At 30.9% G+C, this 72,089-nt stretch overlaps 2 protein-coding genes across 3 annotated transcripts; one reads left to right on the forward strand and one right to left on the reverse strand.

The window, feature by feature from the left end:
• The first annotated feature begins 248 nt into the window (after nucleotides 1–248).
• Nucleotides 249–51,391, forward strand: LOC143062881 (uncharacterized). 2 transcript variants are annotated; one of them, XM_076234705.1, is made up of 18 exons: nucleotides 249–548; nucleotides 2,889–3,024; nucleotides 9,163–9,352; nucleotides 9,901–10,050; nucleotides 14,463–14,550; nucleotides 15,864–15,988; nucleotides 17,026–17,084; nucleotides 17,531–17,603; nucleotides 17,850–17,934; nucleotides 21,515–21,590; nucleotides 35,389–35,469; nucleotides 38,484–38,627; nucleotides 39,259–39,431; nucleotides 39,963–40,107; nucleotides 40,875–40,948; nucleotides 46,461–46,565; nucleotides 47,651–47,815; nucleotides 48,561–51,391. In XM_076234705.1, exons 1-17 carry the CDS (start codon nucleotides 276–278, stop codon nucleotides 47,768–47,770), a joined length of 2,097 nt encoding a protein of 698 aa, XP_076090820.1. In that variant the 5' UTR covers nucleotides 249–275; the 3' UTR covers nucleotides 47,771–47,815; nucleotides 48,561–51,391. The 2 variants fall into 2 exon arrangements, with proteins under 2 accessions (XP_076090820.1, XP_076090818.1); XM_076234703.1 differs by having other exon boundaries at nucleotides 47,651–51,391.
• Nucleotides 51,392–57,237: 5,846 nt separating this feature from the next.
• On the reverse strand, nucleotides 57,238–58,131 carry LOC143061586 (uncharacterized). Its single transcript, XM_076233766.1, has one exon. The coding sequence runs from the start codon at nucleotides 58,129–58,131 to the stop codon at nucleotides 57,238–57,240; it is 894 nt and encodes a 297-aa protein (XP_076089881.1).
• Nucleotides 58,132–72,089: the final 13,958 nt, after the last annotated feature.

The raw sequence follows: 72,089 nt of genomic DNA on the forward strand, positions 1-72,089 counted from the left end.
ATTAAAATCGTTTTTTTCCAATGAAAACATTTTATTTTAGGCACGTTTTTTTCTTATTAACCTCTTAATTTTTTTTGCTATATTCTTCATAAAGAGAATTGATTTCTCGCTAAAAATGTTGTGCGACAATGCATCAAAGGAGCCCGACAAAGTAAATAAAAAAGAAGTATTTAATCGTAATTTCGGGGAGATGTGTACATTCGGAAACGAAATGACCGACGCCGTCTTTTATTTTATATGCATGGTTATTCACCGCGGACCTGCTTTGTTGACATATGGCCGACAAAATAAACTTGGCAGGTTTCAGCGCGTTAGGGCCAGTAGAACTTCAGATGTTTAAAAATGCATTGATGGAACTGGAAGATGACAAAGATGATGACATGTACAGTCGGCCTGGGGCCCAGTTATCTGGAAAACAAACGTTTACAAGCGAAGACGGCAAGAGCGTTACTGGATACCCGGTGCTCGTTGACTTTCGACGTCTTTTGCAATTATCTCCCAGCAATCTGACTGCAGCTTTCACAGGAGACAGTTCAATAATACCTGGTGTATGACTTTTTTCATGCTTTAAATTATACTAATTTAATGATAAAAAACTGCCATTTTTTTTAAAACTGGAATGCAATTTATTATAATAACTGTCACTCAGTCAGCTGAAATTTGTTGCAGGTATCGGTAAAAATAATCTAAACTATCAATCGCGTTCACTCGAGATATAGTTTTTCACATTCCATTCATAAATGGTCAAGAGAAAAACCACTACTGACCTACCTTTTAAGTGATCGCACTGTTATAATCCTGACCTTCACATTTTCCAGAATGTTTTCCTATTTTTATTCCGCCATCTTCGTTTCTTTGTAGGAGGATCCTTTGTTTACATATGGCATTCATCACTTTCACAGTTTCCTGTAATGTTCTTTCCATTGATTCAATAAAGTTTCCTGCGCTTTATGCAAATGTTATGAAATTGAACTCCACAGAAACATTTCTGGTTAAAACAATTGCGAATTCCACCACTCAAAATCGTCTTGGAATATGTTACGGTCAGGATACTCCTGAGGCAGGCATTACCTGTAAATGGGAACGAAGTCTGTATTATTTTTTTTTAAATTCAAACATGTTGATATACTGTTACGTTTCCAATATTGGTTCTGTAGTTAGGGATTTAGTTTTGATGCTATTTTTAAAAGTTATGACGTCATATTCAATGTAAACAAAGAAACGCTGTTATCATGTAACTTTTTTTATATCAATCAATTATTAAAAATGATTGGGTGTTGAATTCCGTCCTATATTTGTTGATGTGTTGATAAATATACATTTTATTCTACGTCTCATGCAAACAAGACCAGAACAGGAAGTAGATCTGAAAAAAAAGTTAACAATTTTGAGTACATTAGTAGAATGAAAAATTCGGGAAATTTTCCCGATTTTTTTTTTTTTAATTTTTCTACAGTAATTGGGGACTTCATCCCAATATAAATTTAAATCCTGACATCCTAAAATTCGAAAAGAGAATTCCTGGATCCCGAAAAAAGTCAATCCCATAAATCCGAGCCTAAATACACCCAATCCCGGAGTCCCAATAAAGGTCCTTTCCCCCCTCATTGATAACATGACATTTCCGTACCCAGGACTAAAGGTATTAGTTGTTGTATACATTTCGGGGTATAAGAACAATTCAAAAACTTTTTTTTTCTCTCTCTAAATATATTACATGTATTAAGAAAGAAAAAGAATTGTTACTGTAATATTTTAAATTATATCCTTAAATATAAAAATTTCAATACCAAATTTGAACAGAATTTCCCAATTTGATTTCAGATATTTATATAGTAAATGTTAAAGGACATATATATATATTTCTCAAAACAGATAATATTTTGAAATTAATGGCTATTTTTGGAGCATTAATTAGTTTTAGTGGTACAATAAAATTGAAGAGAACTGCATAAGTTAACAATTTTTTGTTGTGTTCTACTATTTGTATTTTGTAAGCAGATTCATTTTTTTTTATTGAATATTGTATTCACTATGAATACACAGAACTGTTATGTTTGCCCTGTTACTTATTTTTATCATTCATATAAAGCTAAGTAAGTAAGTAAGTAAATGTTTTAGAGTCAGGCATGATATGTACAAATTAATACAGTATACATGTCTATCTGTCTTTTAGCAGACATTTTTAATTTTATTAAAGACAAAATTAAACTTTTAAGTTAAAAAATTGTGTTTGATAGTAATTGTACTGTACAGTTATCAGTATTTATTTCAGTTAGATTTATATACCATCAGCTGTGCTGACATATAGATAGGTTCTGTTTGACACAATTTGACAAAGTTACTTCCCTTAGGTCTCCAGGTTGAAGATCTAAGAGTGCAAATTCCTTCATACAAAATACATTTACATCAGCCAAATATGACTTGTGCTACTAACCTCTAAACTTCAGAAATTTTTTTTTTTATAGAATTTATTTTTTTTTTTAACCATGCTTAATTCATTACTACATGTTTATCAGATTTTGTGCACTGTATGCATGTTTCCATTAGATAAACATCGTGAGAAAATCACTTTTTATCCATCCAAAATGATGGCCAACAGAAATAACTTCAGCTAATTTACATCATTGGAACCCTATCTGTTATAAAATAAAAAATAACATTTAGTTTTCCAAAATATGTACCCAGGGGTGGCAGGCATATACATATAAAACATACTTGTATGATCCTTCTCAAAACAATATTTTCTAATTATATGTTAAAGTAAAATAAATACATACAATGTATTAGAATCAGAAAAGGTATGTTAAATCAAGCTGTGCACCTTAATCTAAGTGATGAACATACTGTTTAGGAAAGGTACATTGACATTGTGTTTACTATTTCAGATATCTAACAAAGACCTACTGCATTCAGTGATAGGACTTTATGATGTATCTCTGTCTGAAATGACTCCTGATGTTCTTTACTCTACAGTCTGTGAAAAATGGGCCAGAACAATAGTTATTGTTAGAGATATAAAAGGTAAAATGTGAAAAATGGATCAGAACAATAGTAATTGTTAGAGATATAAAAGGTAAAATGTGAAAAATGGGTCAGAACAATAGTTATTGTTAGAGATGTATATAAAAGGTAAAATATGGGCCAGAACAATAGTTATTGTTAGAGATATAAAAGGTAAAATATAAAAAAATGGACCAGAACAATAGTAATTGTTAGAGATATAAAAGGTAAAATATAAAAAAATGGACCAGAACAATAGTTATTGTTAGAGATATAAAAGGTAAAATATGGGCCAGAACAATAGTTATTGTTAGAGATATAAAAGGTAAAATATAAAAAAATGGAACAGAACAATAGTTATTGTTAGAGATATAAAAGGTAAAATATGGACCAGAACAATAGTAATTGTTCATGTTGTTAGAGATATAAAAGGTAAAATATAAAAAAATGGACCAGAACAATAGTTATTGTTAGAGATATAAAAGGTAAAATATGGGCCAGAACAATAGTTATTGTTAGAGATATAAAAGGTAAAATATAAAAAAATGGACCAGAACAATAGTTATTGTTAGAGATATAAAAGGTAAAATATAAAAAAATGGGCCAGAACAATAGTTATTGTTAGAGACATAAAAGGTAAAATATGAAAAATGGGCCAGAACAATAGTTATTGTTAGAGATATAAAAGGTAAAATATGAAAAATGGACCAGAACAATAGTAATTGTTAGAGATATAAAAGGTAAAATATAAAAAATGGACCAGAACAATAGTAATTGTTAGAGATATAAAAGGTAAAATATAAAAAATGGGCCAGAACAATAGTTATTGTTAGAGATATAAAAGGTAAAATGTGAAAAATGGGCCAGAACAATAGTAATTATTAGAGATATAAAAGGTAAAATATAAAAAAATGGACCAGAACAATAGTAATTGTTAGAGATATAAAAGGTAAAATATAAAAAATGGACCAGAACAATAGTAATTGTTAGAGATATAAAAGGTAAAATATAAAAAAATGGACCAGAACAGAGATATAAAAGGTAAAATGTGAAAAATGGATCAGAACAATAGTAATTGTCAGTGATATAAAAGGTAAAATATAAAAAATGGGCCAGAACAATAGTAATTGTCAGAGATATAAAAGGTAGAATGTGAAAAATGGGTCAGAATAATAGTAATTGTCAGAGATATAAAAGGTAAAATATAAAAAAAAATGGACCAGAACAATAGTAATTGTTAGAGATATAAAAGGTAAAATATAAAAAAATGGACCAGAACAATAGTTATTGTTAAAGATATAAAAGGTAAAATATAAAAAAATGGGCCAGAACAATAGTTATTGTCAGAGATATAAAAGGTTAAATATAAAAAAATGGACCAGAACAATAGTAATTGTTAGAGATATAAAAGGTAAAATATAAAAAAATGGGTCAGAACAATAGTTATTGTTAGAGATATAAAAGGTAAAATATAAAAAAATGGACCAGAACAATAGTAATTGTTAGAGATATAAAAGGTAAAATATAAAAAAAATGGACCAGAACAATAGTTATTGTTAGAGATACAAAAGGTAAAATATAAAAAAATGGACCAGAACAAAAGTTATTGTTAGAGATACAAAAGGTGTAATATAAAAAATGGGCCAGAACATTAGTAATTGTTAGAGATATAAAAGGTAAAATGTGAAAAATGGACCAGAACAATAGTAATTGTCAGAGATATAAAAGGTAAAATATAAAAAAATGGACCAGAACAATAGTTATTGTTAGAGATATAAAAGGTAAAATATAAAAAAATGGACCAGAACAATAGTAATTGTTAGAGATATAAAAGGTAAAATATAAAAAAAATGGACCAGAACAATAGTTATTGTTAGAGATACAAAAGGTAAAATATAAAAAAATGGACCAGAACAAAAGTTATTGTTAGAGATACAAAAGGTGTAATATAAAAAATGGGCCAGAACATTAGTAATTGTTAGAGATATAAAAGGTAAAATGTGAAAAATGGACCAGAACAATAGTAATTGTCAGAGATATAAAAGGTAAAATATAAAAAAATGGACCAGAACAATAGTTATTGTTAGAGATATAAAAGGTAAAATATAAAAAAATGGACCAGAACAATAGTAATTGTTAGAGATATAAAAGGTAAAATATAAAAAAAATGGACCAGAACAATAGTTATTGTTAGAGATACAAAAGGTAAAATATAAAAAAATGGACCAGAACAAAAGTTATTGTTAGAGATACAAAAGGTGTAATATAAAAAATGGGCCAGAACATTAGTAATTGTTAGAGATATAAAAGGTAAAATGTGAAAAATGGACCAGAACAATAGTAATTGTCAGAGATATAAAAGGTAAAATATAAAAAAATGGACCAGAACAATAGTTATTGTTAGAGATATAAAAGGTAAAATATAAAAAAATGGACCAGAACAATAGTAATTGTTAGAGATATAAAAGGTAAAATATAAAAAAAATGGACCAGAACAATAGTTATTGTTAGAGATACAAAAGGTAAAATATAAAAAAATGGGCCAGAACATTAGTAATTGTTAGAGATATAAAAGGTAAAATGTGAAAAATGGACCAGAACAATAGTAATTGTTAGAGATATAAAAGGTAAAATATAAAAAAATGGGCCAGAACAATAGTTATTGTTAGAGATACAAAAGGTGTAATATAAAAAATGGACCAGAACAATAGTTATTATTAGAGATACAAAAGGTAAAATATAAAAAAATGGGCCAGAACAATAGTAATTGTCAGTGATATAAAAGGTAAAATGTGAAAAATGGACCAGAACAATAGTTATTGTTAGAGATATAAAAGGTAAAATATGGACCAGAACAATAGTAATTGTTCATGTTGTTAGAGATATAAAAGGTAAAATATAAAAAAATGGACCAGAACAATAGTAATTGTTAGAGATATAAAAGGTAAAATGTGAAAAATGGACCAGAACAATAGTTATTGTTAGTGATATAAAAGGTAAAATATAAAAAATGGGCCAGAACAATAGTAATTGTCAGAGATGTAAAAGGTAAAATATAAAAAAATGGACCAGAACAATAGTTATTGTTAGAGATACAAAAGGTAAAATGTGAAAAATGGATCAGAACAATAGTAATTGTTAGAGATATAAAAGGTAAAATGTGAAAAATGGGCCAGAACAATAGTTATTGTCAGAGATATAAAAGGTAAAATATAAAAAAATGGACCAGAACAATAGTAATTGTTAGAGATATAAAAGGTAAAATATAAAAAAATGGGCCAGAACAATAGTTATTGTCAGAGATATAAAAGGTAAAATATAAAAAAATGGACCAGAACAATAGTAATTGTTAGAGATATAAAAGGTGTAATATAAAAAATGGACCAGAACAATAGTAATTGTCAGAGATATAAAAGGTAAAATGTGAAAAATGGGCCAGAACAATAGTAATTGTTAGAGATATAAAAGGTGTAATATAAAAAATGGACCAGAACAATAGTTATTATTAGAGATATAAAAGGTAAAATGTGAAAAATGGGCCAGAACAATAGTAATTGTCAGTGATATAAAAGGTAAAATATAAAAAATGGACCAGAACAATAGTTATTATTAGAGATACAAAAGGTGTAATATAAAAAATGGACCAGAACAATAGTAATTGTCAGTGATATAAAAGGTAAAATATAAAAAATGGACCAGAACAATAGTTATTGTTAGAGATACAAAAGGTGTAATATAAAAAATGGACCAGAACAATAGTAATTGTTAGAGATATAAAAGGTAAAATATAAAAAAATGGACCAGAACAATAGTAATTGTTAGAGATATAAAAGGTAGAATGTGAAAAATGGGCCAGAACAATAGTTATTGTTAGAGATATAAAAGGTAAAATATAAAAAAATGGACCAGAACAATAGTAATTGTCTGAGATATAAAAGGTAAAATATAAAAAAATGGACCAGAACAATAGTTATTGTTAGAGATATAAAAGGTAAAATATAAAAAAATGGACCAGAACAATAGTAATTGTTAGAGATATAAAAGGTAAAATGTGAAAAATGGTTGAGAATAATAGTTGTTGTCAGAGATATAAAAGGTAAAATGTGAAAAATGGGCCAGAATAATAGTTATTGTCAGAGATATAAAAGGTAAAATATAAAAAATGGGCCAGAACATTAGTAATTGTCAGAGATATAAAAGGTAGAATGTGAAAAATGGACCAGAACAATAGTTATTGTCAGAGATATAAAAGGTAAAATATAAAAAAACGGACCAGAACAATAGTAATTAAGGTAGAATGTGAAAAATGGACCAGAACAATAGTAATTGTCAGAGATATAAAAGGTAAAATATAAAAAAATGGACCAGAACAATAGTTATTGTTAGAGATATAAAAGGTAAAATATAAAAAATGGGCCAGAACAATAGTTATTGTCAGAGATATAAAAGGTAAAATATGGGCCAGAACAATAGTTATTGTCAGAGATATAAAAGGTAAAATATAAAAAAATGGGCCAGAACATTAGTAATTGTTAGAGATATAAAAGGTAAAATGTGAAAAATGGACCAGAACAATAGTAATTGTCAGAGATATAAAAGGTAAAATATAAAAAAATGGACCAGAACAATAGTTATTGTTAGAGATATAAAAGGTAAAATATAAAAAAATGGACCAGAACAATAGTAATTGTCAGAGATATAAAAGGTAAAATATAAAAAAATGGACCAGAACAATAGTTATTGTTAGAGATATAAAAGGTAAAATATAAAAAATGGGCCAGAACAATAGTTATTGTCAGAGATATAAAAGGTAAAATATGGACCAGAACAATAGTAATTGTCAGAGATATAAAAGGTAAAATATAAAAAAATGGGCCAGAACATTAGTAATTGTTAGAGATATAAAAGGTAAAATGTGAAAAATGGACCAGAACAATAGTAATTGTCAGAGATATAAAAGGTAAAATATAAAAAAATGGACCAGAACAATAGTTATTGTTAGAGATATAAAAGGTAAAATATAAAAAAATGGACCAGAACAATAGTAATTGTTAGAGATATAAAAGGTAAAATATAAAAAAATGGACCAGAACAATAGTTATTGTCAGAGATATAAAAGGTAAAATATAAAAAATGGGCCAGAACAATAGTAATTAAGGTAGAATGTGAAAAATGGACCAGAACAATAGTTATTGTCAGAGATATAAAAGGTATATATACAAATCGTGCATTCAGATTAAATTTAACAAAGTTAATAGTTATCAAAGGTACCAGGATTAAATGTGATGAATAATTTACTCAGTACTACAAATGTATGTTAAAAAATGTGATCAAAATTTGTTTTTAATTGGGAACTACATATTGTTATAATTTTGCTTTGAGTATGTAAACTACTAAGCATTCAGATAATCTGATATACATACATGTAGTGTCTTAGGCATGCAGTTAATTAGGTAGTTAAAAGTTTCCAACTTTAAAAAGAAGTATAACAGCATGTTCCAGCTACACAGTACTTTCACCCTGGCTGGTCCTCTTATCTGGTTCTTTAGTTTTCTACTTTTAATGATTTAACTTTGGCAGTGAGTAAATATATAAATTCTCAACGTATATTAAAATGACAGATTGGCCTTATAAATAGTAAATAGTTTACTTCTGAATACAAGATATATAAAACAAAGCTAAAGAAAGATAACTGCTAGAGAACTGATGATAAAAAAATCAGTAAGATTGAAACCATTTAGAACTCAAATTATAAGTATGAGCAGGCAGCCCTTTGATCTCTTTAATTAAAAAATCAAAATATAGTACATATTGGATCAATTGGTATTTTGCCTTACAAAATTTTCATCTTAAATTGAACTATATTTATTTATTTTATTTTCAATAGTGGAAATGCAATGTGTATCATGACCTATTTGGCTGGCTGAAAATTACTTGTATATTTGAATATAATTGTTTGTAATAATTCAGGTTCATTCCTTCATTCATATATAACATGAATAAAATATCTTAAATGGCAAGAATAGTGAAAGGAATAAATGCTGAATAAAGGAATCCCATCACTGCAGATTTTTTTTTTAAATTCTTACAAATAATTTAAAATATATAGAAAAAAATAATGAAATATGATATGTTTGAAAATTTGAAAACTTTTTTTAGACACTATCATTGATATGGAAGAGCATAAATTGTGTAAAAGTGGGAAAAAAGAAAAAGAACCAGAAATTGAATTAAAAGAAGATGAAGATGGAAAAGATAAATATGAAGAAGAAGAATCAACTCCTAGTAAATTTGCTGGAGTTTATAGTGATACAGAATCTGAGGAAGAGGAAGAAGACGAGGAAGATGAGTTAGTTATCTCCCATGTTTGAAACATATTAACTTTGCGTTATTTCAAGTATTTCTCATTTTGTTGCAGGTCTCTTGATATTATATTGTATGCATTTTCATCTAGTGTGTACATGTATGTTCAGTAATTAGGTTTAAAATTTCAGGAGAAAATTTAAATCAAGGTATATGTTATGATTATTGTCATAGATTTTTCACATCATATGACAAATGTGCAGTAAGGTTTGTGAATTTTCTGGATTGGAGGTTTTGACCTTAGTAACCTTTTACCAGAAAACTGTTATAAATAATGGTAAAATTGAACCAACACTGTTGTAACAACATATATACTGTTGAATTTTGGTAATTTATAATGTGATGTACAAAAAGAAGTAAAGTTTGTATTACATGTAATAGTTATATCCCAAATGTTTTTTTTACATTTATAGAATCCTTGCCAGATTAAAAAATATCAAAATCTAAGGCCCAGTTTAATTAAGCCTTACATGAACTTACTCATTTCATGCTTTTTATTCATTTATGTTCAATATAAAATTTTATACTTTTCAGAGAAGAAGACTTTTCACTAGGTATTAACTCATTTATAAAAACAGCAGTTCAAAGAAGAAAACAGAGAAAATCTAAAGATAAGCTAGAAGAATCAGATTGTGGAGTAGAAAATAGAATTCTTGGCTGTGCTACATATGAGAAAAAATACATGTAAGATATTTATAGATTATCGTCAAATCTAATATTTCTTCTCTCATTATTTAACTCATATCTATTTAGGCCAGGGTTTTTTAATTTGTTGGTTTACGGATTTTCCCCATGAAAAAGTCGGGTCGGTCAGTTGGAAAAAAAAAGAAAAAAAAAAATATCTTTCAAGACAGAAAAATAATCAAAATAAATATTTATTTCACCTTTCTATTTTGTAAACATTTCTTAAATATTAGTTCGATGAAATATTATTGCTCAGCTGTCATAAACATCACATGGCATTGTCTAATAATTTCCTGTAAAAAAGGGGGGGGGGGTGCACGGACAAAGACGAATTAAATCGTCATTTCACAAATAAGAAAAAACAGATTTGCGTAGATCTTAATCAATTTCAGAAAACTTGGTGAATAATGATCTTCAAGCATGAAAACTGTTAAAAATAAATAAATGTAAAAACCTCATGCGAATATAAGTTTCAACACATGTGTCAAAAAACGTAATAGACTCGTCCACTGGAAAAAGGAGAATACCAGGTCAATCTGTTGTCATGCATGCATTCCCGTTTTTTATACAAATGGACGATATTTTTTTATTATCTATGAAACAAGAAAATTCCAAATGATTTGTTAATATTCAGTACTTTAACTTGATGTCTCCCACCTGTATCACATTTGGACATGTCTTTTTCTATGAGATGATGCATCTTACGTATGGAAAACAAACTTATTGTGTAAATGGTTTTAAACACAGGTTTCGTTCCAAAAAATTATTAGCGCAAACAACATTTCAAGGTCAGTTATAATTGATTTGTCTATTTTTAGAAATGTAATTGGAAGTTTATTTTTTTACAACAGAAAGTGTTATCAATTTTGTTATTGATTAATGCATGTCATTTCATAAAAAAAGAAATTTTAATTTATTTTTCAGGGATAATGCATTTGTTAAGGTCGGCAGGAATAAAAAAGCATGAAAAGTCAATTTTATTTTTATTCTTGAAATCGCCCACATTGGGGTCGGCGGATCTGTAAAGCAACAAATTAAAAAATCCTGGCCTAAGATATTATTATCAAGTTTTAATCTTCAAAGCAATGCATGTTTAATGAAAATGAAAATAGATAATAGCACTTTTCCAGGGGGGGTTCCTGGGGAGCATATACAGTACCATTCAAAAGGACCAACTCTCCCACACCCTACACCAAGGAAAATGTCGGAGTCACTCCGAAAAACTCCGATATTCCTCCCAAAATGTTGGGAGGAATTTGGGAGTAATCTCTCCCAAAATCAGGTAAATGTTTATTGTGATAGCGAGCTCACTCTCTACACCGAGGAATTAATTGCCCTTATCCTCCTTTGATCTCTACCAGCACTCGACTGATAGGGTAATTGGATTACCTGACAGGTAAAGGTTGAAGTAATAAAGAATTATATTTCCGGTCTACTGTATCAGTTTAAGTGTCAAACAGGTATATAATTTGAAATGTCTTTTAATACTAATTAAGTTTAATTTGTGGTAATAATAAGTCAAAATATTTTCGTATTTTTTGTTTGCTTATCTAAAAATATCTTTCTCTTAATGTACTTGCTTTTAAAAAAAAGGATTATAAAATATAGTGGAATATGTGAAAAATCCAATATTCTACTTCAAAGGTAAAGTCTTTTATTTGAAAATTATGTGTCTAAAAGTTTTGTATATGCAAGTAAAACTGAAAATTTATTCACCATTCATTAGGCATAATAATGGTCCCGTAATAATTGTGTAAGTCTACGGCATTTTCTTTTTACGATTATCTAATTGCTGGAATGAATAAAATATTTAAAGCAAAATGTTGTTGTTAATTCTTTCAATTGTATTTAAGTTTTATAAAAAATATAAACTACTTAATTTTGACCTCGATGTCTTTACCAGTAAATTAATATTTTATTTACGAAATGGACATACTTGTGTAAAAAGAACCGGAAACTTCGGCTAAATTAATGAGAGCAGTTTAAAGAAAATCATAAAAATTACATGTCTCAAAGTTTTGTATATGCAAGTAAAAGGGAAAATATTATTCACCATTCGTTATGCTTAATAATTACGGCATTTTCGTTTTACGATTTGTTGGCAGTACTGTAGGATAATAATACATTTCGGTTACAACAGGAATACTTCCACAGCTGCATTAATTTCGTCTGTATAATATTTATGTTCGCACAGTGAATGTAAATTTATGTATTTTGAACAGTGATCTTAAAAGATTTTAAAAACAATTATTTGCCGTGCGAAGACAATTCCACGATACACATCTCAGTTATCAGTAGTTTGGGTTGAACTTGAACTTGACTTACTTAACAATGTTAAATGCTAAAAATAGTTAACATTAATTTTATCCACAGCACGAGTTTTTTAAAGGGCGGGAAATAATATCGCGTACCAGTAAACTCAGGTGACCTTTCTAGACGACCGTGGGAAAAATTCATTCAAGGTGAACGACATTTTTGTGCGATCGTATTGAGGCTCCCGAAGGTCCTTTTACAATTGATTAATCGGAATCTAAAATATAATTCTTTTCCGAATAAACGAGAACACATCTTTGACTATTTGAATTTTAATGTTTTTATCTTTCAAAAAAGGACGTAGACCTGAACATTAGTTATACGTCCATGGTCAATAATATAAATTTATGGTTGATGAAATATTGAAGTTATGATGGAAATTGTCCCGGGTGATCAATTGTGTTCAAATGACAACAATACGATAAAGAACTGCCAATTGTAGGCGGTTGGGAAAATTTTGAAAATAAAATGATGACTGATTTAACTGGAATAGAATATTATGATGGGCAATAGTGAGGTTTGATAATAATTAAAGGATTAGTGACCTATCGGATAGCGATAAGCGGATTACTTATCATCACAACTTTTAACATCTTTTGTAAACGTAAAATGATTGAGCGTCATAAACTTGTCAAAAACATGAAGACAGGTAGAATTATAGTAATTTAAATTTTTACACTTTCCAAATTTAAATGACAAAATTGATACAAATACTTTCGTCAATTTGAAAACCGTTTCGTAAAACAGCAAAATGACGAGCGCTAACAATATCACTTTAAGATATTTCCTTTGTCCAACAGAGTTGTCACTTTACAGTTTCTTTTCGTAATTTAAATTATTCAAGTATGTATAAATGTACCGAGGTGGTGAAACATAATAGAATCATAATATTTTACATTGCTCAATAAATTAAGTTTAATTACTTGTTGATCCGATGAATCGTGTTACCGTAAAAACAACATGATTTTATTAGCCAGTTGATTTTTAAATAATGAACAATTAATGCACCGATATTGCTGATTGAGTAAGCCATAAAAGATTCTAATTGTGTCAGAATCGTCTTTGTTGAAAGAAAACAATGTATGACCTTACCGGAATGTAATAGAAACACAAAATTACAAGTTTTTCCTTCATACTTTTTCGTAGGTACGTTTTATTTCAAAGATAATGGCATAGGACAAAAACATATAAGATAATAATTATCTTCTTCTAAAAGATAATGTCACATCTTTATCTGTCAAAGAAAGGAAAACATTTGTTCAATTTTTAATACAGTGATTTTAAAGCACACCTGTGCAATCAAGATCGATTAAATGTACATAGGTAAATTATCTGCGTAATCCGATTATGTTGTCACGCGTCGTTAATTTTTAGTACATCCGATGGGCAATAAACCAATTAACAGCCACGCGGTGTTGGGAGAGAATCTTTGGAGGACTTTGGGAGTGAAATCCGCGGTACTCGGTGTGATTCCGAGAAACACGAAATTGGAAAAAAACGATATCGAATCGATCCGTTTGAATGGTACTGTAGCTGGAATTCCCCCCATTACTCTGGGTTGGGAACCCCCCTTTTTAAAATGTCTGGATCCGCCCCTGATGTTCTGAAATAGACAACTGTTAGAAATTCTCATTGACTTAGCATTTGGAGTTCAGATCAAAAGATTAAAACAAGAAGATGTGGTATTTTTTCCAATGAGACAACTCTCCACAAGAGACCAACTGACACAGAAATTAATAACTTGAGGTCACTGTACAGCCTTTATAATGAGCAAAGCCCATACTGCATCGTCAGCTATAAAAGGCCCCGAAATGTCAATGTAAAACAATTCAAATGAGAAAACTAATGGCCTAATTCATGTACAAAATAATGGGACAGAAGAGTATTTTTTTCTGACCTTTCATGAATTGTGTTTAACTTCTTACAGTCATTTGAAATATAAGATTGAAAAAACTTCTTTAAAGGAAATGTGGGGTCAATACATCCAAGCAAGCACTAGTAATACCTTAAACTAAAGTGTTTTCTTATTTGATATAACAGCAACCATCATAAAATTGATTAACAATGAAAATATTAGTTATTTTATTATTTTTATATAGTAAACACAAAGAAAGAGTGGTACATCTTACACTGGTCACCGTGAGGAAAAGATTTAGGAAGTATGGGTTAGGCAAATATCTTCTTCAGGTAAAACTTGTTGTATATCTGTTCACAGTCTCTCTTATACTTTCAGAAAGACTTAAATATCTGCATATATTAAAGGTTACATCACTATTTTATTTAAAAACTTGTTGTATATCTGTTCACAGTCTCTCTTATACTTTCAGAAAGACTTAAATATCTGCATATATTAAAGGTTACATCACTATTTTATTTAAAAACTTGTTGTATATCTGTTCACAGTCTCTCTTATACTTTCAGAAAGACTTAAATATCTGCATATATTAAGGGTTACATCACCATTTTATTTAAAAACTTGTTGTATATCTGTTCACAGTCTCTCTTATACTTTCAGAAAGACTTAAATATCTCCATATATTAAAGGTTACATCACCATTTATTAAATATCTCCATATATTAAAGGTTACATCACCATTTATTTAAAAACTTGTTGTATATCTGTTCACAGTCTCTCTTATACTTTCAGAAAGACTTAAATATCTCCATATATTAAAGGTTACATCACTATTTTATTTAAAAAGGTGTTGTATATTCTTTTTGTACTTTCAATTTTAACCTGATTTACAAGGTAAAAATCAGTTTTTGATTTGGGGATGTAAAGCAAGAGGGCGACTACAAAACAATGTCCCTACATTTACTTATGAACTGAAAGCTTTTCTAATTTTTAAAATATATTGTTACTGAATATGAACTGAAGGTCAAGTTTGATATAGATTTATGGTTTTTGAAAGATTGAAAAATGGTGTTCCAGTTGTGTCCGTAACCCATTAATCATTTAACCAAAGCTTTTCAAAATTTAATATGTTGTTATTGATGACAAAATGAAAGTCTGTTATTGATGACAAAATGAAAGTCAATTTCTATAATGATGATTTCTCTTTCAACGTTTTTGAAATTGGTCTTTCCAGTGGTTTCCTTGCTTTAACTCATGGAATGTTCAACCAAAGCTTTTAAAATTATAATGTTTTGTTTCTGATGACAAAATGGAGTTCAAGTTCAATATTGACTTTTCACTTTCACTGTTCATGAATGATGGTCTTTACTGTCTATTCATTATTATTTGTTGGATGCCAAATTTTGTGATTTTGGGGGTACTGTCTAAACCAGAATTTTAAATGTTCACCTTATTTCCAATTTTCTATTGGAATATATGCAGACTTGATCGAAACCACAAAATAAGATATCCAGGAATGTGCAAATTTTCTTCAACCCATGAAAATTGGTACCAACAAAAAAAGGTGAATCCAAGGTAATTAGATAGTTTTTATTTGACATAATATATTTTTTATAATGTCTTGGATAATCTTTTTTGATTCTAGCAAATTATAGATCCTGCTATAGTAGGCCAGTATGATGCTGTTGTTGTACATGCAGACAATGCAGCTGTTGACTTTTTCCAGAAGTATGGTTTTTCTGATGATATTGTATTAAACAGTAGATGGAGGTATGTCAAAATTTGACACTAAAATTAGAAAGATCATATCATAGGGAACATGTATACTAAGTTTCAAGTTGATTCGATTGGACTTTACCTTCATCAAAAACTACCTTGACCAAAAACTTTAACCAAAAACTTTAACCTGAAACTTGCACTATCATTTTCTATGTTCAGTGGACCATAAAATTGGGGTCAAAACTCTAATTTGACACTAAAATTACAAAGATGATATCATAGGAAACATGTGTACTAAGTTTCAAGTTGATTGGACTTCATCAAAAACTACCTTGACTAAAAATTTTAACCTGAAGCGGAACAGACGGACGAACAGACGAACTAACAAACAGACAGACACACAGACCAGAAAACGTAATGCCCCTCTACTATTGTAGGTGGGTCATAAAAACACAATGGTTCTACTCAAAGGACTTTTTAGTCTTACCCCCTGTCTTTATTATTACACATGTACCTTGTAATCTATTCACATGATAGTTTGAAGACACTTTCACCATACCATTATTTATAAATGATGTGGTTACTAATATTAAACCACTAACATTTTTTAAACACTTTAAGATAGATTATAGCTATAGTATTAAGAATGAAATGTAATAACTTTTAATACAGTTTCTAGTCAAAACTTAATTCATGTTCCCTATGATATAATCTTTCTAATTTTGATTCCAAATTAAAGTTTTGACCCCAATTTCACGGTCCACTGAACATGGAAAATGATAGTGCAAGTGGGGCATCCTTGTACTATGGACACATTCTTGTTCATTCTATGATAGCCTGTCAGGAAGATAATAGTTTTGACTTATAAAAACATAATTAATTAGAACAGGTTATTTTGATAAGATCAATTTTATATTAATGATAAATTGATAAACATCTAGAAGGCCCAACATAGCTGCCCTACCTGAGCATAGTTGATGCACATGCAACTATTCTTATATATGTCTGTATCAATGTTACCGATCAAGGAAATTACATTAAAATAGCATATCAATTTTGGATAAAATGTTTTTTTTTTTCTTTTCCAGTGATTTAGCAGAACAGTTTACAAATTGTACATTGATGTGCTATTTACCAGGCTTCTCAGGTTAGTCAGTCAATTAAGATAAAACATGTTAATTCAATCAAGACAACCTGTTGGTGACCTTCTGCTGTTGTTTTTTTCAATGGTCGGAATGTTGTCTCTTTGGCACATTCCCCATTTCCATTCTCAATTTTAAACATCTTTAATATTCAATTTTCAATAAAAGACTATTTCCACAAATACAGGTTATTTTATAATTTTATGCCAGTTTAAATTTGCATTTTATTTTGAGTTCAAAGTTTACTAAAAAAAAATTATTCCTTACAGATTTAGTCTAATAGAAAACTATTTAATACTTACCAATACAAACAAAAGTAAACATAAAGGAAACAGAATGATGAGTTATCAATTCTATCAAAGTAAGCCTAAATAAATGAAGTCCCATTTCATGAAACTGGCATCACATATTTCTTTTATATAATTTGGTTTGACATATACATTATTTTCAGGGCATTCATTACTAAAGACAATCAAAATACCAGACTTTGAAGTATTTGAATTAGAACAAGAGTTTAATAAATGGTGAGTACATTTTATATTAGTGCTAATTTTTATCAAGCAATGGAGTTAGATTAACTAGAACATTTTCAGTTTCTATTATCTGTTTGTTACTATATCTATCTCCACTCATGGAATGGGTGTTACACTGCAGTGCATAGTTTATTGTTGGTTACATACACCCCTGTTATTAGCATAAAAAAAAATGGTTCAAAAAAAGTAACGCTGTCAAAAGATTATTTGATTTTTGTCAATTTGAAAATTTTGTAGGAAATCAAAAACAACAGAAGTGTACCAGAATCAAGTATCAATAGTAATGAGAATGAAACATGAAATTATACAGCTCAAAGCTCTGGTAAGAATGTTTTTATATTAAATTCATTGTCATTGTGCCTTGCCTTTTGTGTGCAAGTCAATTTGTCCATCAGTGTGTCAGTTCCCCTTTCTGTATCCCATTCTCATTTTTAGGCAGTTAAGCTGCCTTATGCGAGCACCCTGGATTTGTGTTCTACCCAAATAAATGCTGAAATACTTGCCATTGTTATTATCTAGCTGGATATTATGTTATTTATAACTTATTGGACAGTTTTTTCATACTTTTAATTCTGGATTACAAAAAATATGACCAGAAAAACCTTCAATGATCGTCGAATGACCCAAAAGATTTGAAGTTGCACATAGAAAGTAGAGCACATTAGGAATCCTTATGTAGTTTATTATCCCCTGAGCTTTTGGCTAAGATGTCAAAGAACAAATGTATGAAATATTTAATCGCAGAAGATCTCTAAAGACAAGTAGTTTAGATTTCCAAAATGGAGGCAGGGGTTCAAATTAGCGGTGGTCCGAGTTTTGCGACCTTCCACTTTTGCAGTCGGACTTTCGACTTGGTTACTAGCTACGACCGACATGCCCGACGGACCTTGAAAGAAAATGAAAAAAACAACTTTGCAAACCTTTTTACCAAAGTCTCCTAATAAACGATCTCAAAACTTATTTTCATCATTATTATTCATGACAGCGATGTTCATTTTGTTCAACCGCTAGCTTTATACAGAAAATTGCTGACAAACAGTGTGTAAATCCGAGTAAAATCGTATCTGTAAAAAATAATATTGAAAAGAAAACGGCTACCGCAAGAAGACAATTACAATATCGGATCCGATTCCAGAAAGCTGATAAGGGTAATTTCAGGTTTTGGCGATCAACTAAAAAAAAAATGCAGACAAATTCTTCTCAATTTTGATGGGTCAGTTAAAATAGCTAGAGGTTTCTTTCTTTATTTACACAAATAGTGCAACTATATTATGTGATACCTGAATGTAAGCAAATCATATGATATATAGGTGGAGTCCATTTGGCCACTCTACCCCCTCCTGTTTGATAACTTTGAAACGGATGAAATCCCCACCCCTCAACCATATACATTTATGTATGACACTATATAACTAATCAAATGAAATATAGGGGGAGTCCCTCGGGGTCACCCCACCCCTCCTGTTTGAGAACTTGGAAACGGTCGAGATTCCCGCCCCCTAAACCATATATATTCATGTATGGGACAATAAAAAAAATCATATGAAATATAGGTGGAGTTCGTGGGGCGACTCTACCCCTTCCTGTTTGGGAATTTGAAAACAGTCGGGATCCCCAATCTTAAACCATATATATTCATGTATGGGACAATATTACAAATCAAATGAATTATAAGGGGGTCCTTAGGGTCACCCCACTCCTCCTGTTTGAGAAGTTGGAAAAAGATGAGATCCTCACCCCTCAACCATATATATTCATGTATTGAACAATATAACAAATCAAATGAAATATAGGGGAAGTCACTGTGGTCTCCCCACCCCCTCCCGTTTGAAAACTTGATAACGGTCGAGATCCCCACCATTTAACCATATATATTCATGTATGGGACAATATAAGAAAATCACATGTAATTTAGGGGTAGTCCCTAGGGTCACCCACCCTCTCTTGTGTGTGTTTTGAAAACTTGTAAAAAAAATTGAAATACCAACTCCTAAACCATATTCATTCCTGTTTGTGATTTCAAACAGATTGAATGACATACAAGGTCAATCTCATAGGTGTCACATATGCATATCACTTTGCTAGACCTAACCGATGTGTACTAGACCTTGCCCAATTTCAGGCGACCATGGGAATGAATAATTATGGGAGCTTTGTTTGCAGTGATATTGTTGGCTTTTTTCAAAACTACCTCTACCCCTTTTTATTGGGAAAATATGTGTCATTTGTATCAAATTTGGAAATTTATAATAAACCATGAATTTGACTGGAACTACAATTTGCAGATCCCCTTTCAATTTGGTACCGTTATTGTTATTTCAAGAGGTAAACCCTCATTTGAAATAAGAGCCCTTAGTTATTGTTAGTGATGATACATAAATAGACCCTCAAATCTGCACAAATAGTAATTTTTAGGTATGAAAAATGTTTAAATAAGTGTTTTTCAGTTTGTATTCATGCACAATTACTACTCAGACTGCACTGTTTGGGAATAATTTTAAGTCATTTTTTTTCAAATTGGGATTGTTCTCCAGGAGAAAAAGCCTTTATTCTCCAGTAATTTAAGGCAAACAATATCACTGGTTTGGGAGACTTCCTAACAGCATTATGTTACAATTATTTTTTGTTTATTATAAAATTTTATTGATGGAAAAAAATTAGTAGGTTTGAAGAATTTACCTTAATTATATTTTGAATTATTTCTGGTCCTATAAAAATTTTCATTTTAATATGTCTCATTTTAAAGAAAACATATCTTTCAAGCCCAAGAATGCTTGACCAACTGTTTTTATATTTACCTGTCATTTTATTCCAAATTTAGACATCATGGACTTGGAGTGAAGGTGGGGGTCATTTACATTTACTATGGACAGGTCAGTCAGACCTCACCTTTGATCCCTGTAGCAGTAAACAATTGTCTGATTAGTGTCTCATAATTTTTGAACTGTTGAACACAAATTCAGTTTTCTTTCCAGGGAAGCAAGTCCATCCATACTTTTACAAGCTCGTACTAATGTCAACTTATACCAACGTTAACTATCAACTAGAAGAACTGCAATCATTGCGAATTTGTAAAACTGCAGAATCATGACTATGAAAAAAATATACTTGATATATGCGTTGCTTTATAAAAACTTTGACAAAATATAAATTATTTGCTTTAATGATTAATTTATTAAATGAACATTAATTTACAATATATCTTTAAAAAAAATTGAATCAACATTGCCACAGTTTTCATAATTATGTTTGCCTTGGTTTTTGGTTAACTGCCTACAGCGCTTACAGTGCTTTGATTTGTTAGTGTGTTAACGAAGTTTTGTCTGAAAATACTGAAAATATTTTTTTTGTTTATATATATGAAAAGATCTGCCATTAAAATAATGTTTCAAAGTAATAACATTAACAGTACCAATTTTCTGCACCAGATGTACATTTGGCAGTAAATGTCTTTTCAGTGATGCTCTAGGCCAAAATATCACAAGCTTATTAAAAAGATGAAGAGGTATAATCCCAAAGGTACAAAATGTATAGCTAAAGCCAGGAAAGGAATCAGAGCTTTGCATGAGGAAAATACAACAGATTTTTACTTGATTGAAAATTAAAATACAACTGGATACCATAAAGCGTGTTTTTGGCAATTTTAATCGAAAAAGCACAATTAGGTGTACATAATATTTTGGAGGTTATTATTTTGGCGGATTATTATCAGATTCTTCTTTTATCAATGCTGTACTTTTAACATAGGAATTGAACAAGCAATGACAAAACTTAACTATCTATAGTGTTCAATTCAGTGATAAAAGCTTTATTTTTAAATATAAAATACAAGTCATATTGTTTACAAAAACTGACATAGTAAACCAGTAACTGATAAAAGGGAGATAATTTCATAATTACAGGTTGATAGGCAGCAAAAATTGATTGAAACCCTTCTCAGAGACAACGATAGAGTCAAGAAAGAAAGGGCTACAATAGGTAAGGAATTAACTTTCAGTTTCTCTTAAAAACACGTTTAACACCATTGTCCCATTATCAACTTTAGATTTTTTATTTGTTACTTAATAAAGATTTCCCCTGCAATGTGAATAAAATAAGTCTGTTTCTCAACTTTTTTTTGAGGGTTTTGTGCTTAAAATGATTTGCAGCAAGATAGCAGGGACAGATAGGCAGCAAGACCTTAAGGGCATACAATACAGTTACGGGGAAGGTAATGACGTTGCTAACGTAAAATGTTATTTTTGCGACGTCAAACAGTGACATATCGAGAAAAGATGCATTTTTCGACTGATTTTTATCATTCAAACTGATTTAATTTGAAAACGAGTGCATGGACCCCCATTTTTTAAACCAACATTTTGTTTCATTTTGCAGAAAGATTATGTGGACCAAATTTTATAAAACTGTAAATAGTGCATTTTTTTTTTATTTTGATAAATATACAGCAAGCAATTACGTTTTTTTTCTCAATTCATGACCATTTGATAGATATGAGTTGTTTCTGAACAAAAATGCATATTTTTTTAGAATACCTATAAAATACAGAAATTACAAATTATTTAACAAAAAACAATTTGTGTTTATCTTTGAAAACGAAAAAGTTATTTCTTTCTTTCGAAAAGGAAAATACGGCCACAAATCCGAATTTTGAGCAAATATACAAAATTTCGACCTCATTTAACTCAAAAAGTAGCACATGAAGGTATATTTTTTATTACATATTTGATTTAATCAGGTAAAAAATAGCCTATATGCAAATTTTCATCAACTTGTTAACACAGGATCAAAACTGTATCGTTTGCCCTTAAAATTCAGTTTACTGTAAAAAAGTAAAAGACAATAAGTTAAAATTATACTTTGTCACAAAGGGAGTAGGTATTTCTTATTATAGTATTAAGGTGTTATTGCTTGGTTTCTGAAAAATAAGCTTTCATAGTTAGTCAAAAGCATAATTCTTTTTAGTAGATTACATAAAAAGTTGGGTATACTATTATATAGAATAGAGAATGGAAACAAAAGCATCTTTGATTTTTTTGCTGATATGAACATGTCTATTCTTGATGCTTATATATTGCACAGTTAAAAGTGATGGGGGACATCTAGCTATTGGGTAGCAACCTTGTTTTCTTTGATATATTATTACCAAAAAACTAGTATATAAAAGACAGTTAATCATTACTGACATTAGAAAGAATTTTAAAATATTATTTGAATATGGCCAGGTTTTTTTAATTTGTTGGTTTACAGATCCGCCGACCCTATTTTGCCGATTTGCAGAATAAAAATAAGATTGACTTTTTATGCTTTTTTTATCCCTGCCCACCCTAACAAATACATTATCCCTGAAAAATAAATAAAATATTTTTTTTTTATCCCAGACTAAACACTAACATAATTGATAACTCTTTCTGTTGTGAAAAATAAAACTTCCAATTTACGTATCTAAAAATAGATAAATCAACTTTAACTGACATTGAAATATCATTTTTTCAAATAATTTTGTTGAACGAAACCTGTGTTTAAAACCCATTATACAATAAGTTTGTTCCCTGTATTTGTTATCATTCCATAAGATGCATCATCTCATAGAAAAATTGAAAATGAACTTGTCCAATCGTGGCAGACGTCAAGTTAAGGTACTAATTATCAACAAATCTTGTGGAAGACGTCAAGTTAAGGTACTAATTATCAACAAATCTTGTGGAAGACGTCAAGTTAAGGTACTAATTATCAACAAATCATTTGGAATTTTCTTGTTTTGTAGATAATTAAAAAAAATCATCCATTTGGAGATAAAAAACAGGAATGCATGACATCTGATGAACCCAATATCCTCAGAGTCTTTTTTCCAGTGGGCGAGTCATTACATTTTTGACACATGTGTTGAAATTTATACGACGTTTTTACAATTTTTTCTTTATCAGTTTTCGTGCTTGAAGTTCATTTTTCACAAAGTTTCCTAAATTTCATTAATTTTTTTTCTTGTATGTTAAATGACGATTCATCATTGTCCATGGACAAACCCCCCTTTTCTCATGTGAAACTATTAGACGATGTCATGCGATGTTTATGAAAGCTGAACAATTATATTTCACCAAACTAAAATTTAAGAAATGATGACATAATTGCATACCAAACAAATTGTTAGAAAGTTGAAATATATTTTTGCATATTTTTCTGTCTCAAGATATTTTTTTCTTTTTTTTTTCCCAACTGACCAACCCGACTTTTTCATGGGGAAAATCTGTAAACCAACAAATTAAAAAAAAACCTGGCCTTTAAAAGTATAAATAAAAAAGTACACAAAACCATAAATAAATGACCTGATTATAACTTGCATTGGATTTTAGGATTGAACACTCTTAACCTTATTTTAAAAGATTTAGAATAAATCTGCAATAGTTATAGTTATGTAGAACATAAAGTAAACATAAATGTTTAAATTTTCAGAATGAAAAGGGTGACCATTGAGGTATATTCTAGTATAAATATGTTTTTGACCCACAGAAATTGAGTTCTTTTGGTGCTGTTTATAGAGTATGATCTATTTGAGTTTCAACCACTCCTCCATCTTTCCATTCAACTGCCCTCCATCTGCTTAAAAAAACTCTGTGAACAATATTCCTCCATTACTGTTGTTCTAAAAACTTAATAAGACCGTTTTCTATCATGTGATTTGGAACTAACTATTCCATGAATGCTCCATTTTGAATTTACAATTTGGCCAGATTTACCTGACTTATACTATTTGTGACTGATGTAGTACGATGTTCTTATCATGCACAAATTCAGTAGAAACTTTCAGACTGATAATGAGAAAAGCATGTGTGCAAGATGGAAGGACAGACAGTCAAAGAACTCCAAAATGGTCCCTAAAGATGCAAGGAATATTCACAATAATTATAGCTTAAGGGGGCTTGCAGGTCTAAATCATTTTTTAGCTCACCTGGCCTAAAAGGCCATGTGAGCTTTTCTCATCACTTGACGTCCGTCGTCGTCGTCGTCGTCGTCTGTCGTCGTTAACAATTTTTCAAACATCTTCTCCTCTGAAACTACTAAATGGATTTGAATGAAACTTAAAATGATTGTTCCTTAGATTATCCTGCACAAAGTGTGTGCTTCGATTTTTGATCCGTCAAAAAACATGGCCGCCGTTACTTAAAATAGAACATAGGGGTCAAATGCAGTTTTTGGCTTATATCTCAAAAACGGAAGCATTTAGAGCAAATCTGACACGGGGGTAAAAATGTTCATTAGGTCAAGATCTATCAGCCCAGAAATTTTCAGATGAATCAAACAAACCATTGTTGGGTTGCTGCCACTTAATTGGTAATTTTAAGGAAATTTTGCAGTTTTTGGTCATTATCTTGAATATTATTATAGATGAAGATAAACTGTAAACAGCAAAAATGATCAGCAAAGTAAGATCTACAAATAGGTTAATATGACCAAAATTGTCAATTGACCCCTTAAGGGGTAAATGTCCTTTAATGACAATTTTTCACAATTTGTTCATCATATTTGCTAACTTTAAAAAATCTTATCCTCTGAAACTACTGAATGGATTTGGATGAAACTTAGCATGATAGTTCCTTAGATTATCCTGCACAAAGTGTGTGCTTCGATTTTTGATCCGTCAAAAAACATGGCCGCCCTTACTTTAAATAGAACATAGGGGTCAAATGCAGTTTTTGGCTTATATCTCAAAAACGAAAGCATTTAGAGCAAATCTGACATGGGGTAAAAATGTTCATTAGGTCAAGATCTATCAGCCCTGAAATTTTCAGACGAATCAAATAAACCATTGTTGGGTTGCTGCCACTTAATTGGTAATTTTAAGGAAATTTTGCAGTTTTTGGTCATTATCTTGAATATCATTATAGATAAAGATAAACTGTAAACAGCAAAAATGATCAGCAAAGTAAGATCTACAAATAGGTTAATATGACCAAAATTGTCAATTGACCCCTTAAGGGGTAAATGTCCTTTAATGACAATTTTTCACAATTTGTTCATCATATTTGCTAACTTTAAAAAATCTTCTCCTCTGAAACTACAGAATGGATTTGGATGAAACTTAGCATGATAGTTCCTTAGATTATCCTGCACAAAGTGTGTGCTTCGATTTTTGATCCGTCAAAAAACATGGCCGCCCTTACTTTAAATAGAACATAGGGGTAAGTTTTTGTGTTTTGGTCTGTTTTACTTATACTATATGCAATAGGTCTTCTAAAATTGGTGTATAGAATGATTGTAAGGTGTACATGTCTAGCTGACAGGTGTCATCTAACCTTGACCTCATTTTCATAATTCAGTGGTCAAAGTTAACTTTTTTAGTTTTGGTCTATTTTTTTAATACTTTATGCATTAGGTCAACTATATTTGGTGTATGAAAATATTTTATGATCTATATGTCGGTTACGCAGGTTTTATTTGAACTTGACCTCATTTTCACAGTCCATTGCTAAGTTTTAAGTGTTTGTGTTTTGGTCTCATTTTCTTTATTTATAAACAGTAAGTCATATATATTTGTAATATTGAAGAATTGTTAGCTGTACATGTTTGCCTGGCATGGTTCAATATGTTCAATAAGGCATTGTTTACCAGGTGAGCGATTCAGGCTCTTGAGAGCCTCTTGTTTTTGTCTAATATAAGATTTTGCTAGTTTTTTCTATAAATGAACTTTATCTTACACCTAATAGAAAAATAAAATAAAAAAGAGGGGTCACCGATCATTTACGCTCACAATCTGCCTTCGAAAGAAGCATACATTTTTGTAAAGGTACTTTTTTTCTGTAGAACTAATAGGAGAAAAAGAAGTAATATTGAAATAAAAAAAAACTTAATGACAGAAATTGCTTAAATTTTACAATTATTTAGTGTATGTATTACTTATTTGAAAACAATAATAAAAAATGTAGGTCACCGAAAAAGATATTTCAATTTTAATGCCAAAAAATAGCTTTTTTGCTCCAAAGGAAGATAATTTGGAGCTTTTTCTATGACATAAACATTTTAAAAGTCATCTGGGGCCAAACCGTATCGATTATTTTGGTTAATTTTTGTGTCCCATCATAAAGGAATAACTAATAGTGTAATAAATAAAATTTGTTATGAAAAAACAAATGTTTAATTTTTTGCTGAAATTTTTGTACCCTCAAACAAAAACAAATATGTACTAGAAATAATGATTTGGTATTATAGTGAATATTCCTTGCATCTTTAGGGACCATTTTGGAGTTCTTTGACTGTCTGTCCTTCCATCTTTAACAAAGTAATAAAGACATAGGCGATGGGCAGAAGCCTATTTATTTTGATTGTCAACAGGTCAAAATGCACTGTTGTTACTAGAAAACAGATTTTTTTGTGATATGGTTTCTGGGTGATAATTTGAATTTTGCTAGTAGAAAAAGAACGCAAATATAAATCAACAAGAACATGTAAAACTTGGATCTTTTGTTAGTTAACTTAATTATGTATCACTATATCATAGCTTTACAGTAATTAAATGCATACTAATGAAAATATGGTGACTAATAGCATTTTAAAGATATATAATTAGAAAAAAGATGCTTTTGATTTATACAAGGTCATTTTCTAAACTATATAATCTTGATCAAGCTTAAACTGTTTCAAAAACTAATTGGTTGCTTTGCTTCATATATACTTTTCTATATGAAAGTCATAATATTATGTTTTAGTTTACATACACAAGATCATGAACAGTACATATTTTATCTTGTGTATCACTGATATGATAATTAATATGGCTTTAGTTAAGGTATTTTCTAGTTTAATAAGCAATAAAGGAAGAAAATTTCTGATGAAAAAATGATATTGGGTTTATTATAGGGTTACACCTGGATGAAGGGGGTCAAGTTTCAGTCCTGTTTTGGTCAGTATTTACTGGATGTTTACATAGAAAATAACAAAAAGATTGGGATTTTCCCCTGAAAAACTGCATTGGACCTGCCATTTGGAGGGAATAATTTATTATAAATAATAAAAATTCTTTTCTGTTGTCATTCGCTTTTCTTTAAAATTTAATTTTGCCAAATATTTCATGACAGAATATTCAAAATGAATACTTCAAGATTGTTTATGAGACATGCACTATATATCCTGTGCCATATAAAAATAGTAATATCAATCAGTCATAAATAACATATTGGTAGAATTTCTTATGGAATACATTACCTTAATAGCTGTATTTACCTAAATCTTTCACAATTGTGGATCTCAATATCTCATACGGGTTCTTATATTTTATTTGGTTCTTTGAACTCTTTTGATTTGAGGGTCCCTGATGAATTCTATGAAGGCAAAATGCATGTCTATGAATAAATAAGTGTCTGATCTAGAAATTTCATAGGAGGGGCCCACTGACTGCCTAAGGGGGGGGGGGCATGTCAGGACATGCTTCAGTGGTTCCTTATATGGTCAACCAAGGAACTTATTATTTTGTACAGGTTATTACTTGTACAAACATTTTATACACGTAAATACTTGTATGAAGCCATTATACAAGTTATTACTTGTACAAATACAATTGTACGAGTAATTACTTGTACAATTTTTACTGAGAAAAAGATAATAATTTGTACAAATAATTATATTTGATGTTCTCAAGATATATTTTTCCTTTAAACAAATAATTTATGACTTGGACATAAAGGTAAAAACTTTCAACATGCGTGTACTTTTTGAATACCAAATATATAAGCAAAACTTAAAAAAAAACAAGTCAAAACTTAAGTGTAAAGATGGAAAACAGTGTAAATTTTTTTTTATCATGAAATAGTTAACTCGAATAATTCGTTTTCACACGCGGAAGATAGTACAGAGAGAATATTAGTAATGTAAAGGAAGCCAAATTAAGTTCCAACAAGAATGTGTCCATAGTAACGGATGCCCCACTCACACTATCATTTTCTATGTTTAGTGAACCATGAAATTTGGGGTCAAAACTAGAATTTGGCATTAAAATTAGAAAGATCATATCATAAGGAACATGTGTAGTAAGTTTCAAGTTGATTGGACTTCAACTTCATCCAAAACTACCTTGACCAAAAACTTTAACCTGAAACTTGCACTATCATTTTCTATGTTCAGTGGACCATGAAATTGGGGGTCAAAACTTTAATTTGGCATTAAAATCAGAAAGATCATATCATAGGGAACATATGTACTTAGTTTCTAGTTGATTGGACTTCAACTTCATCAAAAACTACCAAGACCAAAAACTTTCGCCTGAAGCGGGACAAATGGACGGACGAACGGTACGACGGACGAACGAACAGACAGATGGACGCAAAGACCAGAAAACATAATACCCTTCTACTATCATAGGTGGGGCATAAAAAGACAGCACTTCAAAGAAATTTCTTCCGACAGAATTGTGTTTTAAATGTAGCAGTATTTGAAAAAACACATTCGCAAAGGAGACAAAATTATTTATATTGTCCAGTTGATGAACTTTACCCTTTGATAAGAAAAGCACATGCCAAAAGATCATATGATTAAAAGATTTAGAAATTGGAGACAAAGTTACAGTGCAATTAGTAGATCGACATAGGACTGTAAGACAGGCAAATGTATATTAAAAGATTTCAGACTTATTGTGTAATTTGAGTTGTCACACTCAAAGAAAGGTGTTTTTGAATAAAATATTTTGTTTATTTTGGCAAAAGTAGAAACACATAAAACTCAAAGATATTGTATTGTACAAGTTATTATCTTTTTCTCAACAAAAATTGTACAAGTAATTACTGGTACAATTATATTTGTACAGGTAATTACTTGTATGATGGCATCATACAAGTAATTACTCATACAAAGTTTTTGTACAAGTAATAACCTGTACAAAATAATTAAATGTACACGACATATATATGTTTGATTACCTCCTTTACACTGCTTGAAAATTATGTATTAACAAATGATGATTGTTTTGAGATGATTAGCTGTAAATTATTTTTCAGAAGTTACTATTAATATTTGTTTTAACCATGACTGTGTGACATTTTACCTTTTAATAATTTATGATGTATTTAAATGAGTAGTTATTGTTGCAAACTGCATTAGAAATTTGAATTGAGATTATTTTTGGAATATGGGAAAGGGGGAGGTGAAAAAAAATGGGGGGGGAGGGGGCATTGGTAAATAAGAATTTGGGGTACAATTTTTTTAAGTTCATTAGATCACATTCATTCTGTGTCAACTATTTAATCACAATCCAAATTCAGAGTTGTATCCAGCTTGAATGTTGTGTCCATACTTGCCCCAACTGTTCAGGGTTCAACCTCTGTGGTCATATAAAACTGCACCCTGCAGAGCATCTGGTTGGCTATTACCTTGAATGTTATTAAAGATTGAAATAAACTGTAAACAGCAATAATGTTCAGCAAAGTAAGATCTCCAAATAAGTCAACATGACCAATATTGTCAATCGACCCCTAAAGGAGTGATTGCCCTTTACAGTAAATTTTAAACAATTTTTTATAAATTTTGTAAGATTTTTTCAAAAATCTTCTTCTCTGAAACTATTGAGACAAATTTAACCAAACTTGCCCATTATCATCTTTAGGGTATATAGTTTTTAAAATTTGTCCAATGACCCTGCCTGCCAACCAACATGGTCGTCATGTCTAAAAATAGAACATAGGGGTAAAATGTGTTTTTTGGTTTATACAAAACATGTATCTCTGAAACTAAAGCATTTATATAAGAGCAAATCTGATATCGATAAAAATGTTTATTAGGTTTAGATTTATCTGCCCTGAAAATTTCAGATGAATCAGACAATCTGTTGTTGGGTTGCTGGCCCTGAATTAGTAATTTTAAGGAAACTTTGCAGCTTTTGGTTATTATCTGAAATATTATTATAGTACTATCTAATAATATCTAATATCTAATCATCTATAGTATCTAATAATATCTAATATCTAATCATCTATAGTATCTAATATTATTAATAATGATTTCATCTTATTTTACCAAAACAACAGTAAATACAGGTGAGCAACACAGGCTCTTGAGAGCCTCTTGTTCCAATTTTAAATAGTTATTTGCTGTTATCAAGAAAACTATAGGAGCTAGATTTATTAAGAATATAAATGCATATTATGTCATTGACTTGATCGCATTTTGAAATTCATTTGTTTTGTATGTTGTGACATTTACTTTGCAATAGTGAATAGGTTTAGTTCATATCATTTCCATGGTGATTACTATACTTTGCCAAACTCTTACATTCATAATGGTCCATTTACTTTCAAATGTTTGAATATTTGATATGTTAAAGATCTTACGGGGAAAATACTATGATAAGCTTTTGAAAATATTTATTATTTTTGGAGTATTAAACAAGTCTTAGTGATATGTGCATCTGTATGCACATTACCATGCAATGTACATTCATTTTTTGGCAATTAAGTTGTCAGTATTTTCATATCTTTATTCAATTGAAATTAGAACAAGCAAAATGCATGTCAGACAAACAAATCTGTTTTCATACTAAAAGATAAATCTTACATCACAATATTTGCTCTTTTGGGCAATTATGACGCCAGCTAGCAAGACATTTAAGTCGGGAGTTTCACATCTTTGTTGAATTGAAAGGGGAACAAGTAAAATGATATAGTTAAACTTTCTCAATCTTAATGTTAAGTTATGATTCTGAATATGGTACCTTCTGAAAATAATAAATTAATGTAAAGGGGATGTATGCTTTGAAGCATAACTAAATACATTAAATTAAAGATTAAATGTTATATAAATCATATAAGATATCATTAAAGTTGGATTAATATAATTAAGGGATGGAATATCTGAATGTATGATCCAAAATATTCATCTCTGACATGTGAAATTGATTTGCAAAGAAACATATGAATTTAAAGTATTATTAATAACATGTTAAACAACTCGTCTGACTAGAATAAGGTTAAATAGCTATATATAGTGAATCTATTGAAAGTATAGCTTCACATGGTTTTCATGTTAAGATTTAATTAAGTGGAAGTTCGAGGATACATTATCTGAAAGAAGACATTTATTGGTAATGAGATTTACATTTTATGTTACCTGCTATTTACATCAACTAAGAGATAGTTCTAACCTGTAGATATAACAAGCTAGTTTAGGAAACATAGTGCAGGTAAGGTCTACGCTTTCTGTTTTATCCATAAGAATATTAGAAATATTTTCTAGGGTTTTTAGCCCCAAATCTGCAAAAGTTGCAATATTTAAAGTTAAATTTTGCATCTTTTTTATAGAATTCATTGGTCTTAAATGATATTTTTTTTAATCATTTTTTGTGTTTTGGATAAAATTTTATAGATGATAGAAGAGAGAAATGAATTTGATTAGATTCCCGATTTAAAAAAAAAGGTAAAAAAGATAATTTTGATTATATTGCTGATTCCCAATTTAAAAAAAAAAAGGTAAAAAAAAATAATTGATGTAATCGAGTTACAGGAAACCTGAACACAATTTGCAAAAAAGTTTATGATTAAAACACAGTTTAATAGAAATTATCCTGAAGTTTTTGTCCTCCTGAATATATATTTAAATATATTCTACGGGAGGTTAAGCAAACAACAATACAATCAATCATTGTTAGGTCACTGTACATGTTCAACTGATTTACATAAAGATTTCACCTGTTAATGAACTGTTTGTCTAAAAACAATTTTAGTCACAATTAAAGGCTGTGACAAATCAGATCTTTTAATATATAAATATGCAGACACTTACATTTCAAAATATAAAGATTAAATTTAACATTGAATTAACACCTTAAATAATAACACAAGATTAAATAATATTAAAATTCTTAATAACTAATCAATGTACAGAGGACCACACATTGGAGTTTTTGAAACATGATTACAAGGTCTTTATTCAAAAAGATGGTGAAAAACATATGAGATATATATTTCATATTATGATTTTTACGTAGTTTGAAGAGTCTTTGTTTTTTAAGATTAACTGTTTAACAACATGTATTGAAAGCATGGCCTTTATATTGAGTGGAATTTAATGGGTATTTCTCACCAGTGTTCTAATGGTGTACAGAGGGAATTTAAATCAGCTAATTAAATTTAACAATGTTTATTTTTCCAATTTAGAACATTGATATCTGTATAGGGAAACCTTGTGTTGAAATAGAAATGTGATAAAAAAGAGAACATTTATTTGTGATATACTTGTGGATTTTAAAGCCTTGAGTTCATTGAATGTAGAAAGCAAAGTAAGTGTTTACTTCAAAATACAATTTATTTTTTTGTGCTTGAGGTAACATAGTTAATAATCCATTTATGTACATTGATGAAATTTGATGGATTATATCAATACGATACTTTAAAACCTATTTAAGGTAGATATTAATGAAAAATATTTTAAAATTATTCTTCTATACACATTTGAATTTTGTGAATTTTCATAAAGATGGAATAGAAAGTGAAGAAAACTCTAGGGTTATATAAGAGTCAACGTACTTATAGGAATTTGTTATCAATGTGAAGAAAATAATCAAAATATATGTAAATGAATAATCATAAAAGAGGCCCATTGCTAACAGTTGTGTTTATGATTGAGGATGTTAATAAACCGGCTTCAGTTTTGGTTTGAATTCCTTTAGGCAATTATCATTTTTTCTGCTTCAATTCAAAACATATTTAATTTAAACAGTATTTATTAATGAAAAATGTCAAGATAAATATTACAAATTACATAAAGTTTAAATATGGGATTTGGAAACAAGTTTGGAAAAACTTTTATAAATCAGTCTCCCTAAAAAAAACCAAAAAACATCTATTTAACAAACAATATTACGTGCCAACAGTATATTCAGTGTATGGTAGCATATGATAAATTGAATAAATACACACACACACACATGCAAACAAAAAATGCAACAAATAAAATAAATGAAAAAAATAAAAATGGAAAAAAAAAAAGGAAAAAAAAAACCATGAAACAGTCAACTCTTATTTACTTTTCTAGACAGTCACTGGAACCATCACACACGTCTGACTATAGTCAATTACTTCGGGCAATCCACTTGATTTTACATCATATTAAAAAAAAGTCTATATATATAATATATGTATAGACTATAACATGTTTTTTTCCATATTGGCCCTGGCATCATCACGATATTCCCATATCGGCCTCAAGGCTTTAGCCGAGGGCCGATATCGGTCGAGGGATGACACCAGGGCCAACATGGAAAAGACATGCCACAATCTATTTATCACATATTTAAGTTTTGCAGAGAGGAGAAAAAAGTTCAATTACAACACCGCCATTGTTCACCATTGTCATTAAGGACGCAATGACGTCACATCATTTGGAATCAGGGCACAATATCAATATACTTTTTTTTGGCCCGGGCAATTTTGAGGTTATTGCATATGCAAAACCTAAGGTATTCATAACAAATATGTAATAAATACATATACAAGATTAACTTTCAAAATGTTTTGTTTTATTTATGTATTCAGAAACTTTATGAAATATTTGCATATTGTCCTCGTCAGCTTTTAGACTGTCCCCATATAAGATAATCTTAAGATTAGAATAAGAGATTGTCCCGATAGTATCCCTTCCAATTTCATTATATTTTGGACATATTTGATAGTCTATGTTAAATTTTTGTAAAAGATTGTAAAGGACAGGGCAATTTAGAGCTAAATAACATTTTTTGTAGGCACCTGCTGTCAATTATTGAAGACCTATTTTACTCTAATTTTCCTTTTTATATGTGTTGTTTGGTTGCTGTCTCATTGACCTACATCTGTCTCATTGACCTACATCCCACATTTTCTAGTTTATCTTAAGTATTACTGACAAACAAGAAAGATGTGAAAAAGGTTGATTTTGTCACCCTAGTTTGCCTGCAATTGTTAGTAATTATGAGAAGTAAGAAATAGAATTTACCAGGGATAAGAAGAAGGTATTTACTATGGGATATTATAACCCAATGATATTAAAAAAAAACTAAACTAAAAAGCATGTGAACTTTCTAGAGTTCAATATACAGTCTTTGAATTACAAAGTCAACATATGATGTTATACAATAGATAATTGTCTATACCATATTATAAGTTCTTAAGAGTCTAGAAAGATGTGATTAAATTAATAGATAATATCTTAATATGGTAGATATAAATTTAGATGTGTCTAGGCCTATTTTCTCTTCCTTTAGCATGTATAGTTGTTATCTTGTTGGTGATGTTCCTTTGACACAATATGTTATGTCCAAGCAGGTATAATCAACAACAACTATGTGAGAAATATTAATATTGATTTCAAAAACGTTATCATAATATAACAACTTCTACAGTAAAGTTCTGTCTGTGGGTAGCATTATAACGAGATAAGGTGACATTTATTAAGGTATTATAAGATAGTAATTAGTGGACAAGAGAAACCTTATTTATTCCACTAATAAGCTTATAACACAGGAAATAATTTAGCCTGATCACATTGATGGGTAGAAAAGTGCATAGATTTCATTGTTCCAAAGGTTAAAGGCTCTTATTGTAAAAGGATTATTGCTATTTATTAGGATCGGTAAAGTTTTTGCAGTTTAAGAATTTTGAAAGATTCTTGAAATTCATGTCAAGGTAAATATTGATTCAAGGTAGGGAGAGTCAGGAAACTGGCAACAAAAATACAATAATAGATTGACAATAAGAATTGTGTCCCTTTGAATATAATAATCATTTTAATGAAATAATTACTATAAAATGCAATTTTCTATTTACAGAGAAAGAGTTTTTGGATTACAGATTAGGCAGTACTAGTATCACGCACAAGTTTTCACCAACTTTAACTGATAGACTAGATGGTAAGTGTCCCTCTTTTTAGCTCACCTGGCCCGAAGGGTCAAGTGAGCTTTTCTCATCACTTTGCGTCCGGCGTCCGGCGTTGTCGTCTGTTGTCCTTGTGGTCTATCGTTATCTTTTACAAAAATCTTCTCCTCTGAAACTATTGGGCCAAACTAAACCAAACTTGGCCACAATCATTATTGGGGTATCTAGTTAAAAAAGTATGTGGCGCGAACCGGCCAACCAACCAAGATGGCCACCATGGCTAAAAATAGAACATAGGGGTAAAATGTAGATTTTGGCTTATAACTCTCAAACCGAAGCATTTAGAGCAAATCTGACATGGGGTAAAATTGTTTATCAGGTAAAGATCTATCTGCCCTGAAATTTTCAGACGAATCAGACAACCGGTTTTTTGGGTTGCTGCCTTTGAATTGGCAATATTAAGGAAATTATACCGTTTTTTGGCTATTATCTTGAATATTATTATAGATAGAGATAAACTGTAAACAGCAATAAATGTTCAGCAAAGTAAGATCTACAAATAAATTAATATGACTAAAATGGTCAGTTGACCCCTTAAGGAGTTATTGCCCTTTGTAGTCATTTTTTACCAATTTTTCGTATTTTTTTCTAATCTTTTACAAAAATCTTCTCCTCTAAAACTACTGGTCCAATTTAACCATACTTGGCCATAATCATCATTGGGGTATTTAGTTTAAAAAATGTGTGCGGTGACCCTTCTAACCAAGCAAGATGGCCACCATTGCTAAAAATAGTACATGAGTGCGAAATGTAGATTTTGGCTTATATCTCTGAAACCAAAGCACTTAGAGCAAATCTGATAGGGGTTAAATTGTTTATCAGGTCAAGATCTATCTATCTGAAGTTAACCAATCAAATTTCTCCCTTATCTTATCTGTGTACATTGTTTAATCACCATGTAACCTCAAGATTACAAAATATTCTATAGAAATCCCATATAAAAAATAATGGTACTTTGAAATACTCAAGACATATGTTTATGAAACAAAAATCTTTTACTGCAATAAAAACTAGGATTAATTACCTACAACTGTCAAATTCAAGGGAGTATTTTTTTAAACCTGTTTTCGTATACAACCAGATGTGACGTACCATGATTTGGTGGTATTACATCTTTAACAGAATATGAACTTTGAATTGGGTTCCTTTGATCAATTTGGACTAATACTCTCAAGGCTTGAGATATTGTAAAAAGAAAATGTTCTGCACAAATTCAACTTTGTGCATCAACAATGCCTGCATAATTGTTTAGACAATTATTATTTATAAATGCATTGTTTTTGACACTTCATTAGATCTTTAATCTTTGAAGTACAAGAAAATACTCAATAAACCAAAGAAAAAAGAGATTTACGGCTTAAATTTATTCTTATGAAATCTAATGACAATTGTGTAACACAATGAACAAATTTATTTATAATTTATTGATAAAATTGTTAATGTATAAAGTACAAGAATTCAAGTGTAATTAGGCAGGTGTTTGAATTAATACTTTAATTCAGATGATTAAAATAACCTTGATAGTTCATGGAAGTTGTATTTTTAAAGTTCGTTCTTATGTTGTACTGTTATACCACTGTCCAGGGTTAAGGGAAGGGTTGGGATCCCGCTAACATGTTCAAACCCGCCACATTATTTATGTATGTGCCTGTCCCAAGTCAGGAGCCTGTAATTCAGTGGTTGTCGTTTGTTTATGTGTTACATATTTGTTTTTCGTTTAATTTTTTTACATAAATAAGGTCGTTAGTTTTCTCGTTTGAATTGTTTTACATTGTCTTATTGGGGCCTTTTATAGCTGACTATGCGGTATGGGCTTTGCTCATTGTTGAAGGCCGTATGGTGACCTATAGTTGTTAATGTCTGTGTCATTTTGGTCTTTTGTGGATAGTTGTCTCATTGGCAATCATACCACATCTTCTTTTTTATATAAGTACATATGTACTGCCAATTGATTGTACTTTAAAGGAAAGTAATTAAAAAGAGAAGCATATCTTTATCACATGATTCCCAGAAACAGAGCTAATATGTGTTTCCATAATTGAAATTGGAACAAGATCTCCATGAAGAAGAGGGGCGAAAGATACCAAAGGATTCACAATGAGTTTTATAAATAAATGAAAATGAATTTAGCTGAGACAGATATTAGGTATCTGGTCATACTCCCATTACAAAGGAGAGGTATTCAGTATTCAGTTTTCCTCCTGTCTATACATCTATCTGTTCATTTATCTGTCTCATGAAATTTGTGTCACACATTTCTCAGAAACTGAACAAATGAGAGCTACCTGACATTTTGTATCACATGCTTCCTGTGAGCATACTACTGTAAATTCAGAAATTATTGCAATTTACTGAGAATTTGAAATTCAAAGTCATAAACTATGATGTTTAGTACATAGCAATCATCCATATTGACTAAAGTGCACACTTGAGCACACCTCTTCTTATAGAGTATCTGCCATAGGATAGCAGTAAAGTATCTCCCTTTTTTACCAAAGAAAATCTGGAATTTTGAAATGAAGTATAATTATATGTGGTACCCTTGTCAATGCCTACATATGTATGTATGTATGTACCAAAATGGGTTTCCATTCTCTAACTTTAGTTTGGCCCATCCAAATGTTATGAAACTTATAAACAATGCATAATTATCATGAACACAGATCAAGTTTGAAATTTGGATTGGTGTCACTTTAACAGTTATATATTTATGTCCCTTTATACTGTTATATGCCAGCTGGGGCATCATCTCTGTCACATGCACACATTTTTCATTCATTTTTACCTGAGGAAGTAAACTTAAAGCTTTTTGAATTTTTTCATCAAGCCTTACAAGTTTATGCCAAGGCTCCAAATTGTTGAAAACCACATTTTGACTTATGATTTTTAACCTTTTAACTAATTGTGACTTGGATGGAGATTTTTCTTATTGGCACTTATACCACATCATCTTATATCTATTTATGATATTTTTATTTTCTTATTGTAGATGTAGAGGATGAAATCAACACAGAGATATTAATTAATGATCTACAAAAACAGGTGGAACTCATGGATCTTACTGTAAAACGAAAGAGGATCGAATCTCTTCTTGAGACTGACCCCATCAATAAATCTAAACTGACTACTGTAGGTAGGTACACAGAGAAACAGGATACAGTCTCTACTGGAGACTGACCCCATCAATAAATCTAAACTGACTACTGTAGGTATGTACACAGAGAAACAGGATACAGTCTCTACTGGAGACTGACCCCATCAATAGATCTAAACTGACTACTGTAGGTAGGTACATAGAGAAACAGGATACAGTCTCTACTGGAGACTGACCCCATCAATAGATCTAAACTGACTACTGTAGGTAGGTACATAGAGAAACAGGATACAGTCTCTACTGGAGACTGACTCCATCAATAGATCTAAACTGATTACTGTAGGTAGGTACACAGAGAAACAGGATACAGTCTACTTGAAACTAATCATTTTATTAGATCTAAACTGACTACTGTCGGTAGGTAGACTAGGTGCACAGAGCAGCAGTTTTAGTCTGGCAATGTTTTCAGTTAACATAAATCAAACAGAAAAATAAACATTTAAAATTATTCGTTATCAATGTTATATCAATATTTTCTTATAATCTTTTCAATAATTAATCCTTTTTGTATGTGATTCAGTAGATCAGAGTTATGGATCACCACTATAGCATTTATTTATATATTTTATGAAGATAAGAAAGGGAGATAATTGAGAATATTTAATTGTAGACGATTGTAAATATCTATCGTTTCCCCCTGCCAAACAGAGGAATGCTAATGAACCATATGACCACATGAAAGATGCAGCATTTTTTTATGATGTGACAGAGAGATTTAAAAAAGGAATGAAATTAGACCCGGATTTTAAGACTCGGAATGTTGAAGTTAATACAATTTCAAAGGTAATATGTCAGTTTTTATTAGTTACCAAACTTATAAACTTTCAAATGACCTATTAGTTGTCAATTATGATATTTAGTTGAACAGTTTTAAAGTTGTACTTTCAAGGCAAATAATGACAGATTATTATTCTGAATAATTCCGCAGAAAATCTTTTCAATATCCATTTGAAGATATTTAGATTTTTTTTTATTGAGCATAATGAGAATACTTTTCATGATATCAGGTGCAACTTCTTGGTGGTCCAAATGGCTACATGTATTTTGGATTTCCAATAAAAAATCGAAGACAATAAAAAAAATAAACTAAGAGATAAACATATTTTATCCATAACTGAAATTGTCATAAAATCTGTCTTACATAATACCATGTTGCATCTCCTATTCTATATTTTATTTAGACGGTTCAATACAACACAGCAAAACACATTTTGTTTCCATATCTATATAAATGGGGTTTCAATGGTATGAATTAATGAGCTCAGTTTAGATTATTTTTCACACAGTTCTATTAATATATGTATTTTTTTAAAGGCAACATTAACAGACAGATTTCAAGAAAAGTATCGAGATAAAATCAAGGTTTTACATGACCCTTCAATGGTCGCTGATTTATACTTTTGTTCAGACAAAATGGAAAGAGCTCAGGACATTTTAAAACTGGGATTTTCATCTTCAGGTAAGGTCAGATAATAGATTACATTCTATCATCGTAATAAATATTTAGAAGTTATTCATAATATCATCTCATGAGAGCACACTAAAATTTTAGAAGTTTCTGACTTTATTTGATGATGCAAAGCTGAATTCAAAGCTTCTTTTTATACCCAATTTATGGGCATTATGTTTTCTGGTCTGTGCATCACTTTGTTTGTCAGTCATTCGTCCATTCTTTTGTCTGTCTGTCCTGCTCCAGATTGAAGTTTTTATTGATATTGAAGTCTTTTTTCTTTCTGAATCTGATATCACCGTCCAATTTGTGCTTAATTTTCTAAATGACAAAATATTTGTAACATTAACTGGACATTTTTTATAACTTTGAACTTACTGTGCTATACTTCTTTACATAAGTTTATACAATTCAGATATAGGTTAATTTGAAATATGCAATGAACCTTATTTTTAGTGTAAGCTATTTTTCAGAAGAGAAGTTTTCTTACTAAGGTGAGGTAACCTTATTTAAAATATGTTCATTGCTATAACATTTTATAGTTTTTTTTACTTGCATATATTTTAAGTTAAGTGTGATCGTCATATTTCATTAAAACTTCACAAAAAATATTACAACTAAAATTGTATCGTAAGTCATGACCAATTCAGTAATTTTAAGATTCATTTTAACCATACAACTTTTTTTTTATACGAAGGTCTGCCATTTTGTCAGGCCCAAATAATTTTTTGTACAATGTTTTTTAATTTTTGTGTGCTTATATTTGATTATTACAGATATTGTTGCTGGATCTTATGGTAAAGGTTTATACTTCTCTAAGTTTCCCTCTAGAGCCTCTCAACATTCAAAGGTATGTTCTTGTGTTGATACAGTAATATTGTGTGTCCAAAGTGTTGATAAGGTAGAAAGATCTATTAATGTAAAGTAGAAAATGTACATATGGTACTTACATTAACAGAAATTATTATTCATACTGCTTATAATATTCTCTCTGTCATGAATATTTATAAAAAGTAAACCCAGAAATTTTCTACTTTTTCTGACAACATCGCAACCTTATCTATGAAATTTTGATTTTTATTCATCAAAATATACCAAATTTAAATCTTGTTGGGAGGAATCAGCTCTTACAATTTTTGTCAATCCTGCAACTTTTGTTGCAGAAAGCTCGACATAGGGATAGTGAACAGGCAGCTGCTACGGCGGCGGCGGCGATAGTTTACTTCTTAAAAGCTTTATATTTTAAAAGGGGTAAGACCTGGATGCTTCATACTTTGTATATAGATGACTCAAGATACGAACTTTCCGTTAGTCACATGTCCAATGTCCTTGACCTCATTTTCATGGTTCAGTGACTACTTGAAAAAAAAGTTAAGATTATTTGTAATGTTAAATTCTCTCTTATTATAAGTAACTAGAAAACACCCGCGAAATCGCAGGCATTTAGAGCTGTTGAGATATTTGTGTCTGGAGAATTTCAGCAAAAGATCTCATATCTGGAGAATTCCAGAAAAGATATCAAAATTCATAGGTACTTGGAAACAGTTTAAGCCCTCTCCCTTGTTTCCAAAGTCTGTTTTTATTTTGTTTTCTGTTATATTCCATTATTTTCGCGTTGAACATACATCTATATTATAAATATTAAAGTGTATTTAATTTTCTATTAACTATCAATTCAAAGTTTCTTCTCCATGGCGATCACTGCTATATTATATAGAGAGTCTCTATATATTATAGAAGTATATTTATCATAGAAGAGGGACGAAAGATACCAAAGGGACAGTCAAACTCATAAATCTAAAACAAACTGACAACACTATGGCTAAAAATGAAAAAGACAACCAAAAAACAGCACACATGACACAACATAGAAAACTAAAGAATAAACAACACGAACCCCCCAAAAAAACTAGGGGTGATCTCAGGTGCTCCGGAAGGGTAAACCGATCCTGCTCCACATGTGGCACCCGACGTGTTGCTTATGTGATAACAAATCCGGTATCATAGTATACATGCAGATAAATCCAAGTACTTATGAAAATGATGTGTAAGTTAAACCCAGGTATAATAGTAGTGGTTCTTACGATATAAAAACCACGATATGGACAACGCTCTGATTGGCTTATTTATTTATCATTTTTGTTATCTATCAAACGATTGGTTCTCAATGTTAAAACTGGTAGTCATGTCTGACTGAAAAGTCGGTTTGATGATGGAAACTCACTGCTAAATTATATAGAGAGTCTCTATATATTATAGTAGTATATTAATCATAGTACAAATACAAATAAATGCAAAAATAATTGTCCTTTCCCCATCCAAGGACTTGTGAAAATAATGTGTAAGTTAAACCCAGGTATAATAGTAGTGGTTCTTACGATATAAAAACCACAATATGGACAATGCTCTGATTAGCTTATTTATTTTTCATTTTTGTTATCTATCATACAATTGGTTCTCAATGTTAAATCCAGAAGTTATGTATGACATAAAAGTGGGTTTGATAACCGAAACCTTATTCGGACACCTTTATTTTCGTTTTTCTCCCAAAATAACCCAAACTGAATAGTTATAAGAATGGATGACAAGTGCGACTATGCATAGTACCTATAGGACACAGAGGCATGATGATTAATTTATTGTGGGAAGAAGAGAAGCGACACACAAAATGAGATCTTCTTGTTTAATAGTATAGAAAGGATAACTATATTTGGTATGTGCATACCTTGCAAGGTCCTCAAGCCCGTCAGACAGTTTTCACTTGACCTCAACCTCATTTCATGGATCAGTGAACAAGGTTAAGTTTTTGTGGTCAAGTCCATATCTCACATACTATAAGCAAGAGGTCTAGTATATTTTGTGTATGGAAGGACTGTTAGGTGTACATGTCCAACTGGTAGGTGTCATCTTGACCTTGACCTCATGTTCATGATTCAGTGGTTATAGTTAAGTTGTTGTGTTTTAGTCTGTTTTTCTTATACTGTATGCAATAGGTCTACTATATTTGGTGTATGGAATGATTGAAAGGTGTACATGTCTAGCTGGCAGGTGTCATCTGACCTTGACCTCATTTTCATGGTTCAGTGGTCAAAGTTAAGTTTTTGTAAGTATGGAAATATTTTAGGATCTACATGTCAATCACTGCAGGTTTTATTTGACCTTAACCTCATTTTCACGGTTCATTGCTCAGTGTTAAGTTTTTGTGTTTTGGTCTGTTTTTCTTAACTATAAGCAATAGGTCAACTATATTTGTAGTATGAAAGAATTGTTAGCTGCACATGCCTGCTTGGCATGTTTCATCTGACCTTGACCTAATTTTCATGGTTCATTGGTCAATGTTTAGTTTTCTTGGTTAAGTTTATGTGACAGTTGTAATAAAGCTTTACATTTAGGACTATCAATATAATATCAATGATTAGTAAAGAATGCAAGACATTTCAGTGTGTGCACTCTTGTTCAATTGTTGTTTAGTGGAATATTTAAAAATGTTAGTTTTATGAGGGAGTTTCCATTTTTAGCTCACTGTTCCAAAGTTCTATTGTCGTCGCTGTCGTCGTCGTCGTCCATCATCGTCCGTCTGATGTAATCTATTTCAAACATCTTCTCTGAAACTACTGAACCAATTCAAACCAAACTTATCAGAATAATCCTTAGGGTATCTAGAATAAAGTTTGTGTTTTATTTTCCTGTTTCATCAAAAAACATGGCCGCCATGGCTCAAAATAGAACATAGTTATAAAAACCAAAGCAGTTATAGCAAATCTGACATGGGGTCCATAAGTTAACCTTTTATCCTGAAATTTCAGATGAATTTAATAACCCATTGTTGGGTTGCTGCCACTAAATTGGTAATTTTAAGAAAATTTTGCGGTTTTTGGTTATTATCTTGAATAGTACTAATGATAAAGATGAACCACAAATATGTTCAGCAAAGTAAGATCTACAAATAACTTTTATATGACCAAAACTGACAATGGACCCCTGAAGGAGTTATTGCCCTTTAAAGATAATTTTACACAATATGTTTATCATATTTTCAAACTTTAAAAAATCTTCTCCTTTACATTTTAGAAGGTGTTAGACCTGGATGCTTCATACTTTGTATATGGGTCAGAATTTACTGTCATGGAATTTGTGTTACATCTGACAATTTCTTAAAATGTATAGTCAATTAAGATTCAGAATGAATAAAACATAAAATGGAAGAAAACTTGCATAATGATGATATAAATAATCCCAATAGAATTCCACTTTTTCTGATGGAAGTGTTTCTTATACTAAATTTCAATGTGATATTTGGTGGACATTTTGTTGAATTTATCGTGTCCGTAAAAATCATGTGGTTAAAAATATGTCTCAGTTGATTGTATCTTTCAAATACTCTTTGCTATATGAATATTAATATCAATAAGAGGTGTTAGATAACTATTTAATGGTGCTTAATAGGGTATACATGTCATATTAAAACGAGAAAATAGGTTATATTTGCAGAAATTGAAGATGTAACATTTTGTGTCATAAATGTTACATCCAAAAAATGTTACTTAAAACAGCTTTGAGATGTTCCCTGTCAAAAACATGCAGATTTACCCGGAGATAAACTGTTCCAACATTTGGGTATAATGTTGTGCATGGACGGTTTTTCCTAGAAGTACTTCAAATACGCAAGTGTTGGACATCCATGAAAATAGTGTCAATTTGTTACATCTTATATACAACACTAATAAATTAAATAAAAGAGAACCAATTAACATAATAGCAATATTCAATTGATGTTTTGAAAAATTTATGACATAATGTCATACTAATGTACAACCATATTCAACACATGCAGTCTTTTCAACTTTCAATGGAAGAAAACAAGGTTGCAAAATTGAAGGAAGTGCAAACCAGACATTAGTTACATCATGTACATGAAATATTTCAGTTATATTTACCACATAAATATACATGTAATGAAGGATTACTGTGATTAATTTTGTTATTTCTAAATCTGATATCATCAAGATTGTTAACCTGACAAATTTGGTACGGCTAAGTTTGATGTAAACTGACAGATTTATGATAGATGAAGAATGGTACAACCATTTCGCTGCAATAAGTCTGTGTAGAATATGGTTTCATTGTTACACCCTTGAATTGTTTGTCAAAATTTAGGCTAATGAAAAATTCATGAATAAAAGTAACCCAATTTACACACGGAGATTAGTTCACATTGCACCACAATATTAATACTAGGAAAGGTCCATGAAAAGATAAGCTAATATAGATACTGCAGTATATGGTGTAACACTGAAACTAAATCAATTTTTGATGTAACAAAGACAACAAATTTGAAAAATAGTTTATAATAAAAAAAGTATGAGGACCCAATTGGATTTAGTCAACTTTTTTTTTCATCTGCACCATGCATTTCTGATATCCTGTAACCTTTCACCAAAAATTGATTGTGGTATATTCAGAAACATGAAAAGAAAACCGAAATTGTGTCCTGTTACATCCATGAGTTTAAAAGTGAAATTTCTTGAATATGGTTCAAAATTAGACAGAATACTGCTAGTATTTAATCTGTTTAGAGATAATGAACAGACTTAACCCTACACAGATGTTAAATTGTTCATAGAATTTCTGAAAACCAGTATTTACAAGAAGTTTTGGAGTCTGTGTTAGACTGTTACATCATTCAATGAAATAAAAAAATGCCACTAATATCATGTTGCATGAACAAGTTATCTTTTTGCATACAGAAATGGAAAGGCCTTGATCCCTAGGTTTAATTTACAGTGGCCTTTTCATTTTATGAGTAGTTTAAAATTTTCTAAAAAGACAGTTTTGGATGTAACAAAAATTTCATGACAGTAAATTCTGACCCATATAGATGCCTCAAGTTATGAACTTTCCGTCAGTCACATGTCAAATGTCCTTGACCTCTCCTACTGAACCAATTCCAACCAAACTTAAGTTGAATGATATGATTTTTTGCTGTTTTTTGTAATCTTGAATTGATTAACGATAAGCATACATGCCAACATTTCAAAATGTCCATAGGGGTTTAACGTCTAAGATGGCTGCCATAGTCCTACAAAACTTTAAAGGGGCCTTCAAAACTGCATTTTCAAACACTTATTAATATACATTAAACCAAAAAAAATAACTACGATGAAATTGGACACTTTTAAATGAAAGATAAATGCCAAAAATGAAGGTGAGCAATTCAGGCTCTTGAGAGCCTCTTGTTTTTATTGTAATAAAGAATTTGAGAAGAGGCACACAAATGGATTCAAAATTATGAGTTTTAACAACGTCACCTCATTTTGACAGATATTAAAAGCAATGAGATAATTTGTTAGTATATTTTTCAGTCTGGAAAAGTATTATTAGTAGAAGTAGGATTAGGTAAAGTGGAGACTGTAATGAAGAGAGATGGACAACGACAGAAACCTGGGGCTGGTTTTGATTCTATTCTGGTTAGTATGCATTGTCAGAAATTATAAACCTGGGGCTGGTTTTGATTCTATTCTGGTAAGTATACATTGTCAGAAATTATAAACCTGGGGCTGGTTTTGATTCTATTCTGGTAAGTATGCATTGTCAGAAATTATAAACCTGGGGCTGGTTTTGATTCTATTCTGGTAAGTATACATTGTCAGAAATTATAAACCTGGGGCTGGTTTTGATTCTATTCTGGTAAGTATGCATTGTCAGAAATTATAAACCTGGGGCTGGTTTTGATTTTATTCTGGTAAGTATGCATTGTCAGAAATTATAAACCTGGGGTTGGTTTTGATTCTATTCTGGTAAGTATGCATTGTCAGAAATTATAAACCTGGGGCTGGTTTTGATTCTATTCTGGTTAGTATGCATTGTCAGAAATTACAATATATAAACTACTTTTAAGCAATGGGTGATGGAAAATCTTCCTGGTTTATGTTGTTATATATACTGTCTTTATACTTTAATTCACTATAGTTATGAATAATTCTGATTATTCCTGACATTTGAAAAAATAAATTCCAATCAAAGATACTACGCTTTTAATTTTATGCCCTAGACATACTTTTTATCTACAAAAACTCATTATTGATACTTCAATCAGAAAGAACAAAAGTGGAGCATAGAGAACCCAAAATTCCTGAAGGCTATTCAAAGTACAGCTAATTGTACAAAATTATATTGATTCCAGGGGTAAAAATATCCTTAGAATTTAGAACAATTCAAAGTTTTCTAATAGCTAATTTATAAGTATGAACATATTAATGTCAGTTTATGTCAACATAGAAGTTCTGACTAAGCAGCTGGTATTAAAAGACCTTGATAATAAAATGAAAACTTCAAACACGTTTTCTCAACAAAAAGTACACTTATTTACTAACTTAGTCCCTGCATATTTGCACACACTTCCATCACCAAAAAAATATGTCCAAACCCTGAATATTTGGACATTTGTAAAAGAGTGGTTAGAATATTTTATCTGCCCTTTGGTTGGTTGTTGTCTCATGACATATTCCCCATTTCCATTCTCAATTTTATTTATATGTTTTTCTTTTTTTAGATTCCCGGTAGAATTATACGAGATACAGGAAATGGAGACAGTACAATGAATGAAGAATATGTTATATTTGAACCAAGTCAGGTTATGCCCCTTTGTCTAATCAGCATGACAGAACCTTGATATTCCCTTCTATTTAAAACCAGAACAATTAGTGCCATTTTAACATACTGTGAAAGTACTTTAATTCGTTGGTATCAATTTTCGTGGTTTGAGCAATATTTACATGTTCGTGGGTTTTTAAATTCGTGGATTTTAGTTTTTTCTCTTTGAAATAATTGAAAAATTAAAGCCTTTAGAAACGAAGGTTACAAATTGTCTGGATTGAAGGAAATTGCAAAGTAAACATTGACCGTGTAAATCGTAGTGATAACACTAATTAACCCATGATAAAGTGATCAACAGGTTATAGACCATCAAAGGTGTTAATTAGGCCATAAACATGTCACCTAAAGAAAACAGTTACATACACAAATGCTATAAACGTATCTTGAAATGTCAAATAATTCTTATCAAAATCATTCCCAGCATTAAATTATTATTTCCCATATGTACGATAACTATGAGGATATAAAATGAACACTTTATCATACTAGCATATCAATACCGGAAATCTGAATTTCATCCATCAAAAATATTTTTTTTATGAGAATTAAAAGATCAACAGCTGTACAGTATAGTGTTAAGGTTACAAACGATTAAATGGGTATAATCCGGCATGTGGTTGTAGGATTTGGCGTTATTCAATATATTTTCCAGATCATATCAGTAGTCAAACCTACCGATGGGGATATTTCCATGTCTTGATTTGGACAATGGTTGTTTTATTTCGTTGGACACTTAAATTCGTGGATAAAGTCATCCACGAAAAACCACGAAAATTGGTACCCGACGAATAAAAGTACTTTCACAGTAACAGTTATTACCCATGTGATCATATTGTCATGTTGGACAGAATTTCAACTATAACATTCCAGGGACTCATTGCACAAAAAATCTTCTGAAAAAAAAAATATTTGTAAGTCATGAACAATTTAGTATAACTTACAATTTTATCTTAAGAAGATATTTTGTGAAAAGGTCACCAGTATTTTGTTTGTTATTGTTAATTTTCCTTTTTTTTGACAAACATCTTTTTTTTAGTTTATGTTATAGATATATTGTCAAGCCTGCAACTTTTGTTGCAGAAAGCTCAACATAGGGATAGTGATCCGGCGGCGGCGGCTACGGCGGCAGCGGCGGTGTTAGCTCACTTCTTAAAAGCTTTATATTTTAGAAGGTGGAAACCTGGATGCTTCATACTTTGTTTATAGATGCTTCATGTTACGAAGTTTCCGTCAGTCACATGTCCAATGTCCTTGACCTCATTTTCATGGTTCAGTGACCACTTGAGGAAAAAGTTCAAATTTTTTGTAATGTTGAATTCTCTCTTATTATAAGTAATAGGATAACTATATTTGATATGTGTGTACCTTGCAAGGTCCTCATGTCTGTCAGACAGTTTTCACTTGACCTCGACCTCATTTCATGGATCAGTGAACAAGGTTAAGTTTTGGTGGTCAAGTCCATATCTCAGATACCATAAGCAATAGGGCTAGAATATTCTGTGTATGGAAGGACTGTAAGGTGTACATGTGCAGCTGGCAGGTGTCATCTGACCTTGACCTCATTTTCATGGTTCAGTGGTTATAGTTAAATTTTTGTGTTTTGGTCTGTTTTTCTCATACTATATGCAATAGGTCTACTATATTTGTTGTATGGAATGATTGTAAGGTGTACATGTCTAGCGGACAGATGTCATGTGACCTTGACCTCATTTTCATGGTTCAGTAGTCAAAGTTGAGTTTTTGAGTTTTGGTCTTTATATCTGATACTATAATGCCATAGGTCAACTATATTTGGTTTATGGAAATATTTTATGATCTTTTTGTCAGTAGCGCAGGTTTTATTTGACCGTGACCTCATTTTCACGGTTCATTGCACAGTGTTAAGTTTTTGTGTTTTGGTCTATTTTTCTTTAACTATAAGTAATGGGTCAACTATATATGTTGTATAGAAGTATTGTTAGCTGTACATGTCTGCCTGGCATGGTTCATCTGACCTTGACCTCATTTTCAAGGTTCCTTGGTCTTTGTTTAGTTATCTTGCCTAATGTTAAGATTATGTGACAGTTGTAATAAAGCTTAGCTTTATACTTAGGACTATCAACATAATATCAATGATTAGTATAGAAGGCAAGACATTTCAGCGTGTGCACTCTTGTTTTGTTTAGTTTAAGTTTTAAATTTCAAGCATCCATGGTTATATTTCATTTTTTCAAGACTTTTTTATGAATGAATGTAAATGTTTGATAAGCAAATAGTTTTCAGGACAAGAGATGTACAAGGCTGTTATAAAGTGACACATAGCATACATAATAGATTAAAATATCACAGAAAACAAAGGCAACACAAACTGTTTAAAGAAAACTAGGCATGTACTGCACCACAATTGGCACCAATCAGGTTGCTCATGTCTTGAAAATACATATGAATTATACACCATATGCATTTACACATTAATTCATTCTGTATTTAACATGCCATAAAAAGTCTGAATTGAATTGTTGTGTTAGATTATAAGCATGAACTTGATATATTCTTGAAATTACTGAATAAGTTCAGAAGTCCATATAGCTATATATAGGCAGAGTGTTTATTTTAAAATTGTTAACCATCTTTTACAATGATAATCCGTCCAAACCACATAATGTGATACCTAGTGGTTAAGTTTTTGACAATCTTGTTTTAACATAAATTTACAGTGATGTTGTTAATATCAAACTTATCTCATGTAAATCATATATTGTTTTGGTTTAACAACATGTATATTGATATTTATATATTATTTAAACATATGTGCTAATCCTTTTCTATGTTTAATATATCTGTGTAATGTTACTTATCTTAAAATCATATGATTTAATGAATTAGCAAACTATAAGTTATTTAGATTTGAGCATATAAATTCATAGGAGTATCAATTTATTTGATAATTAAACGGAGGAAATACTAGCTTTTCTAAACTGCAATTGAATGCAAGATTTTTGTATTATATTTTGTTTTTTTAATTTTTGTATTTGGAGTCGTAGAAGGTCATGTGTATTAATAAAGAACTGAAAGCCAAACTACATACAGGGAAGTAAAGAGTTTCTCTTATATTTTATATATGGTTGCCTTTTGGTTTGGTGAATTAGAACACATCAAACATTTTTTAAGGGTGAAACATACCTTGAGGCCTTAAAAACAGCAGTTGTAGTATTTGGGAGCATAAGTAACAGTTAAAGGTTCATATGTTTTTATCTATTTTCGTATCATAGAAAAATATATAAAATGTTAAAACACAGTGCTATGAATAATTCTATGAATGGATATTCATTATCTTTTGTACTATGTTATGTTTTAAAAGTAATACATGCCTTGTTTGGAAGTCTCTAGTTTATCTTTTTATTTGTAAGATAACCTAAGGTGGGGATTATGAATGGAATATTTTTTGAAGAATACTTTAACAGTAGAAAGGTTTCTTAAGAATAAACTGCAACACCAAAAACTATAATTCATATTCAAATTATAGACTTAATTGAAATATAATTAAAGCCAAACAAGTATATGTGTTAACATATGGGTCTATGTGAATGGTATGTAGTGTATTTATATTTATTTATGTGATGGAAGTGTATTTTTATAATAAATAGATGTGAACATTTGTTTTTACAGTTTTTGTTCCAAACCATGTGGTAGTTAGGTATGAAAATATAAACTCAATGTAATACTCACTATTTGATTTTGCTGTTTATAACTTAATGTCAGACGTAATTTCAATTCAAAATTTTGATTGAAAAGAGAAAACAAGCAAAAATAATTGTTGTTAATTGAGTAAAAAACAGAGGCAAGTAGAAAAATGGAGATTATCATTCATAAAAGACCAAAATACAAACTTGAGTCTATAAACAATTCAAAGAAAATCAAGAAACAAGCCTGCAATAAGGTATTTGATGTTTGTTGCTTTGTAACATATTTGATTTTTCAATCATTATTTTGAAAAAAAATAGGTATTAGTTGTCTTGTTTGATATGTTTTACATTTGTCATTTCCAGGCCTTTTTTAACTGACTATATGGTTTAGGATTTGCTCTTTTATGAAGGCTTCATGACGTCCTATAGTTGTTTTTTTCTGTGTCATTTAGTCTCTTGTGGAGAGTTGTTTCATTGGCATACCTTCCACATCTTACTTTTATATGTGAAGGTATCTATCAGTAAACAGAAAGGCTTATGATCTGGCTTTGAACTTGAAATTATTTATATCTCACTATTAAAAGTAAAATAAAAAAAAATATCGAAATTCGAAATCAAATGAATGGAAAACAACTGTATTATTCCCAAATTGCTACAGACATCCGTAATTAAACACAGGTGAATTTAACCTCTTATTTTAGCATCAGATAAGGAACTTTCCCGATTTGAATGTTTCCTTTGAGTTGGGTATTTTGGTTATTATACCTTTCTCATGTATGACACAGAATTCCTTTGCATTGATAACAATATGTGAGAAAAACAAACATAATAGATAAACATGTCAAAAATTGAGGTATAGCTGTCAACATTGTTATATAATCACTATAAGAAAAACAACTGTCAACAAAGGAAAATCATGTTGATGAGACAACTGTCCACAAGACACCAAAATGACAAAGAAATTAACAACTATAAGTCACTGTACGGCCTTCAATAATGAACAAAGCCCATACCGCATAGTCAGCTATAATAGGCCCAGATATGACAATGTAAAACAATTCTAACAAGGAAACTAACGGCCTTATTTATTTTAAACAATTAACGGAAAAACAATTTTGTAACACATAAACAAACGACAACCACTGAATTACAGGCTCCTGACTTGGGACAGGCACATACATAAATAATGTGACGGGGTTAAACATGTTAGTGGGATCCCAACCCTTCCCCTAACATTGGAAAGTGGTACTACAGTACAACATAAGAACGAACTATAAAAATCAGTTGAAAAAGGCTTAACTCATCAGATGGACAAAAATACAAATGGCCGGGTACTTGTACATCCAGACAACAAAAAGACACTAGGAACAGATCTGAGAGTACTCGCAGTTATCTGACAAATAGTTCAAAGCAACTAACAACTAATTAAAAAAAATCATGCATCTAAGACTAAGACTATTAATCCGTACACATCCAACATCCAATGGATTTAGTGTAAAGGCGTCATAAACAGTCAGGTCAGAGAAAACATGACCTTGTGCAATGCAAAGTTACAGGTATCGACAGATAGTAGATCCATGAATGTATATATGTATACAACATACTAGTATTATTTTGTTTGCTTTTAATTTACTGATAACAAAATCAATATTTATACTAATAAAAACAATATTCAATGATCTTATTACAGTGTTGAATTGGTAACTTTTTAAAATATATTTATTTAAAGGAGCGATAAGTTTACAAGGATCATATCTAAATTTCTGGGCACGGTTAAAAACAATTCCGTAAAAATGAAGATGTGCTATTTGAAATAAGTGTTTACAAGTACAACCAAACTTCAAAACCAAATCTTTATATCTAAAATTTATTAAAGGTTTTGAGGAATTTATGGTAACGATATCCCTGGTTTAATAATTTACCAGTTATACATAGATTGCGTTAGTTAAAATCAAAAACGTCACAACAGACACGGGCATAGCGAACGAGAACTTTGAATATTAATGATAGATTATCAAGTATGTTTCGTAGATGCTGTTCTGCTTTAAGTTCAACTTAGTTTTTGCTAATGATCTGGAGGTTTAAAATAAGCTGTCTACAATAATCATCCGACTGGTAGATATTTCAAGTTGAATGTTTCTGTTATGTCCAATTGATATTGAATATATTGGTGCTAATCCTTTGAACTTGGAACAAGATGGACTAGTGGTATTTACTTTTAGCTTTGATTTTATGCTTTCATCGCAAGATTGCTTGCAAATTATGAAGAAAATTCATTAGTTTATATCTCGGGAGGAATAAAACCAATTGTAGTGTAACGGCGATTGTATACTGTAGATGAGTCATACATGTTTTTTTTCAGCATTTTATCAACTAGGAGGTGCATACAGTTTTGTCTGTTATAGTTTAGTTTTGTATGCTTATTAATATTAAGGCTAAGTATGCGTTTAGAATGATACCTTTCTGGTTGTTATGAACTGATTATCTATCTTTGAAAATAAAAGTTTTTAAGCAGTACCTTAGTATTTTTCATATTGCAGTTGTCTATCTTTTACCACTAAAGTTATTCAGTGATAAATTTACATCTCAGACATGATAACGGACTGATTATATTTATTTTCGTAATTCCTGATCAAAACCTAAACAAAAAATATGTAATCAAGCATGATTGAATTCCTATGATATAGCGTCAAGAACTAGAAATTAAAGAAAAAAATTAAATCACAAAAATACCGAGCTCCGAGGAAATTTCAAAACAAAATGTCTCTAAACATACATGTTATATGGCAAAATCGAACGCTCAAACATATCAAACAAGTGGATAATGACAGTCATATTCCTAACTTGGTACAGTAATTTTCCTATGAAGAAAATGAAGGAGTAAACCTGGTTTATAATTAGCTAAACCTCTTACTTTTATGAAAGTTACACTGACAATAATGTGTGAGCAAACCAAACAAACATAATGATACAAAATGTAAGCTTTGCGTTATACTCTTAATCACTATAAAAACAAACAAACGTGTAATAAAGAGACACAAAAAGACATGTAGACAAGGCATTTAAGCATAAATGAAAGGCAAGAATACCAAATGTTACCGGGATGTATAAGTTCCGAGCTACTTCAAATAAATAAACCAAAATTATTAGTCTTATCATTTTTTTTATTAGTTGTAAGAAGCTTTGAATAGTTATCAGTAATTTGCGAGTACCCTCATATCTGTATTTAGTGTTTTTTTGTTGGTTGGATTTTCTCTGTGTTTTTGTTAAATGTATTTCTATTTGTATCGATAAGATGAGTTAAGCCCTTTTCAACTGATTTTTATATTCGTTCTTATGTTGTACTGTAATACCAATGTCACAGGTTATAGGAGGGTTGGTATTTCATTAAAAAGTTTAACCCTACCACATTCTGTATGTATATGTCTGTCCAAAGTCAAGAGCCTGTAATTCAGTAGTTGTCGTTTGTTGCTGTGTTACATAATAGTTTTTTCTTCATTTCTTTTGTAAATAAATTTTTTTTTCTCGTTTTAATTGTTTTGCGTCGTTTGTTTTCTCTTCTTTTTGAGTGTAAATTCACATTACGATAAGACGTGTCACGGTACTTGTCTATCCCAAATTCACGTATTTGGTTTTGATGTTATATTTGTTATTCTCGGGGGATTTTTCTGATGCTTGGTCCGTTTCTGTGTGTGTTACATTGTAGTGTTGTGTCGTTGTTCTCCTCTTATATTTAATACGTTTTCCTCAGTTTTAGTTTGTTACCCCGATTTTGTTTTTTGTCCATGGATTTATGAGTTTGAACAGCGGTATACTACTGTTGCCTTTATTTACATATGTCATTTCGGGGCCCTTTATAGCTGATTATGCGGTATATGTTTGCAGCTGCTACTCAGACTATATAACACGTCACAAGTGTATTATATATAAGCACCAAGGTTATGTCAAAGAAGTTTTCATCCTATTTCTAAAAAATGTTCATCGAAAGATAACAAGACCTTTTTGATAAATCCTCCACAAATTTCACAAACAATACATGATGGTCTTGAATTAAAGTATCTAGGTACTAACAATGGTAGGATAGAAATTATTATAAATTAAGGAATGTATCTCCCTCATGCAAAGCTCTTATTCCTTTCACGGATTTGGCTATACTTTTTGGACCTTTTGGATTATAGCTCTTCATCTTTTATATAAGCTTTGGATTTCAAATATTTTGGCCACGAGCATCACTAAAGAGACATGTATTGTCGAAATGTGCATCTGGTGCAAGAAAAGTGGTACTGTTAATTTTATTGTAGTCGCCATAATAACGTGTTATATTGATTTCACTTGTTTTTGATGTATTATAAAGTGGTTATATCTAATACTAAATTAATGTCTCTTTCGTTTACCCGTACCACTCTATAACACAGAATGATAATTCTGCCTTGAGTTGCTGTCTCATAAGCATAAACCCAAACCTCAATCTAAAGGACACATGTCTGTAGTTTGTAATAACTGTAAGTGTGATGAGAAGTATACTAATATATACAAAGACTAAGTACTAAACTATTATTTATTCAAGAATCTAAAAGCATATGCATTTATTTACAATATGGCAACTGGGGACTTATACAACTGCAATTAAAAACCAATAATGTATAATGTTCTATCTCCATATGCAAAGGGAGATAACTCTAGCTTAATCTTGAAACTTGGAATTGAGATAATTTTTCATAGATTGACTAAAAATTTTGTATCGAAATAGCCAAATACAGATGCTTGCAGCTGTAGCCCCAAGTTGAAATAATGAGAAGGATAAAAATCAATCCACTCCTTGCTGTCAGTACAAATGTTTAATTCTTCAAAGTAGAGGTCATTTGAATATGAGCTTGTCTAAGTACATCTGGAGATGTATGAATATATTTGGTATAACAATCTGAGGACCATCGTCCCAAAGTTTGAATAAGATGATCTTCCAGTCGTGCTTTGTGTGCAGTGGTTGCAGCACCACTTCTTAATGAATGACCATTATACTTTTCGCTGGATAATCCTAATTTGTCTAATATACATTTTACATGAGAAATGAAAAAAATTCTTGACAATGGATCACCTTTATTAGTAATAAAAAGGGACTCAGAATTGCTAAAAATACTCATTCTGAGTCTACAGTATTTTTGAAGTACAACTACAAGACATATATGTGTAGAGTTTTTGAACAAAGGAATAGTAATACCATACCTAAAAGGATCAGTCTTAGATTTCTTAAGGTGCACAAAAATACAGTTATTTGATATTTGAACATCACTCAGACACAAATTTGATTCATGATCAAATTTTTTGGTATCATAAACAGAAAATTCACCACATCTTAAAAACCCGAAAAAAGCTGTTACACATGCAGCTTCTATTAAAACATCTGTAAAACTATCAAAAATACAATTGCGTAGTAAAAAACACATTTTGTGTAAAATATCAAATGTTATAGGTAAACGAACTCTCTTAGGCATAATGACATGCCTTTTTTTCAAACCTACTAATACTGATTTTAATTTTGGCAATGGTTTACCGATAAAGTTTTCTAATGGATTAACACCCCCTTTTAGTAAGTAAAAGAAACGTATACCACATAGGTAGGATTTAATGGTGGAATATCTCAGATGCTTATTAGATTCGCAATAGGCTATAAAACGCATCAACAAGTTCTCCGAAACAGGTGGTAACTGGAAAGTTGACCAAGTTGATCCTTGTAATTGTAAGAACTTAAGATAATGTTCATATCCCACGTTGTACAAAGCTTTAGTTGAATCTGCAACAGCGAAAGCTTGTAAATTTTCTACTGCGATGTCCAAATAATCTCTTCCAGGGTTGGACAAGGAGTTGCTGCTTTGTCTGCCTCTGGTGCTAACTGATGAAATTTGTTCATCTGTAAACGAGATAAAGAGTCAGCAATTAAGTTCATTTTTCCAGGCACATGTTCGCTGTAAAATGCAAAGTTAAAATGTGCTGCACACATAACAAGACGTCTCATCAGTTTCATGATTATTGGATCTTTTGACCGACCTTTAGTTAGAATAATAACAGACGCTAAATTGTCGCAGTGAAATAAAATACGCTTTTTATACCATCCTTTTCCCCATAAAACAGCTGACACCACGATAGGATATAACTCCAAAAAAGCAATAGATAGTGATTTATCCGATATAGTTGGGAGGTCTTTTGGCCAAGTGTCACAAAACCATTTTCCTTGATAAAAACCTCCAAAACCAATGGTAGATGAAGCATCCGTAAATAAATGCATGTCCGCTGCAGAGGTTAAATGAGATTCATAGAACATGTTAATTCCATTCCACGTTGACAAACATTGTAGGCACATTGTTAAATCGGATTTACACTCTTTATTTAAATAAACATAGTGGTGACTCTCTTTGACAGAACACATCAGTCTATAAAGGTAAGTGACAAAGGCCCGACCTGGCAGAATTACTCTTGTAGCAAAGTTAAGATGCCCAAGTAATTGTTCAAGTTCTCTACGCGTACAAGATTTTTTATCTAGAACAAAACTAATAAATTGTGTGATTCTCTCAACCTTGTCTAACGGAAGTCTAGCCTGCATATTAATCGTGTCCAAAATAATGCCTAGGTATTCGAGTTCGCAAACTGGTCCAACAGTCTTCTTACATGACAAAGGAATATTAAGTTTGTTAAAAATAAGGCTCAACAAAGCCATCGTTCTTTCTCCACAATCAGAAGGTTTGTCTACAGTTAAGAAGTCATCTAATAGATGGAAAATAACTTTGATATCATAATTGTTCTGAGCTATCCAGCACACACTTGTAGATAAAGAGTCAAACAGACGGGGACTAGAACGACACCCAAAAGGTAAACGAACGTAATGATATTACTGACCATTCCACTTGACACAAAAGAGATGCCACTGTTCTTTTTTGATCGGAAGTTGTTTGAACGCATCTGAGATGTCCACCTTACAACATAGGGACTTTGAACCATATCTTTGAATCGCATTAATAGCATCATCAATTTTAATGTATGTCAAGGAACATAGGTCTTTATGTATCAAATCGTTAACACTATAGTGCTCATCTAAATTATGAGGAGATGATAAATCAATTATAAGCCTTTGTTTTTTGGAATATTTGTGTGTAGCAATACCCAATGGACTTACTCTATAACTTAAAAAAAGGGGAAAAAGGGCCCTTTAAAAAGCCTTTATCAACCTCCTGTTGTAATAAATTTGTGACTACTTCAGGATTTTTCCTGGCAGTTAAAGAATTTTTACATTCATAAATAGGTAAATTTATATCTGAAACTAACATATCAAATTATTACTACATAAAAAGTTCACAAAACGACTATCTGGATGATTTAAAACTTCCCTTTCTAATTGGTCAATGTTAATAGGTGCTGACGGAACGTCTGTTGTATCAATAGCATCTAGTCATTTTGATTTACTGTTGGGCTGTCTAACTGGGAATGATTTGTTTTGTTCCTGTTGGGTTCCTGGCATAGATTTATTAGTGGAACATTCAAACTTTCCATGGGTTTTCTTGCAGATTTTACACACGTGAGCATATCGGCAGTAAGGTTTGACATAACCTTTTGGTTGATTAAAACTATTACATATTTGCATTCCATCATGCACCACAATATCTCTTCCATATTTATCCTGTGTAAGTTGAATTTTAGATTTTTGATATCCCCTGCTATTCCCACACATAGATGATTTGTGAAGTGTTGAAGAACAGATATTAGATATAGGAAGATGTGGTGTGAGTGCCAATGAGACAACTCTCCATACAAATAACAATTTAAAAAGTAAACCATTATAGGTTAAAGTACGGCCTTCAACACGGAGCCTTGGCTCACACCGAACTACAAGCTATAAAGGGCGCCAAAATTACTAGTGTTAAACCATTCAAACGGGAAAACCAACGGTCTAATCTATATAAACAAAACGAGAAACGAGAAACACGTATATATTACATAAACAAACGACAACTACTGTACATCAGATTCCTGACTTAGGACAGGTGCAAACATTTGCAGCGGGATTAAACGTTTTAATGGATCCAAACCTTCTCCCTTTTTCTGAAACAATAGCATAACATCACAACAAAGAAAAACATACGATAAAATATCAATTGGCAGACTTAACTCAATCAAAAAACGTATGATTAAACAATGAACGAATAAATTTGATCTGCGATATCTGAATACAAATGCACAGTTAATTAAATATTAGAGACAAACATTCATGACCAAAAAGCTAACAAACAAATTCAAACACAGGACATGACTGAGAAATATTTAACCAATCAATTTTCATTGCACATATTTACTGTAGATCCAGCACAAACCATTTGTCTCAATTCTAAATCACCCCTTGACCAGTCAATTTTTATATTGTGTTCTAGTAACATGATTGAACATTTTGCACTTAACATTTTGTGATATTCAAAAAATTTTGCTGGCCACACATTAGCGGTCTCGATGATGTGAGAAAGGTAGCAATCTAGTTCTTCTGTCCGGTTTGGAAATACTTGACACATTATTTTTTTATGTCTTCCAAAAGCTATAATAAACTCGTCTAATGTAAAATTTCGTTTTAAACGGTCATCATCTTTAATTTTTTGGTGATTGGGCGTTTCGTAGTTTGGAAGTAAGAGAATGTTTAAATTGATGTCTTTACCTGAGATACTTTTGGTGCGAATCTCTGGAGAAACCATATCAACTCCGGAAAACGCTGTGGCGGGATATCCATGTTTTGACATTTGCATTTGTTGGTTTTGCATGGAAAAGATAGGAACTTGTGAAACGAAACTGTTTGGAAAATTCATCTGATTGGGGTTTGCAAATTCTCCCAACGTAGGGTTTTGAACACCAAATGTATTTTGGTTAACGGGTAATGTTGATCCAGGCCCGGGGTTAAAGTTCATGGCGGAATGCAAGTTGTATTTATTAGTCTGTTTGGGAACTCCGGCAATAACTTGCTGACACAATTGTAATGTGTTGTTGACAAGAGCATAGTCAAGTGTATTGAGATCAGCCCTGGGCGGAAATGCGTTGTTTTGATGCGCAGAAGGTAAAGGCGTGGGTTCCACTGTATTCATCCGCGAGGTAGATGCTGCCGGAATATTGGAAAATTCGGGATTTTGCGTATTTATAGTCGATATAATAACATCATCACCTACATTTGATGGTGAAGAAGTAAATTTGCACTGATGTTGGTAGTTTCAGTATTTCCACTGTCAGAACTTTCCGGAATACTTTTGTGATTATCCAAGAAAATACGTTTTAATTGTTTATTAGTAAAGTTTTCGGATATAATGACCCCAAGCGAAGCTAATTTATCTTTTAGCTCTGTTGATGTCCAATTATTCGGATTATTAGGATCTAGTTCTTGACCACGAGTTCTTTTCCTAGTATCCCTCCTTTTAGAAGCCATTACGAGACGAACGTTTTACATAGATAATTTGTCCAATAATAAAAGCATCACACTTTCGCATATGTATCCTATTTAAACCAGAATTAATACACCATTTTCGTTCTAAGAAAATGTCTGTACCAAGTCAGACATTAATCAATTGTTATCGATTCGTTTGATGTGTTAGATTTAACTTGTTTGTACTGTTTCTTTCTACTATTTTCTTTTTTTCTTTTTCGGCATAGTGTTTTGTGGTTGTTTTTTTTAATTATTAAGATTTTTATAAAATCCTAAAATTCTGTGCCACATATTTTTTTTTACATTTTAACCTATTCTGTCTGTTCGTTTTTCTCACACAAATTTGCAAGACAAATGTGATTGTCGTACGACTTAAAGGTTAAGTTAGCTTTAAAAATAGATGAAATCCACTTTTTCTTTAAGAAAAATGCCTGTACAAAGTTAGGATTATGAAAGTTGTTTTTCATTCGTTTGATGTGTTTGAGTTTATGATTTTTACTTTCATTTCTGAAATGTCCGTGCATTTTTTAATTTATTAGTTTGAATATCATTAGGTTATCTTTTGTCTTTCTTTTAAAACTACGAATATAAACTCATAAGTTTGCTGTAAACCTGTGTTGCGAAAATGATTTACTTTCGGATAAATAAACGTATATGACTTACGAACTACATATGTGATGAAGGTATTGATCGAAAGAAAGTACGTTTACGAACAAATTGGGACTATCATTATATTCTCACTATAAGTAGAACTGACACGAAAAGAGTACAGAACTTTGTTTTTATTGTCATCATACTTTTTATAAAATCCTAAAATTCTGTGTCACAAATTTTTTTTTACATTTTAACCTATTCTGTCTGTTCGTTTTGCTCACACAAATTTGCAAGACAAATGTGATTGTCGTACGACTTAAAGGTTAAGCTAGCTTTAAAAATAGATGAAATCCACGTTTTTTATAAGAAAAATGCCTGTACAAAGTCAGGATTATGAAAGTTGTTTTTCATTCGTTTGATGTGTTTGAGTTTATGATTTTTACTTTCAGTTCTGAAATGTCCGTGCATTATGCTATTTCTGTTAGTTTACTTATTCAATAACTCTGTGCGTTCATCTTTAAATAATTTGTAATTTAACAAGATGACCTGCTTATCCTTCCAGAGAAACTAAGATTACCAACGTTGTTTTGTAGGATTTGTGTTGATTTGTCTCTAATTTACTGATTCATTGTGTATGCTCTTGTTTGTCATTTGATGGTTTTTCCTCATGGCATTGTCAGTTTGTTTTTGATTTATTAGTTTGAATATCATTAGGTTATTTTTTGTCTTTCTTTTAAAACTACGAATATAAACTCATAAGTTTGCTGTAAAAAAATATAAAATTAACAGTACCAATTTTCTTGCACCAGATGCGCATTTCGACAATACATGTCTCTTCAGTGATGCTCGTGGCCAAAATATTTGAAATCCAAAGCTTATATAAAAGATGAAGAGCTATAATCCAAAAGGTCCAACAAGTATAGCCAAATCCGTGAAAGGAACCAGAGCTTTGCACGAGGGAGATACATTCCTTAATTTATAATAATTTCTAAACTGTAAACCTGTGTTGCGAAAATGATTTACTTTCGGATAAATACACGTATATGACTTACGAACTACATATGTGATGAAGGTATTGATCGAAAGAAAGTACGTTTAAGAACAAATTGGGACTATCATTATATTCTCACTATAAGTAGAACTGACACGAAAAGAGTACAGAACTTTATTTTTTATTGTCATCATACTTTTTATATATAAAATCGATTTACACATTTTGGAAGTTTGAAGTATAATCCTATAAAAACTCACAAACTGGATTTGTAAAATCACATATGCGAAATGCAACTAGTAATATGCTGTTTGTACTAAAATTGGAACAGGGAGTGTTACAGTTATAGTTAACAAAGCTATTTTTGTTGTTATATCCCGAAAATAACCTTAGGTACCTCAACAATACAATCTTTCGGAAGTGTTCATACAAAAATAATCATTCACTTCTGTTCCAAACAATTATCTTAGATGAACAATATTTCTAAAAAACAATCATATTGCGTAATATTTTGAAGCTATTCCGGAACATAACATATTCATTGTCACGATTCACACGTTAATGGTACTGAAAAAAAGGAAGAAAAAACTGATCTGGAATGGAATAATATTTTGTGATTAATATCTTATAAATTATAAAATGAATAGGAAACGCTGTGAAATGTTCCAAGTTTAATTATTCTTTTGATGAAGTCTTTACGTTTTTATAACTTAGATTTAAATTTATAATTCTTCAAATATTATAGCTTGTAAACATGAAGGATATGTAATAAACATAGAATGCCCAGTACTTTGCCTTTTTAAGCTCTACTTTTTGAAAACGTGTTCTTTGTTTCATAATTCGATTTTTCATTGCTTGCAGAATATTTGACCGCCTCATCCATCTCCTTTTGATAAGAGTCCTGTTGTTATCCAAGAATTTCCTCAATAAGTCATTGATTCCATGTAAAAGTATCAGAATATACCGTGTAGAACGCCACATGTGGGGTGTCGGCCATGTTGACATGGGGTGGCACTTTTGAAGCGACGAGAAGGTAACAAGGTAATTTCAAGCATCAAAATGTCTTATTTTAAGAACTCTCAGTACCATATAATGTATTGCACGGATTTTTTTTGCGTCTCAAGGGGTAGAGGCTTGTCATAAAAAAGAATACATTTTCCTATAAGTCGGTCTCTATCTAAAACTTTTTATTCAAACACACCTACACTGTTATTATTACAAATTACAAACTTAATTAGGTATGTCATTTGTTCCATATTTTAGTCTTTTAAGAAATGTGCATTTTTATTGATAGCAAATAAAGCTTCAAAGTAGAAAAATAATTCGATATGAATAGAAGTATAATGTTATTTGTTTTATATTATACCTTTAAAACACAAATATATTGACAAATGCACGTAGGAATATGAAAATTACACGTATGAAAGAAGAAGGGTGTATCCGGTTTATTATCAAATTATTAATGAATTAAATTGCGGTGCATAGAGATACAATTAATTAAAAGCTATAAACAGATCAATCTTTAATCTTTCCATGATTTTTTTTTTCAATTTCGTAAATGCAAATGTATATTCGAGATCGTAAATGAGTTTATATAATTTTTATTTAGGAACTGAATCAGCTTATTTTCACAAACTGATCGACGCCCAAATAGATTAATTGTTGTTCAGATACTAACAATCAAAACCAAGGAGTAAACAAAGATTCACAAAACCAAAGGACATTTACATCAACAGTTATAAATAATAATTGAGAAACAACACGAACTCCACTAAAACTGGGAGTGAAATCAGGTGCTCCGGAAGGGTAAGCATTTCCTGCACTGTATACGGCACCCGTCGTGTTATTTCTTTGTTCAGTCCGGTAATGATGGGAGGTTATTATAACTGAGGAAGAATATCAGATATGATTTCTGACACACTTTTGTCATAATGGCCAATCAGCTCATGATGGCGACCGTAAAATTTCTTGAGTGATAACCTTAATTTGAATGATTCATAGCCCTGTCTAAGCAACTTTTGAGAAAGCAGTATTCCTCGTTCAACAAAATCAACGTACTTTAAGCTAGCTAAGAGTAACGTATCAATTGAGTCACATATACTCCATATACTGATGCCGATGGGATATTGCTACACAGAAATAGAATGTTGACTATAGGAAAATTAAAATCATCGCGCTTGTCATAAATTTTGATATTTAACCTATCATCAGTAGTCATTTCGAGAAAAAAGTCTAGATATGAAGCAGATGTATCTATGTTGGTAGCATCTTCAATTTCAAGTTCACTTAGATATATTATATTATATAAATGCATAAACGTATATTTTTTTGAAAGGAATGGAACGAGAAGGATTTGAAATAAATAGACCACGAAGAGGAGGTTGGCGAACAGTTTGTATAACATGTGGTGTACCAAACGATATAAGCACGAGTCATTCCTCAATAAGCACCTAAAGATACATAACGGAGAGGAGCATCCTTGTAGGCAATGTGAAAATAACATTCCATACCATGGACCTATATAAACAACCCAAAAGAAGGACACAAACAGAAAAAATTACCTAAATTTGTGCTGAGTGTGGTGCTTGGTTAAATCAAAAATGGCATTGAATAATCATGTAAGGTTTAAGTCAACACTTCGGTGTTGACATAAATATCAATAATGTGGTCTTTTTTTTTATAAATTTCCTGTTTACAAAATTTTGAATTTTTCGAAAAACTAAGGATTTTCTTATCCCAGGCATAGATTACCTTAGCCGTCTCTGGCACAACTTTTTGGAATTTTGGATCCTCAATGCTCTTCAACTTTGTACTTGTTTGGCTTTATAAATATTTTGATATGAGCGTCACTGATGAGTTTTATGTAGACGAAAGGCGCGTCTGGCGTACTAAATCATAATTCTGGTACCTTTGATTACTATTAAGCATAGACAAAAACAGTGGTGTGTTCAATTTGTGACAAGAATTTTAAAGACAACTATATGCTTTAAAACGCCACCATGAGTCGCACATCAAAACAAAGAAAGAATGTCTTAATTGCAAACAATCTTTCAGGAATGTTGTACAGCACCTTAAAATTGTAAAGTTCACAATTAAAGGACAAGACAGTACTAATGTGACACCTGTAAAAAGACACTTTTGTGCAAAAGATATTTGTAAGCATCAAAATCCAAAAAAATCTGAGCCAGTGACAACTCTACAACAGATTTATCCATCGGATCACCAGCTGTGATGGTGATTAATGGCTGTGTACATTATGTATATACAACTCGTCTCAACATCAACCCAACAATGTAAGATCTGTAAATTTGCATTTGCAAATTTTTATAATTCTTCCCTCACCGGGATTCGAACCCATGCTGCTGAGATATCGTGACACAAAATCGCCTGCACTGTAACCGGTGCGCTAGACCACACGATCACCTGGGCTTATATATATATGCGCTCAAACAAGTTTTCTGTTATTTGTCCAATATTGTTTGGTCCACCCATGAAATATAAAAAAAATATTACAGTCATTCGTTAGATAATCTTTAATTTTCTAGACTAACAAAATAAAGATTTTCTTATACAGCTTGATTTCCAATACTACTCGTCTGAATAAAACCTGCATAGATTTTCCATACTACTCGTCTGATTAAAACCTGCATAGATTTTCCATACTACTCGTCTGATTAAAACCTGCATAGATTTTCCATACTACTCGTCTGATTAAAACCTGCATAGATTTTCCATACTACTCGTCTGATTAAAACCAGCATAGATTTTCCATACTACTCGTCTGATTAAAACCTGCATAGATTTTCCATACTACTCGTCTGATTAAAACCTGCATAGATTTTCCATACTACTCGTCTGATTAAAACCAGCATAGATTTTCCATACTACTCGTCTGATTAAAACCTGCATAGATTTTCCATACTACTCGTCTGATTAAAACCTGCATAGATTTTCCATACTACTCGTCTGATTAAAACCTGCATAGATTTTCCATACTACTCGTCTGATTAAAACCTGCATAGATTTTCCATCCTACTCGTCTGAATAAAACCTGCATATATTTGCTATTAACATCGTTGTACTCTGTTCCTTGTAAACTAAGAAACAGTACTGAAGATAAGAATGAATAAAATGTGACTGTCTTCGCGGCTAAGAGTTGGTAACAATCGCATTATATTAATAGAAGTTAATGCATACTGAAATTCATGTCCATAAGTCAGAACCATTACCTGTAACTCCCGTCGTATTTCTTTCTGATGTTGTGCAATTATTTAACGATCTAAATACGGATCTAAATACATCTTCAACTTTGCCTTGGACACAATCAAAATGTAACCTCCACAATTCAAAATGAATTACTTGACTCACATTTACCGACATCATTAATTAGAGATACAGACAATATATGTCAGTGTATCGCGAGCACATGGTCGCGATGTTCGTAGGCGAATATAAGTGCAGAAAAGTGTCGGCTTTTTTTTAACATAACAGTGGAAAATGTTAAAAAAGTGCTTTGCCGCTCAAGGGTTAGTATAATCAAATTATTAACGCCAGTATTTTATTCTAGTTTTCCTTCTATATTAGTTCTCCCATTCGGCTTTTAAACATAGCTTCTCAACTGTATTGTTCTGATGCATGAATTTGAATGTTTTTATGCAATACAATTGTTTCGTGATAAAAATATTTAAGGCAGAATATTCTTTCAGCATTGAATTTTGATTGCAATTTCCATGAAATTACTTAACACAGACCCAAAAATTTGATTTTGTGAACACTTATTGCAATTTGACAGTTAATTTGACAGTTAAACAGATATAACTATGTAAAATAATCTTTAAAAAAAAATCAGTGCGACACATGAATCTTATTTGTGCGTTGTAAATGTTAGTACTTGGTCTAAAACGATAATTAGTTTAATAATCTAGGGTATATCCTTTTCGCACTAAGTTTTCACAGGGATTCGTGCAAAAAGATAAGCAAAATTGTTTGTTAGATTTCAAAAGTATAAAAAACCAAAACAAAATGAGTAATTTAGCTTAGGAAATTCAAAAATGTTGAAGGTTACGCAGATCATAGCTGGCTACATTCAGGCGTCGGGTATGCATCAATGAAACATCAACCACGAGACACAAAAACTCAAGAGATTTCTAGAGTTATAAAAACAGGCCTGAAAATGAAACAGCAATCAAAAGAGAAAAAAACAACAAAACAAAACGAAAAGACTTTTAGATGTAGACTTACAGTCTTCAACTGTACAATAGAACATATACAATGTCAAGAGTCGTCCCGGAACCTTAATGTTACCAATTGATTTAACAGATAATATTGAAAAGGGATGTTGGGATATCAATCTGACAGAAGCCTAACAATAAAAAATAACATGGAGAATAAGAAAGAGCAACATGCAGTATCTTATAACATGTATAACATGTATGTATCGATACAATATGCCAAGCTTTAAATTGTCTTTAGACTTTTCAATTTTCTAAATTAATCTGACAATCATCAAACCACAAAAAACCTCCAACAAATCACTATGATATGACATAAGACACTGTCTACAAAACCCTACATGTTTCTAACTTTGGACGTGCAGATATAACAAGGGATTGGTTTAAACTATAGGTTTTTCATATCTCAATTTTGATCGTTTGCATAGCATTACTGGAATTATATGTAACATGGCGTTGTCAGTTTGTTTTAGATTTATGAGTTTGACTGTCCCTTTGGTATCTTTTGTCCCTCTTTTAACAGGTCTCTGGTTGAGAGTTGTGTCATTGGCAATTATATCGCATCTTCTTATTTATATGTTATGAATGGTACGCAAAAGAAAATGCAATAATAACACCAGTACAGTAAAATCACCGTACTCGTAAATATTGATATAATAGGTTATACAGACTATCACGAATCTACAACAGTGTAATTTCATCCTTTATAAATAGGTTTACTAAACCAAAATACAAAACTAAATGAAAAATCAGAAAATTTGTAAGTTTTGTTATGTTCTCTTATTAAAAACGAGGACATTAATTACAGTGTGCGTTTCATCAAAGTCCTGAAGGGCACATTAAAATCTGCTTATAGATATTTGTGATAAAATTTAGTAAACGAGTTATTCTTTTTTTTTGGATTATTTTTTCTAGATGCAAACATATTAAAACAGGAAAGATCTCTGCAAATACATTGATATAGTTAAGACAAACGCTGATTTACATTTTAGCATTTCCCTGTCTAATTTTGATCAGTGAGATAACAAAATGTCTTTAGCAGAACCTACAATTATAAAGATTTGAACTGTATATTTACTCAACCTTTTATACATTATTTACTTGAACTAATAAAAGAGTAATTATAAGCAGCACTAAGTTAAAAGAATTGTAATTACAAAATATGTTTTAAATCATTTTGTTTTCAAATATCTATATACAGCTAAAGTCTAACGTTCAGGCGGAAGATTTTTTTTCAATGATTGCTACTATAAAAAAGGTTAAAGCACAATACTGTTGCTGACAGCCAAGGCAACGTCTGGTTAATAGGTTGTTAGTTTTAATAGCTCGCCGAAAACCTCCAGTCAAAACGTTGACATGAGATTATACATGTTATTCGAACATTAAAGTATCTTTGGAAAATGGATTATGATAGTTTTGATGTAATTCCATAGTGTTATTCTAAAACAGACGTGATCATTGCTTATAAAATATCCCCACACATAGATAACTTCTGGCGAAATCAAAAATAAAAATTTTAACGTTTATTTTCAAAAGACAACATCGCGTGATAGTAGGAACTATATTAATAATTGCAAGCACGGACAGAGACCCTTAACTTAACTGCAAAGCACTTATGTAATTCCATCAACCTACCTTCCTGTTCATCTGTGATATCGTATTAAAAAAAAATAAGTCTTCTATATGGCAATAATCTGTATAGATAACATATATATGTATATAGGAGAATATTTATTGCCTATCCTCCATCAAAAGCATATCGGTTCAAAATACACGTACAAGTAAGTAATTGTTAGAAACGATACAGGCAGTCTTAATGTTTATGAACACAACTATTTACCAAATAGTACTAAGAAAATATTGCAATATGCTTGTATAATTTATATTTCACTTAAAACATCATAAAAACATCTCTTAAACATCCTGTTTCAAATTCATCTCTTAAACATCTGGTTCATATTAATCTCTTCAACATCCTGTTTCAAATTCATCTCTTCAAATTGCGTGACTTTATTCCCTTTTTCAAACTAGATTTTTTAAAACAAATTGACAATTAATGGATCAAAATACACTTAGGAAGATTGTAACAAAGATCGTGCTTTTACCAGTAAAGTCAAATTTGCACACACCTAATAATTTTACATATATAAAACATAGTTTTTACAGGTTAACAGGACCTACATGTTTGCATGTCTACATAAATTTAGGGGTGGGGAATAAATCCATCTTCACATTTGTGTTCATGTCCTATTTCAGAAACCAGGTCATCTTAAGTTGTCTTTAATTATATCAATGTATTTCATTTGATGTTGCTAACGTACACGTTTTAGTGAAAACAATTGAAACCCAAGGACTAATCATAACTATAAAAAAAAATGTAAAAGTTAGGGGAAAAAAATTAAGTGAACCTCCCATCAATTGATTATTAGTTATGATAGATAAACCGAAAGTTTATTTTTAACCTTTGAATTTAAATGTCATTTTGATATCTTTTGTCTTTTTTTCTAAATTATTTTTTATATCTGCAAGTTTTGATAAAAGAAGAAATATGCAATATCATACAAATATAGATAACCATGCAACATTTTGACTTTAGTATGTATACTAAAGAAATGTATCCTGTTGAAATAACTTTAAATAAAGCTAATATTAACAATGACCACTGCCCTTTCCTCGATCTTGATATCTATATCACTAAAGGAAAGCTTAATACTAAAATTTATGATAAAAGAGATCATTTTTCATTTCCTATCGTTAATTATCCATGTTAAGATGGTGACGTTGCCTTGTCACCATCTTCCGGTGTTTATATATCTCAACTTGTACGATTCGCTCGTGTATGTTACAATGTTTTAGATTTTAACGAGAGAAATTTATGTATTACTGAAAAATCATTACACCAGGGTTTTTGATATCACAAACTACTCAAAAGATTTACTAAATTTTATCATCGGTATAAGGACATCATTCGTAAATATAGCTCAACAGGCAGACTTCTTATACGTTCAGATATTTCACATCCAATTTTTTATGGAAATACTCTTTATAAAGCACAAAAATGTCAGTATTCACCTCAGAAACTAACAAAACCTCTAAATAGACTTATTAAGAAGGGATATAGTTACGAAACTGTTGTCAGGTCACTAAAGATTACATATTTTAGCGTTAATATTGATTCACTTATAGGGTCTTTGTATCGGAACACATTTATTTAAAAACCAGTTGTTGGCATGACACGAGTTATGTTCTTCTCATATACGTTATGATGGTATGATACTTAACCCCTAACGGGAAGAATCGTGCCTGATATTCATATGATGAAGTCATAATCTTTCAATCAGTTTAATTGAAGTCTGGAGCTGGCATGTCAGTTAGCTGCTTGTAGTCTGATGTTATTTATGTATTATTGTCATAATGTTACATCTTCTGATATCAGGCTGAGACTTCTCTTGAATTTTAATGTCCGTATTGTTATGCGTTTACTTTTATACATTGGCTAGAGGTATAGGGGTAGGGTTGAGATCTCATAAACATGTTTAACCCCGCCGCATTTTTGCGCCTGTCCCAAGTCAGGAGCCTCTGGCCTTTGTTAGTCTTGTATTATTTTTATTTTAGTTTCTTTTGTACAATTTGGAGTTAATAATGGCGTTCATTATCACTGAACTAGTATATATTTGTTAAAGGGCCAGCTGAAGGAGGCCTCCGGGTGCAGGAATTTCTCGCTACATTGAAGACCTGTTGGTGACTTTCAGCTGTTGTCTTTTCTATGGTCCGGTTGTTTTCTTTTTTCGGGTATCACAAGCCCAGTAGTCAGCACTTTTTGTGCTGACATGAATTGTCATTGATATGGTTATATTTATGAATTTACTGTTTACAAATTTTTGAAGTGTTTGAAATACTAAGGCTTTTCTACCTCAGGCATAGATTACCTAAGCTGTCTTTGGCAAAACTTTTAGGAATTTTATTCCTCAATGCTCTTCAACTTCGTACTTTATTTGGCCTCTTTAACTTTTTTGGATTCGAGAGTTACTGATGAGTCTTTTGTAGACCAAACGCGCGTCTGTCGTATATACTAAATTTAGTCCTGGTATCTATGATGAGTTTATTTAACACGTTCCCCATTTCCATTTTAAATTTTAACAAAAACAGAATCAATAAACATCTCAAGAGCAGTTAATCTGTATCAAAATCTACAATTTGTCAGGATATTGCGAAATCTGTTATGATATAATTAAGTAAAACCATGAGAGAAATGAAATATTGAACTCTGAACACTTAACAGACGGATACAATAGAAAACCTAACTAACCATACAGGCCATCGGAAGCACCTACTTGTCTGGAAAATTTGTCATCGATATTTGAATTAGTAAGAAAACAAACAATCAGAAGACAAATAATGTAGTATGT

The sequence above is a fragment of the Mytilus galloprovincialis genome, chromosome 1 (genome assembly GCF_965363235.1).
Source record: "Mytilus galloprovincialis chromosome 1, xbMytGall1.hap1.1, whole genome shotgun sequence".
Classification (NCBI taxonomy): Eukaryota; Metazoa; Mollusca; class Bivalvia; order Mytilida; family Mytilidae; genus Mytilus; species Mytilus galloprovincialis.

Bases quoted from the DNA above. Each gene is read 5' to 3' on its own strand.
- LOC143062881 (XM_076234703.1), top strand. From the start codon at position 276: ATGGCCGACAAAATAAACTTGGCAGGTTTCAGCGCGTTAGGGCCAGTA. The intron at 40,108-40,874 runs GTAAGGTCAGAT...TGATTATTACAG, and splicing joins ACTGGGATTTTCATCTTCAG to ATATTGTTGCTGGATCTTAT. The intron at 46,566-47,650 runs GTTAGTATGCAT...TTCTTTTTTTAG, and splicing joins CTGGTTTTGATTCTATTCTG to ATTCCCGGTAGAATTATACG.
- LOC143061586 (XM_076233766.1), bottom strand. From the start codon at position 58,131: ATGGCTTTGTTGAGCCTTATTTTTAACAAACTTAATATTCCTTTGTCA.